Source organism: Salmo salar, chromosome ssa09 (genome assembly GCF_905237065.1).
Source record: "Salmo salar chromosome ssa09, Ssal_v3.1, whole genome shotgun sequence".
Taxonomy (NCBI): domain Eukaryota; kingdom Metazoa; phylum Chordata; class Actinopteri; order Salmoniformes; family Salmonidae; genus Salmo; species Salmo salar.
Window position 1 is genome coordinate 152,276,750 of NC_059450.1, and position 72,089 is coordinate 152,348,838.

General features: G+C 44.6%; 3 protein-coding genes across 5 annotated transcripts in view; 1 reads left to right on the plus strand and 2 right to left on the minus strand.

Moving 5' to 3' along the window:
* Positions 1 to 14,354, minus strand: part of vmn2r1 (vomeronasal 2, receptor 1) — a 15,010-nt gene extending 656 nt beyond the window's left edge. Inside the window, exons 1-12 of the mRNA XM_045724827.1 lie at positions 14,040 to 14,354; positions 13,188 to 13,479; positions 12,372 to 12,614; positions 11,986 to 12,177; positions 11,551 to 11,876; positions 6,440 to 6,560; positions 5,906 to 6,133; positions 4,254 to 4,377; positions 3,872 to 4,032; positions 3,342 to 3,537; positions 2,628 to 3,063; positions 1 to 388 (exon numbers count right to left, since the gene is read on the minus strand). The exon at positions 1 to 388 is cut by the window's left edge and continues 656 nt beyond it. Of these exons, the coding sequence (XP_045580783.1) occupies positions 73 to 388; positions 2,628 to 3,063; positions 3,342 to 3,537; positions 3,872 to 4,032; positions 4,254 to 4,377; positions 5,906 to 6,133; positions 6,440 to 6,560; positions 11,551 to 11,876; positions 11,986 to 12,177; positions 12,372 to 12,614; positions 13,188 to 13,479; positions 14,040 to 14,281 (2,877 nt within the window). The 5' untranslated portion in view covers positions 14,282 to 14,354 and the 3' untranslated portion in view covers positions 1 to 72. The remainder of the gene's footprint in view (positions 389 to 2,627; positions 3,064 to 3,341; positions 3,538 to 3,871; positions 4,033 to 4,253; positions 4,378 to 5,905; positions 6,134 to 6,439; positions 6,561 to 11,550; positions 11,877 to 11,985; positions 12,178 to 12,371; positions 12,615 to 13,187; positions 13,480 to 14,039) is intronic.
* A 9,287-nt stretch (positions 14,355 to 23,641) lies between these two features.
* LOC106613353 (GMP synthase [glutamine-hydrolyzing]) lies at positions 23,642 to 51,464 on the minus strand. The gene is made up of 16 exons (XM_045724828.1): positions 51,104 to 51,464; positions 49,371 to 49,546; positions 46,866 to 46,980; positions 44,737 to 44,834; positions 43,119 to 43,222; positions 42,734 to 42,927; positions 42,285 to 42,450; positions 41,791 to 41,942; positions 41,006 to 41,179; positions 38,493 to 38,598; positions 37,214 to 37,329; positions 36,866 to 36,991; positions 27,024 to 27,139; positions 26,803 to 26,933; positions 25,701 to 25,873; positions 23,642 to 25,578 (listed from the first exon to the last, which is right to left on the minus strand). Exons 1-16 carry the CDS (start codon positions 51,128 to 51,130, stop codon positions 25,477 to 25,479), a joined length of 2,076 nt encoding a protein of 691 aa, XP_045580784.1. The 5' UTR covers positions 51,131 to 51,464; the 3' UTR covers positions 23,642 to 25,476.
* Positions 51,465 to 65,050: 13,586 nt separating this feature from the next.
* Positions 65,051 to 72,089, plus strand: part of LOC106613271 (acetyl-coenzyme A transporter 1) — a 24,995-nt gene continuing 17,956 nt past the window's right edge. The window contains exons 1-4 of one of the 3 annotated variants that reach the window (XM_045724830.1): positions 65,051 to 65,336; positions 67,105 to 67,522; positions 68,167 to 68,326; positions 68,911 to 69,106. In XM_045724830.1, coding sequence (XP_045580786.1) covers positions 67,146 to 67,522; positions 68,167 to 68,326; positions 68,911 to 69,106 — 733 coding nt within the window. In that variant the 5' untranslated portion in view covers positions 65,051 to 65,336; positions 67,105 to 67,145. Of the gene's footprint in view, positions 65,337 to 65,939; positions 66,050 to 67,104; positions 67,523 to 68,166; positions 68,327 to 68,910; positions 69,107 to 72,089 lie in introns of those variants that run through there. The other 2 variants (XM_045724829.1, XM_045724831.1) reach the window with 2 other exon arrangements.

A 72,089-nucleotide genomic window follows, 5' to 3' on the forward strand; every position in this document is an offset into this window, starting at 1 on the left:
TATCACTGGCCCTAGTGTGCTTCCAGATGAGTGTTTTGTGTCTGCCCATAGTGTGTGCGTCCCTCCCTAACCCTAATAATCAACATTGCCTGTCGTAGCTTGAACTTCAGTGGCCACCGTAGCAAGCGAGGCCGAGGTCCCTGTCCCAGTCCCGTCACGTGGCTTGGAACGCGGCCGCATCCTATCCTCTGTGTTGAACTCGGGCTTGACCAGCAGGACGTAGCACTTGGGTAAGAAGATGCAGGCTAGCAGGCCGAAGCTGGACGCCAGGATGGCAAAGATCTGCACGGCCACCATGAACTTACCGCGTGTACTGAGATAGGCCGGGATGAAGGAACTCCACACGATGAAGAACACCAGCATGCCGAAGGTCAAGGACTTTCCCTCACTGAAATCAAGAAACCCCAATAAGTTTAAAAGTGGTCTAAAGCAAGAAACAAAACGAAATTCAAATGAGCGCAACAACTCTCAGGGTGTTCTCACACTTGGTCCTTTTCAGACAATTTTTTTTTAGAATTTTGCGGTTGGCTTAATTTTTTGTGCAGTGTGAACACTCCAAAGGAACTCAGACCCCTCAAAAGAGCCCCAAAAGTGAATCGAACTGAGACCATATCGGGAGGTGTTCTGAGTTCGGTTCGCTTGAATTCCGTGGTTCCGGTTCCCTTTTTTTAGGACAATGTGAACGCAAAGCTCCCCAGGATGACTTGTCATTATTCCAGCACCACACACTAGGCTACTGCAACATCATTTCCCCTGTCATAAACCCTCACAAAAATGTGTGCTGAATCACAACATAGGGTAGAACATCTAATCTAGCTCTTAAAGGGACAGTATACCATTGGGTATACCAGTTACAGCATTATTTATTCTGCAGTGTTTCTATTGCTATTTATTCTGTTAGCAATACAATGTACATGTTAATAATATCTTCTGATTACAATTATTATGTCTCATATTTTTAACTAAATGCAATCTATAAGCTTCCAAAATGTACGTAGGTATATCTAGCTGTTCCACAACGTATTCTGATTGAATGGCTTGTCCTGCACTTTGTAAAAACCCATAGTGAATGTTGGAAAAAGATAATGGTTCCTTCCTAAACATAGCTATGTGAATGTAAAGAGAAAATAGTTGAAGTGAACTGTCAGAAGAGTTGAATCCTCATTCAAAGGCAAGGGCAGTGTGAACACAAAGACATGTTTTTCTTTACCACAGAGTTCACTTTAAAGAGGACTGAGATCCGTTCTATTAAAGAGGACTACATGTGAAAACACCCTTAGATAGTCTATCATAAGTTACGTAATGGTAAGATATGTTATGTTAGATTCTGGGTGAAACTTGGAACATTTTTATACTCATAAGGAGAGTGTCCAACTGTGAACCGAGACAGGTTTTAACATCACAAGTTAATGGTTATCTGTAGGAGTTAGATGGCTTTGGAATGTGTAGGGGAGACGGGTGGAGAGCTTAGAACATAACAATGTCACTGAGGGAGAGAGGGGAATGTATAACGTTTACATTATGTCAGGATATGTTACTGTTAAGACATCAGGGATCCTCTGGGAGGAGAAGATACATAGTCTGGTATCAATCACCATGACGGCCTTGAGTTGGGGAGGAGTGAGCACTTTGGGGTAGAGGTCAGGTTAGATGAAGTGAGGAAGAACAGATATCACTAAGGTTCTGTCTAGCAACAGGGAAGCATTGGCTGTTCAGTTGTGGAGGAGGAGACTCAGCAGAGGAGAAAGGGTTAAATATCAGTGCTTGTGTGAAATGTTGTTTGTCAGAATCCATCTGTATCGACCCTTTGGGAAGAATTAAACTTGGGTAAGCTTCTCTAGTGTCCGTGAGTTATTTACTCTGAAAATTATAACCTAACAGTTATAATAAGTTAAGTTGAAAAGTTATGTTAGCTTAACTGCTATGTTAGCTCTTAGCCTACAGCTAGCCAAGTCTTTAAAATGCTAAGCTAAGTAACTTCCAGGTCCACTAGCTACCTGAAGGAGTCCTCCAGTTTGTGTGCCATGAAGGTGACTAGCTACCTGAAGGAGTCCTCCAGTTTGTGTGCCATGAAGGTGACTAGCTACCTGTAGGAATCATCCAGTTTGCGTGCCATGAAGGTGACTAGCTACCTGTAGGAATCATCCAGTTTGTGTGCCATGAAGGTGACTAGCTACCTGTAGGAATCATCCAGTTTGTGTGCCATGAAGGTGACTAGCTACCTGTAGGAATCATCCAGTTTGTGTGCCATGAAGGTGACTAGCTACCTGTAGGAATCATCCAGTTTGTGTGCCATGAAGGTGACTAGCTACCTGTAGGAATCATCCAGTTTGCGTGCCATGAAGGTGACTAGCTACCTGTAGGAATCATCCAGTTTGTGTGCCATGAAGGTGACTAGCTACCTGTAGGAATCATCCAGTTTGTGTGCCATGAAGGTGACTAGCTACCTGTAGGAATCATCCAGTTTGTGTGCCATGAAGGTGACTAGCTACCTGTAGGAATCATCCAGTTTGTGTGCCATGAAGGTGACTAGCTACCTGAAGTTGTCCTCCAGTTTGCGTGCCATGAAGGTGACTAGCTACCTGAAGGAGTCCTCCAGTTTGTGTGCCATGAAGGTGACTAGCTACCTGAAGTTGTCCTCCAGTTTGCGTGCCATGAAGGAGAAGATGAAGGCCAACAGGGCCAGCAGGATGTCGTAACCGAAGACACAGCAGATGAAGATCACAGAACCCTCGTCACACTCCAGGATGATCTTGATGTTCTGCGCCGCCGTGTTTTTGACCGGGTGCGGTGGCAGGATGATGAGCCACACCGTGCACGCCACAGCCTGGATCAGTGTTAATATGGCAGCCAGGACCCTCTGGTGGGCGGGACGGAGAGAGTCCACATCGGGGTTGCCAGTGGTTACAGCATTGTTGTTGTTGTTGATGTTGCCATTGGTGGCAATGACATCAGGGCTGGTGTCAGCGGCGGCGGCCTGAGCTGCAGCCTTAGCAGTGGCTTTGGCCTTGGACCTGGCAGCCTTCAGAACCCTGGCCCTGAGCATAAGGACTGCAGCCTTACCTAGAACAACACATCATTAAGGTTAAAGGGTAGGTTTGTGTGAGCGATGTGGTAAGAGCTGTACTCTACTGTAGCCCCTGAGTACCCATCATGTCACTTACAGCCAATGATTCCTTAAGGGCTAGACTGGCCACTAAAGGATTAGTCTGGATTTGGGGAAAGAAAGAAAGAAAGAAAGAAAGAAAGAAAGAAAGAAAGAAAGAAAGAAAGAAAGAAAGAAAGAAAGAAAGAAAGAAAGAAAGAAAGAAAGAAAGAAAGAGAGGGAGACTTCAACCCACCCATGATGGAGGAGAGGCAGAGGGAAAACCCCAGGGCCAGGCCCACCTGGCTGGTCATGCAGCTCCAGGGCTGGGGCTCTCCCAGGAAGACAATGGAGGAGAGGAACGTCACCACCAGGGAGAACAGCAGGGAGAAACTGAGTATGGGGTCATTGGCCTTCACCAGTGGAGTACCCAGGTTCACCAGGAAGACTATCTGGAGTAGGACATTATACACACCAGGGTTGGGGTCAGTTCGAATTGAAGTCACCCAATTCAGGTAGTAAACTGAAATTCCAATTCCAAAATGTTTTACAAATTCCATATTCAATGATTTCTCAATAAACTGAAAAGGAGAAAATGTATAAAAAAAAGTGACTTCAATACGAATTGACCCAAACCCTTATACACTTCAGGTTGTCTATCATAAATGGCAGTAAATACTACCTGATTTACTGTAATTATGTCTCCTCGTAATTCCAACAGACAAATCTCCAATAACACCCTATTCCCCAATATTCCACTAGTTTTTGCTGCCTTTGGCTACACACCCCCACAGCCAGTGTGATCAGCGCTCCGACGGCTGATATCACTATGAGTGTGATGCCCAGAGGTTCACTGAAGTCCAGGAACTCGATGGTCTTGGGGACGCAGGTGTCTCGGGCCGCATTAGACCAGTTATCCTCAGTGCACTGGATACACTCCCTGGCATCTGACAGAGGAGGCGGAGAAGATATCAGGTCAGTCTAACGCACAGAAACAGAAACAATCTACAAAGCTGGTAGAATTCCTTCAAGCTACATATCATTTAAAACCCCAAAACAACTGTGGACTCAATTCAAACCAACTCTGCTGCACAGCACAAATAAGTGCAGTTGTATAAAGGACAAAGCTCTGTTAGGGATTGATAAAGTGTACACAATGATACATCACCTGTGGCGTTGCTGATCTCTCCGTCGGCACAGGGGATGCAGTCGAAACAGCAGACGGGCTCACCCTGCCTGATCCCCTTCCTGGTACCAGGCTGGCAGCTCTCACTGCACACTGATCTCGGAGTCTGATGGGAGACATGGAGGGAGACAGTCAGATAGACAGGGAGGGAGACAGTCAGATAGACAGGGAGGGAGACAGTCAGATAGGGAGGGAGGGAGGGAGGGAGACAGATAGACAGGGAGGGAGACAGTCAGATAGACAGGGAGGTAGACAGTCAGATAGACAGGGAGGGAGACGGACAGATAGACAGGGAGGGAGACAGTCAGATAGACAGGGAGGGAGGGAGGGAGGGAGGGAGGGAGGGAGGGAGGGAGGGAGGGAGGGAGGGAGGGAGGGAGGGAGGGAGGGAGGGAGGGAGGGAGGGAGGGAGGGAGGGAGGGAGGGAGACAGACAGATAGACAGGGAGGGAGACAGGCAGATAGAGGGGGAGGGAGAGATAGAGGGGGAAGGAGGCAGGCAGATAGACAGGGAGGGAGACAGACAGATAGACAGGGAGGGAGACAGTCAGATAGACGGGGAGGGGAGACAGACAGATAGACAGGGAGGGAGACAGACAGATAGACAGGGAGGGAGACAGTCAGACAGGGAGGTAGACAGTCAGATAGGCAGGGAGGCAGTCAGATAGGCAGGGAGGGAGGGAGGCAGATAGGCAGGGAGGGAGACGGACAGATAGACAGGGAGGGAGGCAGTCAGATAGGCAGGGAGGGAGACAGACAGATAGACAGGGAGGGAGACAGTCAGATAGACAGGGAGGGAGACAGTCAGATAGACAGGGATGGAGACGGACAGATAGACAGGGAGGGAGACAGTCAGATAGACAGGGAGGGAGACGGACAGATAGACAGGGAGGGAGACAGTCAGATAGACAGGGAGGGAGAGAGTAGTAGGGAGGGAGGGAGGGAGGGAGGGAGGGAGGGAGGGAGGGAGGGAGGGAGGGAGGGAGGGAGGGAGGAGGGAGACAGATAGACAGGGAGGGAGACAGACAGATAGACAGGGAGGGAGACAGTCAGATAGACAGGGAGGGAGACGGACAGATAGACAGGGAGGGAGACAGTCAGATAGACGGGGAGGGAGACAGACAGATAGACAGGGAGGGAGACAGACAGATAGACAGGGAGGGAGACAGTCAGACAGGGAGGTAGACAGTCAGATAGACAGGGAGACAGTCAGATAGACAGGGAGGGAGACAGTCAGATAGACAGGGAGGGAGACAGTCAGATAGACAGGGAGGGAGACAGTCAGATAGACAGGGATGGAGACGGACAGATAGACAGGGAGGGAGACAGTCAGATAGACAGGGAGGGAGACGGACAGATAGACAGGGATGGAGACAGACAGATAGACAGGGAGGGAGACAGACAGACAGATAGACAGGGAGGGAGACAGTCAGATAGACAGGGAGGGAGACGGACAGATAGACAGGGAGGGAGACAGTCAGATAGACAGGGAGGGAGACAGCCAGATAGACAGAGAGGGAGACAGTCAGATAGACAGAGAGGGAGACAGTCAGATAGACAGGGAGGGAGACAGTCAGATAGACAGGGTACACACATACCACTGTCTTTGTCCTCTCACTACAGTATCTCACTGACCTCCAGCTCATCATTGTTCCACACTATGGATGCATTGTTGATAGTCATCATGGCATCTGGGGCTGCTGTGCTGTTGAACTGGCCAATCGTCACGTAGGAGATCTCCCCGTCACCTTTCACCTGCCAGTTAATGATGTCATAGTAGCCGTCCACATCTCCGTCCTGGAAGAATAAAGGTTCTTTGGTGTGGGGGACCTGGAACCACACGTTCTTCAGGTAGTACATCAACTAGAGGAGAAAGGAGAAGATGGATAATATTCAAATCTACAACGGTTAAAACCAAGATGCAACTACAGATGTACACACACACACACACACACACACACACACACACACACACACACACACACACACACACACACACACACACACACACACACACAGAGACACACACACAGAGACACACACACACACACACACACACACACACACACACACACACACACACACACACACACACACACACACACACACACACACACACACACACACACACACACACACACACACACACACACAGACACACAGACTGACCTGCCAAGGCTCAAATTTGGTGATATCAGCACAGCTGTTGTTATTGAAGGGCCCCTGGCCAGGCTCACAGATCTCCATGTTATGCAAGGCATGAGCCACAGTGTACACAGCCTTATACACACTGTAATACATAATATCGTCATCATCACCCCCATCATCCTCGTTATCATCGCTATCACTGTCGTTATCATCATCAACATATCTACCTGTATGTGATGAGTAGCTGGGTCAGAGTAGGTATTATATATCTACCTGTATGTGATGAGTAGCTGGGTCAGAGTAGGTATTATTAACATATTTACCTGTATGTGATGAGTAGCTGGGTCACGTCAGAGTAGGTATTATTAACATATCTACCTGTATGTGATGCGTAGCTGGGTCAGAGTAGGTATTATTAACATATCTACCTGTATGTGATGAGTAGCTGGGTCAGAGTAGGTATTATTAACATATCTACCTGTATGTGATGAGTAGCTGGGTCAGAGTAGGTATTATTAACATATCTACCTGTACGTGATGAGTAGCTGGGTCAGAGTAGGTATTATTAACATATCTACCTGTATGTGATGAGTAGCTGGGTCAGGTCAGAGTAGGTATTATTAACACATCTACCTGTATGTGATGCGTAGCTGGGTCAGAGTAGGTATTATTAACATATCTACCTGTATGTGATGTGTAGCTGGGTCAGAGTAGGTATTATTAACATATCTACCTGTATGTGATGAGTAGCTGGGTCACGTCAGAGTAGGTATTATTAACATATCTACCTGTATGTGATGAGTAGCTGGGTCAGAGTAGGTATTATTAACATATCTACCTGTATGTGATGAGTAGCTGGGTCAGAGTAGGTATTATTAACATATCTACCTGTATGTGATGAGTAGCTGGGTCAGAGTAGGTATTATTAACATATCTACCTGTATGTGATGCGTAGCTGGGTCAGAGTAGGTATTATTAACATATCTACCTGTATGTGATGCGTAGCTGGGTCAGAGTAGGTATTATTAACATATCTACCTGTATGTGATGCGTAGCTGGGTCAGAGTAGGTATTATTAACATATCTACCTGTATGTGATGCGTAGCTGGGTCAGAGTAGGTATTATTAACATATCTACCTGTATGTGATGAGTAGCTGGGTCACGTCAGAGTAGGTATTATTAACATATCTACCTGTATGTGATGCGTAGCTGGGTCACGTCAGAGTAGGTATTATTAACATATCTACCTGTATGTGATGAGTAGCTGGGTCACGTCAGAGTAGGTATTATTAACATATCTACCTGTATGTGATGAGTAGCTGGGTCACGTCAGAGTAGGTATTATTAACATATCTACCTGTATGTGATGCGTAGCTGGGTCAGAGTAGGTATTATTAACATATCTACCTGTATGTGATGAGTAGCTGGGTCACGTCAGAGTAGATATTATTAACATATCTACCTGTATGTGATGCGTAGCTGGGTCAGAGTAGGTATTATTAACACATCTACCTGTATGTGATGAGTAGCTGGGTCACGTCAGAGTAGGTATTATTAACATATCTACCTGTATGTGATGAGTAGCTGGGTCAGAGTAGGTATTATTAACATATCTACCTGTATGTGATGAGTAGCTGGGTCAGAGTAGGTATTATTAACATATATACCTGTATGTGATGAGTAGCTGGGTCAGGTCAGAGTAGGTATTATTAACATATCTACCTGTATGTGATGAGTAGCTGGGTCAGAGTAGGTATTATTAACATATCTACCTGTATGTGATGAGTAGCTGGGTCAGGTCAGAGTAGGTATTATTAACATATCTACCTGTATGTGATGAGTAGCTGGGTCAGAGTAGGTATTATTAACATATCTACCTGTATGTGATGAGTAGCTGGGTCAGAGTAGGTATTATTAACATATCTACCTGTATGTGATGAGTAGCTGGGTCAGAGTAGGTATTATTAACATATCTACCTGTATGTGATGCGTAGCTGGGTCACGTCAGAGTAGGTATTATTAACATATCTACCTGTATGTGATGAGTAGCTGGGTCAGAGTAGGTATTATTAACATATCTACCTGTATGTGATGCGTAGCTGGGTCAGGTCAGAGTAGGTATTATTAACATATCTACCTGTATGTGATGAGTAGCTGGGTCAGAGTAGGTATTATTAACATATCTACCTGTATGTGATGCGTAGCTGGGTCAGGTCAGAGTAGGTATTATTAACATATCTACCTGTATGTGATGCGTAGCTGGGTCAGAGTAGGTATTATTAACATATCTACCTGTATGTGATGAGTAGCTGGGTCAGAGTAGGTATTATTAACATATCTACCTGTATGTGATGCGTAGCTGGGTCACGTCAGAGTAGGTATTATTAACATATCTACCTGTATGTGATGAGTAGCTGGGTCAGGTCAGAGTAGGTATTATTAACATATCTACCTGTATGTGATGAGTAGCTGGGTCACGTCAGAGTAGGTATTATTAACATATCTAGCTGTATGTGATGAGTAGCTGGGTCAGAGTAGGTATTATTAACATATCTACCTGTATGTGATGCGTAGCTGGGTCAGAGTAGGTATTATTAACATATCTACCTGTATGTGATGAGTAGCTGGGTCAGAGTAGGTATTATTAACATATCTACCTGTATGTGATGTGTAGCTGGGTCACGTCAGAGTAGGTATTATTAACATATCTACCTGTATGTGATGAGTAGCTGGGGTCAGAGTAGGTATTATTAACATATCTACCTGTATGTGATGCGTAGCTGGGTCAGAGTAGGTATTATTAACATATCTACCTGTATGTGATGAGTAGCTGGGTCACGTCAGAGTAGGTATTATTAACATATCTACCTGTATGTGATGAGTAGCTGGGTCAGAGTAGGTATTATTAACATATCTACCTGTATGTGATGCGTAGCTGGGTCAGAGTAGGTATTATTAACATATCTACCTGTATGTGATGCGTAGCTGGGTCACGTCAGAGTAGGTATTATTAACATATCTACCTGTATGTGATGAGTAGCTGGGTCAGAGTAGGTATTATTAACATATCTACCTGTATGTGATGAGTAGCTGGGTCACGTCAGAGTAGGTATTATTAACATATCTACCTGTATGTGATGAGTAGCTGGGTCAGAGTAGGTATTATTAACATATCTACCTGTATGTGATGAGTAGCTGGGTCACGTCAGAGTAGGTATTATTAACATATATACCTGTATGTGATGAGTAGCTGGGTCACGTCAGAGTAGGTATTATTAACATATCTACCTGTATGTGATGCGTAGCTGGGTCAGAGTAGGTATTATTAACATATCTACCTGTATGTGATGAGTAGCTGGGTCAGAGTAGGTATTATTAACATATCTACCTGTATGTGATGCGTAGCTGGGTCAGGTCAGAGTAGGTATTATTAACATATCTACCTGTATGTGATGAGTAGCTGGGTCAGAGTAGGTATTATTAACATATCTACCTGTATGTGATGAGTAGCTGGGTCACGTCAGAGTAGGTATTATTAACATATCTACCTGTATGTGATGCGTAGCTGGGTCAGAGTAGGTATTATTAACATATCTACCTGTATGTGATGAGTAGCTGGGTCACGTCAGAGTAGGTATTATTAACAAATCTACCTGTATGTGATGAGTAGCTGGGTCAGAGTAGGTATTATTAACATATCTACCTGTATGTGATGAGTAGCTGGGTCAGAGTAGGTATTATTAACATATCTACCTGTATGTGATGAGTAGCTGGGTCAGAGTAGGTATTATTAACATATCTACCTGTATGTGATGAGTAGCTGGGTCAGAGTAGGTATTATTAACATATCTACCTGTATGTGATGCGTAGCTGGGTCAGAGTAGGTATTATTAACATATCTACCTGTATGTGATGAGTAGCTGGGTCAGAGTAGGTATTATTAACATATCTACCTGTATGTGATGCGTAGCTGGGACGTCAGAGTAGGTATTATTAACATATCTACCTGTATGTGATGAGTAGCTGGGTCAGAGTAGGTATTATTAACATATCTACCTGTATGTGATGAGTAGCTGGGTCAGAGTAGGTATTATTAACATATCTACCTGTATGTGATGAGTAGCTGGGTCAGAGTAGGTATTATTAACATATCTACCTGTATGTGATGAGTAGCTGGGTCAGAGTAGGTATTATTAACATATCTACCTGTATGTGATGAGTAGCTGGGTCACGTCAGAGTAGGTATTATTAACATATCTACCTGTATGTGATGCGTAGCTGGGTCAGAGTAGGTATTATTAACACATCTACCTGTATGTGATGAGTAGCTGGGTCAGAGTAGGTATTATTAACATATCTACCTGTATGTGATGCGTAGCTGGGTCAGAGTAGGTATTATTAACATATCTACCTGTATGTGATGAGTAGCTGGGTCAGAGTAGGTATTATTAACATATCTACCTGTATGTGATGAGTAGCTGGGTCACGTCAGAGTAGGTATTATTAACATATCTACCTGTATGTGATGCGTAGCTGGGTCACGTCAGAGTAGGTATTATTAACATATCTACCTGTATGTGATGAGTAGCTGGGTCAGAGTAGGTATTATTAACATATCTACCTGTATGTGATGAGTAGCTGGGTCAGAGTAGGTATTATTAACATATCTACCTGTATGTGATGAGTAGCTGGGTCAGAGTAGGTATTATTAACACATATACCTGTATGTGATGAGTAGCTGGGTCAGAGTAGGTATTATTAACATATCTACCTGTATGTGATGCGTAGCTGGGTCACGTCAGAGTAGGTATTATTAACATATCTACCTGTATGTGATGCGTAGCTGGGTCAGAGTAGGTATTATTAACATATCTACCTGTATGTGATGCGTAGCTGGGTCAGAGTAGGTATTATTAACATATCTACCTGTATGTGATGAGTAGCTGGGTCAGAGTAGGTATTATTAACATATCTACCTGTATGTGATGAGTAGCTGGGTCAGAGTAGGTATTATTAACATATCTACCTGTATGTGATGAGTAGCTGGGTCAGAGTAGGTATTATTAACATATCTACCTGTATGTGATGCGTAGCTGGGTCACGTCAGAGTAGGTATTACTAACATATCTACCTGTATGTGATGCGTAGCTGGGTCACGTCAGAGTAGGTATTACTCAGTTTCTCCAGGGACTCCTTTCCCGAACACAGCCCCTCAGGCACCCCTCTGACTGCCCTGGACAGGCTTGTGTTGCCCCCCTGCTCCGCTGCTGCTTTCGTCATTTCTTTCGCCATCCTCAGAGCCCGGCCGTAGTTCAGCGTGCAGTTGAACGCCGTTTCCCAGAATTCCTCAGTGAGCGGGTTGGAGTAGGGGTCTATGTTTAGGAGGTAACGCTGGAGACCGGGGATCTCAGCACGTTTCAGACCGAATCCCAGGGTACCACCCAGCAATGAACTCACCTGGACACAGAAAACACCCAACATATCAGGGAACACCGCTTTCGAATAACAATGGTCACTCTGCTGACTCTAATTCTATGGTCCCTGTGACCCCTAGTTGACCCCTCACCCCAGGCTGGTTGATGAGTGCAGAGGTGACCCAGGCCTCGCTGGCGATCCAGGTGCGGTTGGTGACGTTGTGTTGGATCAGCTCCTGGATCAGAGGGCTCAGGTCCACATCAGAGGAGAACACCACAATGATTTTAGCTGTCGACTCCACCACCGTCGCCACAATACGCTGGATGTCCTCTGGAGATCTCACCTGCACAGGACAGGAAACAGTATGGAGGACAGGGTTCCAAAACTTTATTAACTTGTTTATGGTACAAGCAAATTGATGTAGAGAAATTGAGGGAAATAGATGGAAGAAGAGAGAGAAGAAGAGAGAGAAGAAGAGAGGCAGAAACAGAGAGAGACACTGAGGGCTGTGATGTAATGGAAACAGTAACCGGTCACCTTGGGCAGGGTCTCAGAGAAAGAGATGCAGACCCCAGCCTCCTCCACCTGTTCCTTGAAGGCCTTGATGCCATACTTCCCATAGTCATCGTCCGCGGCGATGGTTCCCACCCAGGACCAGCCGAAGTGCAGCACCAGGCGGGCCATTGCCTCAGACTGGTAGACATCGTTAGGGATGGTCCTCAGAAAGGTGGGAAACTGGAACTTACTGTCCAACACAGAGCAGGACGACGAGTAACTCACCTAGAGACGAGGAGAGAAGGATGAGAGAGGGAGGAGAGAGGGAGAGGAGAGGAAGAGGAAGGAGAGAAGGAGGGAGGGAGGGAGGGAGGGAGGGAGGGAGGGAGGGAGGGAGGGAGGGAGGGAGGGAGGGAGGGAGGGAGGGAGAGGAGAGAGGAGAGAGGGAGGAGAGAGGGAGGAGAGAGAGGGAGGAGAGAGGGAGGAGGGAGGGACAGGGAGAGAGAGGGAGAGGAGAGGAAGGAGAGAGGGGGGAGGGAGGAGAGAGGGAGAGAGGGATAGGAGAGAGGGAGAAAGGGAGAGGACAGAGGGAGAGAGAGGGAGGAGAGTGGGAAAGAGGGAGGAAGGAGAGAGGGAGAGGAGGGAGGGAGGAGAGAGAGGGAGGAGAGAGGGAGGAGAGAGAGGAGAGAGGGAGAAGAGAGGGTGAGAGAGGGAGGAGAGAGGGAGAAGAGAGGGTGAGAGAGGGAGGAGCGAGGGAGGAAAATGTCCACTGGATTAGGCCACACCGCACCTAGATAGATATAGGAGCTGCAGTGAAGAGGAGAGTCCATGTACTGATATGTAGATAGACAGAGATACCTGGGGGAAATAGTAGAGTCCCAGTATGCGTGCAGTGGCAATGGACAGGTCTGACCCCCCAGCCCCCACTAGAGCGGCCAGGGGCGCCCCTGTGCCACAGCGGTAGTTGGGCACGGCCTCTTCCTGCCCCGTCAGGTAGGTGAGGGTGCCCTCCACAGCCTTGGAGATGGTGAAACAGGAGTCGTAGATGACATAGCCCAGGTCTGTATCAGGGAGGAGGTCTGACCGCTTGTTGATCTCATCAATGGCGAAGAGCATTGTCTGAGTCCAACGGAACGTCCGGAAGTTAAACCTGGATGAGAAGTGATGATGATGACGGTGACGATGATGATGGGAAATAGCTAGAAATAGTAACAGTAGTAGAATCCTGACATTACTGTTAACCCATCTTGATTAGTGTTGTATCTGCAATATATTATAAAATGTAGTGAAGTTGCATTACATCGCCACTAGAGGGCGACATAAGATCACAATATTGGTGGAATGACAACAAGCCCAGATCATCATAATATAGTTTATTGGCTAATATAGGAGCAGCTCAGATCTAGGGGGCTGGAGAGAGAGTTTAGGGATGATGGTGATTGTTGAGTCACCGATTGGATGAGGGAGCAGGACCTTGAAGGGAGGAGGAGGGGGTGACTCAGTAGAGAAGCAACTCCCAGAATATTCTGGTTCTAAATTCCATTCACATAATATTTGAAATACAACAGGGCTAATTTATTCTAATTTCGAAAATGTTCCCACATTCACACCGTCACTCTCTCCACCTCTCAATCCAGTTTAACTGCCTTAAACTCCTGAGTAATATAATGTAATTGTATCCCATGACACTAAATATTGACCGGTACTCACCCCTCGCATCCCAGGGACAGCGGCACCGAGGAGCTGCTGGAATTGGCTGAGGCGATGCGGCGGTGAACGGGAAACATCCCTCCCATGACAACCTTTTTCTTCTCCACGTTCCTGTAGCCGTTCAGGTTAAACTTGGCCTTCAGTTTACAGCTGGGCTCCGCCGAGATGGACGCGTAAAAGTGGAGAAAAGCACATAATCCACACAGTAACCGGTATTTCCAATTGAATCCAGTATTATCCATGATGTGAACGTGTGGTATAAAGTAGCTTGTTCACAGTGTCGGGCTCTGAAGAAACAGTATCAGTACAGACAGGTGCTTCTGACTAATCTCAGGGGATGATTATCGGCAGTGTTGCAACAACACAATTTGACAAAACAGCCTCCTCATGGAGACATGCGATAAGTAAAAGGGCTGTTGAGGTTCATAGATTATGAACATTATTGACTGTAATAAATCCATGAAAATAATTACATTTAATTTGTGTAATAAAAATAATAACTAAGAATTGAGCAGATTATAGGCCTAGGGGATATATGCGCCTTAGTGTTTTAATATATATTGTGTCGCTTGCATTAATTTATAATAGCCTATAGGGTTTTGCATTCTTGACCTTCTAATCAAAATGATAAAGTTATAAATTAAGGACACACGACAGTAGAAGTGTAGGCTAAATAACCTTGTGTAAAGTGCGATGCGTAATTAACAGTTAGCGAATTCAAAATAAAGTACCAATTAATTATCTGGCATGTGATTGTCTGTCTGTATTCATGTTAACGACATAACACAAAGCGCCACGGGCTCTGATTTAATTGGCAGTAGCATGTGGCGATCTGCACTGGAGATGCGGATGAGCGCTCACGGGACATTGGCCTTAATGCTCAGTAATTACCTCGGCATACTGTATCGTTTATGCCGAAGCGTCCTCTGGGTCTCTCGCTGTAGTGAGTCTGAGCTTGTCGACACTTGTCCTTCGATCATCGGGGAGAGGAACACCTGAACCCCCGCAGTGGAGAGACAGTATCGCTGGCGGTGTTCAGTTTGCACAAACAGGTGGCTTCTCGATTTGACACTTTAAACCTACTGAAACACAAATGTATAATTTATTGAAATAAAACGCACACCATTATAATACATATTTAATGAAGTAGGCTTACATAGGCAGGGCATGTTTCTCTGTCCTGAAAATGTAATAATAAATAAATAAATAAATAAACAACATTCAAACCAACAGTCTCAGAACAGAAGCAGTTGGGTTCTGAAGAGCAGGGACAGAGCCAGAACAGAAGCAGTTGGGTTCTGAAGAGCAGGGACAGAGCCAGAACAGAAGCTGTTGGGTTCTGAAGAGCAGGGACAGAGCCAGAACAGAAGCAGTTGGGTTCTGAAGAGCAGGGACAGAGCCAGAACAGAAGCAGTTGGGTTCTGAAGAGCAGGGACAGAGCCAGAACAGAAGCAGTTGGATATGCAGATATGGGTTCTACATTTTAAAATACATTACAAATATAGTTTATTTATTGCCCTATCGTGATGGAACGGTCCCCAACCCTATACCCTAGCCACATGAGACGCATTCAGTAAGAAGAAGTCCTTATCTGTTTTCATGGGCCTACTCTAAGTAGCTGATAGGCAGACAAAACAGAAAGATAAACGCAGTCAGAGATCTACTAGAGCAGCAGCGCTCCCTCAAGATTCTGAGCCTGACTCAAGATTCTGAGCCTGCCTCAAGATTCTGAGCCTCCCTCAAGATTCTGAGCCTGACTCAAGATTCTGAGCCTCCCTCAAGATTCTGAGCCTGACTCAAGATTCTGAGCCTGACTCAAGATTCTGAGCCTCTCTGAGCCTGACTCAAGATTCTGAGCCTGCCTCAAGATTCTGAGCCTGACTCAAGATTCTGAGCCTCCCTCAAGATTCTGAGCCCGACTCAAGATTCTGAGCCCGCCTCAAGATTCTGAGCCCGACTCAAGATTCTGCGCCTCCCTCAAGATTCTGAGCCCGCCTCAAGATTCTGAGCCTGACTCAAGATTCTGAGCCTCCCTCAAGATTCTGAGTCTGCCTCAAGATTCTGAGCCTGCCTCAAGATTCTGAGCCTGCATCAAGATTCTGAGCCTGCCTCAAGATTCTGAGCCGGACTCAAGATTCTGAGCCGGACTCAAGATTCTGAGCCTGCCTCAAGATTCTGAGCCTGACTCAAGATTCTGAGCCTGCCTCAAGATTCTGAGCCTGCATCAAGATTCTGAGCCTCCCTCAAGATTCTGAGCCGGACTCAAGATTCTGAGCCTCCCTCAAGATTCTGAGCCTCCCTCAAGATTCTGAGCCGGACTCAAGATTCTGAGCCTCTCTCAAGATTCTGAGCCTCCCTCAAGATTCTGAGCCGGACTCAAGATTCTGAGCCTGCCTCAAGCCAAAGCCCCCAGATGGGAGAGCATAATACACAAGGAATTTCTCCAAGCTGCTAATGAAAACCTTGATGACCTTGTACCTAGCCGAGAGGGGACAAATTATTGTGGCCCTGGTGGCTGCACAGAGATTCTTGGGAAAATGGTCACAACAGCATGTGAGTGTTTCAGGGTAGGGGGGTGTATCTGAGAACCATCAGCTAGAACTTGACATTGGTTAATCAAATCTTCCATTCTTGGTCAGTGTTGCATGCCTTCTCACACAGCTACAACTGTATATGCATTCACACATGAAGTCTTGAGTTGGGCTCAGGGATGGAACAACTGTTGAACGTCTGAGCTTGTGGTTGTTTGTGGTGGGAGAGGAGTCGAGTGTGTAATTGTGTGTGTGTGTGTGTGTGTGTGTGTGTGTGTGTGTGTGTGTGTGTGTGTGTGTGTGTGTGTGTGTGTGTGTGTGTGTGTGTGTGTGTGTGTGTGTGTGTCCCACATCTGTTGCTATGGGGTAATGATGTTAGAGACAATACAGGATGAATCACAATCATTGTTTGCTAAAATAATTGCTTGCCAAAACTGTAATTTTTGTAAATGGCAATCCTGGTTATAGCTAACAATCCTTCTCATGACCTGCCTACATTATTACAAATATTATTTGTTAATTGTACAAATTAAGATACACAATATTTTTCAATAACGATATAATTCAAATCAAGGTGAGGGTGATAGAAATGCTTTTGACGGTTGATCTGCTTCTGTTCTGTGGGTTTCACTGTGTGCTCTTTTCCAAGGATGGGTCCCGGTCTCTCAGGGGCCCTGGGTTCCGGGCGGGAGAGGGGTGGTCTGCCGGTCACTGGGATGACAACCCAACTTAACGGGTGGAATAGTAGAGAACAATTGTTGGAGGTTTATTTAGTAGCAATGCAAATATCATGGTACAGCTATATGGACACTCAAACACTACAGTACCTTTTTATTGGTAAGTTTACAAACATATATTATGATAAACAGAGTTAAAATGTTTATCTCTTTATGGTAAATGGTGAAATAGGTATAGCCAGTTATAATTGTAATGGCCTAGCAGATAATAAGAAAAGACGATCAGTATTTACCTGGCTCAAAGAGAAGGAATATAATATCTATCGTTTACAGGAAACTCATTAAACAATTTAATATGAAGTTTGGTGGGAAATGGACTGGGGGGAACAAAATATACTTCTCCCATGGACTAAGAAACTCAAAAGGGGTGATGATATCAATTCATAATTTTGATCTGAATGTGAAAATTGTCCAAACAGATCCACAAGGTAGATGGATGATTTTAAATATGTTATTGGACCATAAACAAGTTGAGGTGACTATACTGCTTGGTGTAACCCTGGATTGTAAACTGTCATGGTCATAACATATTGATAGCTAAAATGGGGAGAAATATGTCCATAATAAAGCGTTGCTCTGCCTTCTTAACACTATCAACAAAGCAGGTCCTACAGGCCCTAGTTTTAGCGCACCTGAATACTGTTCAGTCGTGTGATCAGGTGCCATAAAGAGGGACTTAGGAAAATTACAATTGGCTCAGAACAAGGCAGCACGGCTGGCCCTTGTTACACAGGTACACAGGGAAATAACAATGATATGCATGCTAATCTGTCATGGCTCAAAGTGGGAGAGAGATTGACTTCATCACTACTTGTTTTTTGTAAGAAGTGTTGACAAGCTGAATGTACCGAGCTGTCTGTTTAAACGACTAGCACACAGCTCAGACACCCATGCATACCCCACAAGACATGCCACCAGAGGTCTGTTTAAACTACTAGCACACAGCTCAGACACCCATGTATACCCCACAAGACATGCCACCAGAGGTCTGTTTAAACTACTAGCACACAGCTCAGACACCCATCCATACCCCACAAGACATGCCACCAGAGGTCTCTTCACAAGTCCGCAAGTCCAGAACAGACTATGGGAGGCGCATAGTACTACATAGAGCCATGATTACATGGAACTCTATTCCACATCAGATAATTGATGCAAACAGTAGAATCAGATTTTCTTTAAAACAGGTAAAAATATACCTTATGGAACAACAGGGACTGTGAAGAGACACAGACACACGCACACGTTGTAATATTGTTGTATGGTGGTATTACACATTTTGTATTGTAGATATGTAGTGGTGTAATAATGTTATTTGATGTACTGTTTTATTGTTTTATATGTAATGTAAGTGCCTTAATGTGTTTGGACCCCAGGAAGAGTAGCTGCTGCCTTGGCAACAGCTAATGAGGATCCATAATAAATACAAAAACACAACAAAAAAATATGGCTCATTAAATCAATACGATCCAAATAATGATGATCCACGCTGCTTTGAACATACAGTGAGGGAAAAAAGTATTTGATCCCCTGCTGATTTTGTACGTTTGCCCACTGACAAAGAAATGAACAGTCTATCATTTTAATGGTAGGTTTATTTGAACAGTGAGAGACAGAATAACAACAAAAAAATCCAGAAAAACGCATGACAAAAATGTTATAAATTGATTTGCATTTTAATGACGGAAATAAGTATTTGACCCCCTCTCAATCAGAAAGATTTCTGGCTCCCAGGTATCTTTTATACAGGTAACGAGCTGAGATTAGGAGCACACTCTTAAAGGGAGTGCTCCTAATCTCAGCTTGTTACCTGTATAAAAGACACCTGTCCACAGAAGCAATCAATCAATCAGATTCCAAACTCTCCACCATGGCCAAGACCAAAGAGCTCTCAAAGGATGTCAGGGACAAGATTGTAGACCTACACAAGGCTGGAATGGGCTACAAGACCATCGCCAAGCAGCTTGTTGAGAAGGTGAGAACAGTTGGTGCGATTATTCGCAAATGGAAGAAACACAAAAGAACTGTCAATCTCCCTCGGCCTGGGGCTCCATGCAAGATCTCACCTCGTGGAGTTGCAATGATCATGAGAACGGTGAGGAATCAGCCCAGAACTACACGGGAGGATCTTGTCAATGATCTCAAGGCAGCTGGGACCATAGTCACCAAGAAAACAATTGGTAACACACTACGCAGTGAAGGACTGAAATCCTGCAGCGCCCGCAAGGTCCCCCTGCTCAAGAAAGCACATATACATGCCCGTCTGAAGTTTGCCAATGAATATCTGAATGATTCAGAGGACAACTGGGTGAAAGTGTTGTGGTCAGATGAGACCAAAATGGAGCTCTTTGGCATCAACTCAACTCGCCGTGTTTGGAGGAGGAGGAATGCTGCCTATGACCCCAAGAACACCATCCCCACCGTCAAACATGGAGGTCGAAACATTATGCTTTGGGGGTGTTTTTCTGCTAAGGGGACAGGACAACTTCACCGCATCAAAGGGACAATGGACGGGGCCATGTACCGTCAAATCTTGGGTGAGAACCTCCTTCCCTCAGCCAGGGCATTGAAAATGGGTCGTGGATGGATATTCCAGCATGACAATGACCCAAAACACACGGCCAAGGCAACAAAGGAGTGGCTCAAGAAGAAGCACATTAAGTGGCCTAGCCAGTCTCCAGACCTTAATCCCATAGAAAATCTGTGGAGGGAGCTGAAGGTTCGAGTTGCCAAACGTCAGCCTCGAAACCTTAATGACTTGGAGAAGATCTGCAAAGAGGAGTGGGACAAAATCCCTCCTGAGATGTGTGCAAACCTGGTGGCCAACTACAAGAAACATCTGACCTCTGTGATTGCCAACAAGGGTTTTGCCACCAAGTACTAAGTCATGTTTTGCAGAGGGGGTCAAATACTTATTTCCCTCATTAAAATGCAAATCATTTTATAACATTTTTGACATGCGTTTTTCTGGATTTTTGTTGTTGTTATTCTGTCTCTCACTGTTCAAATAAACCTACCATTAAAATTATAGACTGATCATTTCTTTGTCAGTGGGCAAACGTACAAAATCAGCAGGGGATCAAATACTTTTTTCCCTCACTGTATATATATATATAATAAATGATCAAACCTACAAGCAATACAAGACTCTATTATTATGGTGGGAGATTATAATACGGTCTTAAATACCTCTATGGACCGTAAAGGAAATCACACTACAAACTATCATCCTTATGCACTTAAGGAAAATCACAAATATCATGGATATATTGGAACTAGTGCATTTATGGGGGCTTATATATCCCGACCTAGTGAGATATACATGGAGGAGGCTTAAATACCCCTGACCTAGTGAGATATACATGGAGGAGGCTTAAATACCCCTGACCTAGTGAGATATACATGGAGGAGACTTAAATACCCTGACCTAGTGAGATATACATGTAGGAGGCTTAAATACCCTGACCTAGTGAGATATACATGGAGGAGGTTTAATATCCTGACCTAGTGAGATATACATGGAGGTTTAATATCCCGACCTAGTGAGATATACATGGTTTAATATCCCGACCTAGTGAGATATACATGGAGGTTTAATATCCCGACCTAGTGAGATATACATGGAGGTTTAATATCCTGACCTAGTGAGATATGCATAGAGGAGGCTCAATCAAGCTAGTCGTCTTGACTACGTACTTTCTTATGTCATTCTCACTGGCACCAAAAGTTTATAAAGTGTTGATAGGGGACAGAATGCAGTCGGACCATCACATAATTGGCATATATATTACTCTTACAGAAGTTCCACGTGGGCGAGGATATTGTACATTTAATCAAAGCCTATTGGATAACTTGTTTTTAACTAGGGCAGAATAATTTATAACTGACTTTTTCCGACATAACATAGGTACAGCAGATCCCCTTATTGTATGGGACACTTTTAAAATGTGCCTTTAGAGGCCATGCAATTCAGTACTCATCTATAAAACAAAAGCAATTTAGGTCAAAAAAGTCCATATTAACGATACCAGAGGAACATAATAAGTTAGAGGAAAAAACAAAAGAAATGGATGAACTTATTCAAGAAAGATAAAGTGTAATATATTATAAAAATAAAGCAAAATGGATGGAATACGGGGGAAAATACACAAAATTATGTTTTAATCTTCAACATAGAAATGCTACCAAAAATAAATTTACTGAAACTTGTCACAAATGACAAAGTCACCCATGATTTCCCAAACGATATTTTGACAGATTAAGTAAAGTACTTTAAGCATGTGTTTTTGTTTGTCTCCTCTATACAAAGCAAATTGTATGGATTTTTTCTATTAATAATGTAAAATTAACAACCAAAAGACTCATGTGAAGGCCAAAATTACAGAGGAACTTCTTGATGCAACTAAAGCCTTTAGGTCTGGGAAAACTCCAGGGCTGGATGGCATACCAGTTGAGGTATAACCAACCTCGTTATTAGCACGTTTTAACCACTCCTATAAAAATGGTAGATTATCAGATACTCAACCAGGTCTGATTTCATTATTACTGAAACAGGATCCAAGTGGTGTATATATAAAGATCCAGTCCATTTAAAAAAAATGAAAAAAAGGCCCCTTACACTTCAGTGTTGTGATGAGAAAATTCTAGCAAAATGCATAGCGCATTGAATTAAAAAAAGGTATTGTCGGATATTATTCATTCTAATCAGACAGGTTTTTTTTTTTTACATGGACGATACATTGGAGATAATATAAGACAAGTACTGGAAACAACAGAACACTATGAAAAATCAGGGAAACCAGGCCTGCTATTCATAGCTGAGTTTGAAAAGGCTTTTGATGACCTACGACTGGAATTTATATATAAAATGTCTGGAGTATTTATATTTTGGAGAATCTCTTATAAAATGGGTTAAAGTTATGTATAGTAACCCCAGGTGTAAAATAGTAAATAATGGCTACTTCTCAGAAAGTATTAAAACTGTCAAGAGGAGTAAAACAAGGTTGTCCACTATTGGCATATCTATTTATTATTGCCATCGAAATGTTAGCTGTTAAAATCAGATCCAACAATAATATTAAGGGGTTAGAAATCCAGGGCTTAAAAACAAAAGGTGTCATTGTAAGCTGATGATTTATGTTTTCTTTTAAATCCCCAATTATAATCCCTCCACAGCCTCAGAGGATCTAGATACCTGTTCTAACCTCTGGATTACAACCAAATTATGATGTGCACTTACTATATTACGTATTGGATCACTAAAAAAAATACAACTTTTACATTACTGAGTAGTTTACCAATAAAATGGTCTGACGGGGATGTGGATATACTCAGCATACATATCCCGAAAGAAAGACATTCTCACTACAATACATTTTCATAGAAAGTTAGCAACAAATAGATAAGATCTTACTACCATAGAAAGGAAAATATTTGTCTATTTGTGGAAAAATGACACTGATTAACTATAGTCATATCCCAGTTTACCTATTTGCTGATGGTCTTGCCTACACCTAGTGACACGTTTTGAAATTATACAGTGAATTCGGAGAGTACTCAGACCCAACTCTGGAGCACTGTCACAAGTGACCATCAGGTTCTTGGTCACCCCCCTGACCAAGGCCCTTCTCCCCCGATTGCTCAGTTTGGCCGGGCGGCCAGCTCTAGGAAGACTCTTGGTGGTTCCAAAACTTCTTCCATTTAAGAATGATGGAGGCCACTGTGTTCTTGGGGACCTTCAAGTGAAGGGGTCTGAATACCTTCCGAATGCACTGTACACTGTGTGTATGTACAGCACCAGTCAAAAGTTGACACACCTACTCATTCAAGGGTTTTTCTTTCTTTATTTTTTTACTATTTTCTGCAATGGAGAATAACAGTGAAGACATCAAAACTATGAAATAACACAATCATGTATTAACCAACAAAAAGTGTTAAATCAAAAAATATATTTTATATTTGAGATTCTTCTAAGTAGCCACCCTTTGCCTTGATGACAACTTTGCACACATCTAATTCCCTAACTACCTCATAAATCTAAGGATGTAGACAGAAGAGCCAGTAGAAATTGAGCTCTCATGACCTTTCCGACCCAGAGGCACGTGCAAAGGTTCCACAGTCCCTCGTGACGGGAATTTCAATGCCAGACATCAATTAGTCACGCTCCGGTCTCAAACCTAATAAGACGCCAGTTCTCGAGGACCTCTATATAGTATTCTGCTACAAACAGAATACTAGAAAAGTATTGCGAAATACAAAACATTAAAACATCTGTTGGTTGTGAAAATAAATCTAGACATCTTTCAATAGTTAGCCAAGAGTGTGAGAATACAGATTCAACATGGACTTATTTATTAAAGCTTGGTTTTTCATTATACAAATGTCATCGTGAAACTGCATGCGGTGGCTTGTTGTGAGGCACGTTACTAAGGAAAAATGAGCATTGATCATTTTAAACAAAATGATCTTGACACAGAATTGCATAACTTAATCATTTCAATATTGCAGTAAAATCCAACTATAAAATTAAACCCATAAATTTTAAAGCCGTTTTTGTTTTCCAAGTAAACATGTGTATCATAAAATACACAAGTAAAAGGCAACACAAAAGGAGAGACATTAAGAACAAGTTGCAATTAAGACAGTTAAGGAACAGATTCATTTTGCATTGGGTATTTTGCTGTTATAACTAAATAATATCTAAGGTGAGGGTTACAAAGTCAAACACAGAGGCATGTAAATCAGTATTATCGCACAGTAAAACATGACCTACAGGCTGGACATGGGGCAGACAGGGGTCCTTAAGACGACTTGTTTCAGGCCCAGTAAAACGCCGAGTGCTGGACTAGCTGAGGACTAAAGCATTCGCAGAACCAGGTTACTGGGAATGCCTATTTGGGGACTCCTCTGGTAGTTCAAGCGTTCAAGACGGCCACTGCCGGTCTTCAATTTGACCTTTGACACTATAAAAAAGGGGGACGCTTCGTGATTGGGTTTTAAAATCCGTCAACTGGAAGTACATTCCCTTCGCGTCAGGAAAGCACCATGGCTTTATGGGTAAAAAGAGAAATGTGCAAACGTTGCTCCTACACACCTGTAGGAGGTGATAACAACAAAGATGACATTCACACATCAGTTAGACTATAGTAACATCTGAATTCATTGTCAGTCCTCTTGTTTCTCTGAAAAACATGAAGAAAAAAATAATGAAACAAAAACAAAGGAGGAGCAAAGAAACAGGCACACAAAACAAAAGAACAACCCGTCATTTTGGGGGCTTCCCACACAGTTACACATCTGTGATAATAAACTAATATTTTCTGTTGACCGCGGTCGGTAGCTTAACCATCACCATTTTGATTTAAGTGGATCGTTAACAAGAGATAATAACCCAGATCTAATTTCACCACAGCTCATCTACATTTGGCAAAATGAAAAGTAAAAAAAAAAATATATACTAATTGGTCAGAGTTTGTCTGCTGAATGACTTTGGGCAGGCAACCCCTGTCTCTTTGTACAGTATACAGTTGAAATGTAAATGATGAGTAAAAATCATCTTGGGACAAAACGAACTGTCAGAAGTGTAACAAAAAAATGCAAAAAAAAAAAAAAAAAAAACGATGGATGACTTTTTAAACCACTGGCTAGTTGCTGCTCTTCCGTTATGTCATACAAGTATGTCGTTTCGCTTTCTTCAGTTGTTGGTCTCGCTGTAATCTGAGGCATACCGTGTACACAATCCACTTCCTGAACTCCTTAACTCTTGACCTCAACTAACTGTTTCCAAACAGGAAGCGGCACTTACACCAAAGGGGGAAAAAAAAGAAGTATTGTCACGCACGAAGAAACGGATCCAAAAAGAAGGAAGAATAGTCATATCTATTCAACCACCCCTCCCAAAAAAATGAAGGGGGAGGGGGCAGAGCGGCAGCTTCAAGTGTGCGCTGGTCACAGTACTGCCTGCTTTCCATGGGAATGTTCTACGGGGGCGGGTGATCGGAAAGGAGGGGTGAAGTTGGATGGGGGGGGTGTTAGGAGAGGGAAAGAAAGGAGGAGAGGAGGGGTGAGATTGGGAGGGGAGGGCAGGCCAGGGGAGTGTGGAGGTGTTAGGAGAGGAGCTCACCACACCTCCCTTCTCTCCCTCTCTCTCTCTCTCTCTCTCCATGAGCTCTACTCCCACTCTGTGGTGCCGGGAGGTTTGGAGGTCAGGTCAAACATCACCCGGGAGATGCCAGGGATCTTCTTGATCTCATTCACCATCTTCAGCACCACCTGGGGAGACAGATAATACAAGAGAAAAGGGTTGAAACTGGAGACTGGTTTATACATCTGCACTGAGAGCAACAGAACAATGTCTGTCTGTCTAATCCCCATCTGGTGGCGAGCCGTAGTACCTCTTCCGGGATGTGGTTTCCGGGCGTGGCAGGTATCCCGGTCATGAAGTCGCTGGTGATGAAAGTTCTGACGACCACAGAGCGCCGACAGGACGGCTGCCTCTGTGAGGAATCGCGGTCAAAGTGCAGCGGGGTCAGGATGACTGGCATCTGACTGATCTTCCCAGAGTAACCTGGGAGACGGAGGGCACCGAGTTACCACAGCAGACAGGGTTACCAACGAACAGGTCATAAAACAAGTGTGTTCTATAAGGATGGGGGTTTGAAATCATTTCACTGTTCGAATAGTATCATGAATGTGTGTTGGATATCTGATATACATGTCTTTTATTTAAACCTTAGCACTGCTGTGCGAGGGAGAGACTCTGGCCATCTATTGTTGCAACTGTGGAGGTGGTGGAGCGATGGGATCACGCAGACGGAGGGAGAGAGACGCCAACGGAACACTCGCTAACTTGTAGCAGCCACAATGTTATTTATCACCCCCATATAACAGTGTCTGTCTTGACTGGAGTAGACTAGAGATGATAGGTAGTCTAATTGACGCCACAGACTGTGCTTTCTCCCCAAGCCCATTCAGTAAAACCACAGCCTACCCGTTGGTTACTCATTGTAGCTTACTCCTCATTAACTTTAAAATTGTGTCATTTTTTCCCCTCCCCATCTTGCATTGCATTAGTGAACTCTCACTCTACTTGCTACACAGTGAGCCTCTTTTGATTGGCCAACATAATCGACAAGCTACACGTTGAAGGTCACCTGTCGACTACCACGGCACGTCACATAAAAACGACACTGAAAAGTTTGTTGTTTTATTACATTATTAATGTCATGGTATATGGTATATATGTAACAATGTCACATGGATATTTTACATTTAGAAAAAGCCTTTGTGTTAAAAATAGTCCTATAATTTTTTTTTGCATCTCACAAAAAGCATTTGAATACTAACGTCCGCTTGGATATTGTAATAACCGTACACACACCTAGAGATATATACATTCTATTATTTCTATACTATATTCCCCGCTCTACACTGAATCCAAGGAATTTCTACCCGGCATTCTGACCCCTCCCCCTCCTGAAGCAGGAAACTACTTACCAGTCTCTCTGAGGATGGAGTGGGCCACGAAGTCTGCCTGTCTGAGTGTGCTGAGAACGCCCGTGGTCAGGAAGGTAGGGGTGATGTCTGTGGGGGGCTCCTTCACGTGGGACCCAAATACATACACAACTCTGGAGGGAGGGAGGCAGGAGAGAGGAGAGTCCATATGGCATCCTGCTAGCAGTAACTGGTTCTACTTCATCTACTGTGTACTGGGTTACCTGTTGATGGTGTGGCACATGCGAGGGATGAGTCTGGCCAGGAACATGAGGGATTCCCAGTGTGGAGCCTCTTTACTGGTGACCCCACACACATAGCTATAGGACCGACAGTCACCCTACACACACACACACACACACACACACACACACACACACAGAGACAGAGAGAGAAAGGTTAGGAGCCTCTTTACTGGTGACCCCACACACATAGCTATAGGACCGACAGTCACACTACACACACACACACACAGAGAGAGAGAAAGGTTAGGAGCCTCTTTACTGGTGACCCCACACACATAGCTATAGGACCGACAGTCACACTAAAAAAACACACACACACACACACACACACACACACACACACACACACACACACACACACACACACACACACACACACAGAAACACAGACACACAGAGAGACAGAGAGAGAAAGGTTAGGAGCCTCTTTACTGGTGACCCCACACACATAGCTATAGTACCGACAGTCACCCTACACACACACACACACACACACACACACACACACACACACACACACACACACACACACACACACACACACACACACAGAGACACACACACACACACACACACACACACAGACAGAGAGAAAGGTTAGGAGCCTCTTTACTGGTGACCCCACACACATAGCTATAGTACCGACAGTCACCCTACACACACGGCTATAGGACCGCCAGTCACCCCCAACAAACGCGGCTATAGGACCGCCAGTCACACTACACACACGGCTATAGTACCGACAGTCACCCCCCACACACGGCTATAGTACCGACAGTCACCCTACACACGGCTATAGTACCGACAGTCACCCCCCACACACGGCTATAGTACCGACAGTCACCCTACACACGGCTATAGTACCGACAGTCACCCCCCACACACGGCTATAGTACCGACAGTCACCCTACACACGGCTATAGTACCGACAGTCACCCTACACACGGCTATAGTACCGACAGTCACCCCCACACACACACGGCTATAGTACCGACAGTCACCCCCACACACACACAGCTATAGTACCAACAGTCACCCCCACAAACACGGCTATAGTACCGACAGTCACACTACACACACGGCTACAGTACCCACAGTCACCCCCCACACACACGGCTACAGTACCCACAGTCACCCCCCACACAGCTATAGTACCGACAGTCACCCCCCACACACAGCTATAGTACCGACAGTCACCCTACACACACGGCTATAGTACCGACAGTCACCCTACACACACGGCTATAGTACCGACAGTCACCCTACACACGGCTATAGTACCGACAGTCACCCCCTACACACGGCTATAGTACCGACAGTCACCCCCCACACACACAGCTATAGTACCGACAGTCACCCTACACACAGCTATAGTACTGACAGTCACCCCACACACACAGCCATAGTACCGACAGTCACCCCCACACACACAGCTATAGTACCGACAGTCACCCCCCACACACACGGCTATAGTACCGACAGTCACCCTACACACACACGGCTATAGTACCGACAGTCACCCTACACACACACGGCTACAGTACCGACAGTCACCCCCCACACACACGGCTACAGTACCGACAGTCACCCCACACACACACGGCTACAGTACCAACAGTCACCCCCCACACACACGGCTACAGTACCGTCAGTCACCCCCCACACACACGGCTACAGTACCGACAGTCACCCCCCACACACACGGCTACAGTACCGACAGTCACCCCCCACACACACGGCTACAGTACCGACAGTCACCCCCCACACACATGGCTACAGTACCGACAGTCACCCTACACTAGAGGTCGACCGATTATGATTTTTCAACGCCGATACCGATTATTGGAGGACCAAAAACAGATGATACTGATTAAATCGGCCATTTTTTTAAAATTTATTTATTTTTAATAATGACAATTACAACAATACTGAATGAACACTTATTATAACACATACATACTATCAATTTAGCCTCAAATAAATAATGAAACATGTTCAATGTGGTTTAAATAATGCAAAAACAAAGTGTTGGAGAAGAAAGTAAAAGTGCAATATGTCCCATGTAAAAAAGCTAACGTTTAAGTTCCTTGCTCAGAACATGAGAACATATGAAAGCTGGTGGTTCCTTTTAAAATGAGTCTTCAATATTCCCAGGTAAGAAGTTTTAGGTTGCAATTATTCTAGGAATTATAGGACTATTTCTCTCTATACCATTGTATTTCATATAGCTTTGACCTGAGAGAGACGGTTTATTTCTCTATTTTGTTAGGTCAGGGTGTGGGGTGGGCATTCTATGTTTTGTATTTCTTTGTGTTGGGCTGAGTATGGTTCCTAATCAGAGGCAGCTGTCTATCGTTGTCTCTGATTGGGAATCATACTTAGGCAGGCTTTTCCCACCTGTGTTTGTGGGTAGTTGTCTTCTGTTTAGTTTTCTCTACCTGACAGAACTGTGCGCTTTCTCTTTGTTATTTTTTCTTTAGTGGTCTGAGTTAAAATAAATATTCATCATGAGCAATCAACACGCTGCGCTTTGGTCCCCTCTCTACGACAGCCATTACATATAGGCACTTTAGTATTGCCAGTGTAACAGTATAGCTTCCGTCCCTCTCCTCGCTCCTACCTGGGCTCGAAACAGGAACACATCGACAACAGCCACCCTCGAAGCAGCGTTACCCATGCAGAGCAAGGGGAACAACTACTCCAAGTCTCAGAGCGAGTGATGTTTGAAATGCTATTAGCGCGCACCCTGCTAACTAGTTAGCCATTTCACATGGGTTACACCAGCCTAATCTCGGGGGTTGATAGGCTTGAAGTCATAAACAGCGCAATGCTTGAAGAATTGCGAAGAGCTGCTGGCAAACGCACGAAGGTGCTGTTTGAATGAATGCTTACGAGCCTGCTGCTACCTACCATCGCTCAGTCAGACTGCTCTATCAAATATCAAATCATAGACTTAATTATAACATAATAACACACAGAAATACGAGCCTTTGGCCATTAATATGGTCGAATCCGGAAACTATCATTTCGAAAACAAAACATTTATTATTTCAGTGAAATACGGAACCGTTCCGTATTTTATCTAACGGGTGGCATCCCCAAGTCTAAATATTGCTGTTACATTGTACAACCTTCAATGTTATTTCATAATTATGTACAATTCTGGCAAATTAATTACGACCTTTGTTAGGAATTAATGGACTTCACACAGTCCGCAATGAGCCAGGCGGGCCAAACTGCTGCATATACCCTGACTGCTTGCACGGAACACAAGAGAAGTGATACAAATTCATGTTAGCAGGCAATATTAACTAAATATGCAGGGTTAAAAATATATACTTGTGTATTGATTTTAAAGAAAGGCATTGATGTTTATGGTTAGGTACACCTTGGTGCAACGACAGTGCTTTTTTCGCGAATGCGCTTGTTAAATCATCACCCGTTTGTCGAAGTAGGCTGTGATTCAATGAGAAATTAACAGACACCGCATCGATTATATGCAACGCAGGACACGCTAGATAAACTAGTAATATCATCAACCATGTGTGGTTAACTAGTGATTATGTTAAGATTGTTTTTTTATAAGATAAATTTAATGCTAGCTAGCAACTTACCTTCGCTTCTTGCTGCCCTCGCGTAACAGGTAGTCAGCCTGCCATTCAGGCTCCTCCTGGAGTGCAATGTAAGGCAGGTGGTTAGAGCGTTGGACTAGTAACCGGAAGGTTGTAAAAACGAATCCCTGAATCCCCCCTGAACAAGGCAGTTAACCCCCGTTCCTAGGCCGTCATTGAAAATAAGAATGTGTTCTAAATCTGACTTGCCTAGTTAAATAAATATGTAAAAACATTTTTACAAAAAAATCGGTGGCCAAAAATACCGATTACTGATTGTTATGAAAACTTGAAAATCGGCCCTAATTAAATCGGCCATTCCGATTAATCGGTCGACCTCTACCCTACACACGGCTATTGGACCGACAGTCACCCTACACACGGCTAAAGTACCGACAGTCCCCCCACACCCACACACACACGGCTATAGTACCGACAGTCACCCCCCCCACACACACACGGCTATAGTACCGACAGTCACCCCCCACACAGCTATAGTACCGACAGTCACCCCCCCACACACACACGGCTATAGTACCGACAGTCACCCCCCACACACACGGCTATAGTACCGACAGTCACCCCCCCCACACACACGGCTATAGTACCGACAGTCACCCCTACACACACGGCTATAGTACCAACAGTCACCCCCCCACACGGCTATAGTACCGACAGTCACCCCCACACACAGCTATAGTACCGACAGTCACCCCCCACACAGAGCTATAGTACCGACAGTCACCCCCCCACACACACAGCTATAGTACCGACAGTCACCCTACACACACGGCTATAGTACCAACAGTCACCCCCCACACAGCTATAGTACCAACAGTCACCCCCACACAGCTATACTACCGACAGTCACCCCCCACACAGAGCTATAGTACCGACAGTCACCCCCCCCACACAGAGCTATAGTAACGACAGTCACCCCCCACACAGAGAGAACACACACTAGAGCTCCAGCTAGGACCAGTCCTGTATGCTACAGAGGTTCTCTATTGACCAACACTTCATTACTGGGATGATTCATCGGAAGTGATCTATTGGGGTCCATCCTTCACATTCAGACTTCATTAAAACAGACTCTGGGGGATTTGAGGCCTTTGTTATTTCCCTGTTCTCTCACCGTAACTCCAGAGAATAATACGCTCTTCTGTTATACTGCTGTGTCTCCTGCCCACTGTTACCAACACACACAGTCACACACACACTCTCTTTCTGGGGTAAATTTAGTCCTCTGTGGCAGGAAGTGGGGGGGAGACACACCCACTACTGAATGGGCGGAGCCAGCTGTGTCATCATTCCATTATCCATGCACTTGTCAAACAAACAAAACATGGTGTAGCCACGACAACCCCGCGTGGATCCCACAACCTGAGGCTGAAGGGAAATCAAGTAAAATGTCCAAAATACCATTTGACACCGCTGAGAGGCCAAACAGACATTGCCCCTAACCACAGATCTAGGATCAGATTAACCTGCCCCAATCCTAACCCTTAGCAGGATACAAAAACACATATCTGACACGGTATCAGTGATTAGGGGAGAGTTTCACCTACTCAGCCCTGACAGTAGCAGTGTCCTCATGTTGTAGTGAGAGGGAGATGGCTGCTCAGTGAAGGAATAACAGGGAGTGTCGAAATAGTCTTGACATGGCTGCTCAGTGAAGGAATAACAGGGAGTGTCGAAATAGTCTTGAAATGGCTGCTAAGTGGAATAACAGGGAGCGTCGAACTAGTCTTGAAATGGCTGCTAAGTGGAATAACAGGGAGAGTCGAACTAGTCTTGACATGGCTGCTAAGTGAAGGAATAACAGTCCTGGCATCAGAACCCAAACCACAGGCTAACATTAGGCCTAGCTACACCACACTGTCAGAGAGGGACACAAAGAAGAATGAGACTGAGGTTTGTACAAAACATTTTTTTTTTTTTAAATGCATGAAATGTATGAATTCACTACTCTAAGTCGCTCTGGATAAGAGCGTCTGCTAAAATGACTAAAATGTAAATGTAAAATGTTCTGTTCTGTTCTACAATGTAGGCACTATGGATTTCTCCTTTAATACAAACAGCTTGTCTGAATTCACGAAAGAAAAACAGATTCAAGAACAGAGACATATAGTCTACTGTGTCATAACGGGTGCTGTTGACCACAGAGCCGAGGTAATGTAACGAGGCAAACAGCAACATATAGCCCACATAACGGGTGCTGTTGAACACAGAGCCGAGGTGAAGTAAATGGGCAGACAGACACTTACAGCCAATTGGGTCAAAGAGGGTGCTGTTGACCACTGGTGCGACGACAAACTTCCGCAGCTCTATGTTCCCTACACTGGCGGTATTACAGCACAATGGATGACTGTCATTCATATTCCATTCACCCAGTTCAATGTAACGTCGATATGTTTAGGCTACTACATGATACTCTAATTTTCCCTATACCCATCATGAGGTTGTTACTACCTACCCTATGAATGAAAGATTACAACGTACGTGCGCACAGGTAGAGAGAAAAATGTGAGTAATCAAGGTGACAGACAGTGACATTAAATCCCACCTTGCCTGCATCTAGCTGATCTAGGGTGTAATCATTGTAGTCCAACAGATGCAAACGAGAGAGTTTCTATTGGACAAATTCAAGTATGTTTATCCCCGTTTTGTTCTGTTTGCTTCCATTTAAAATGGTTTTCCCCCCAACAGAATCAGCAGAATGAAGACAACCCTGATCACACGCAGACACAGTTCACTTTCATAGCAGCCACATACAAACAGCATGATCATTTTGCTTGTTGTAGAATTCCTTCCCACATCTACGTGCTCTTCTCCTCTCACCTTTTCCCTTTGCTTGTGGACTTCAGTGAACACCACATCAGCTGTCTGTGACCAGGAGAAAAAAAACCTTGCCAAGCCTTCATATCATAACCGCTAACTGCTACACACAGCCTACATTGTTGTCACCATATTAGCTAATGTCATATCTAGTCAACATAGCTACTAGAACTAATGCGTTAGTAAACCCGCTATAAACATGCAGTACAGTGTACAGTCAGCAAGCAGTTTAGCAGTTACACCCGCGGGCCTCGGTGGCAATAAATTAATAAAACCAAAAGCTTACCTTGACTTGGAACAGTTCCAGTGTTAAACAGCCATAGCCAGCTAGCTAACATACCAACCCTCTCTGTTTGAGCCAGGGGTTTGGAGTAGGCTAAACTAGCTAAGTGAAAAAGGAGGGGAAAAAAATACAACAAAATATAGCTAGCTAGCTAGCTCTCGCTTCTTTCATTTTTTAAGAAATTAATTTGTTCAAAACTGTTCAACTATTTTCTCTCTCTGAGTCAACTAGTCACCACATCTTATGCACTGCAGTGCTAACTAGCAGTAGCTTATGCTTAAGTACTAGAACAATTATCTGATCCTGTGATTGGGTGGACAACTTGTCAGTTCATGCTAAAAGAGCTCTGATGGGTTGGAGGACGTCCTCCAGAAGTTGTCATAATTACTATGGAAGTCTATGTAAGGGGGCGAGAAGCATGAGCCTCCTAGGTTTTGTATTGAAGTCAATGTACCCAGAGAAGGACGGAATCTAGCTGTCCTCTGGCTACACCATTGTGCTGCCCTACAGAGTGCTGTTGAGGCTACTGTAGACCTCCATTGCAAAACAGTGTGTTTTAATCAATTATTTGGTGACATGTTATGTTCCCCAGCGAGAAAACACAAAATGTTGCTCAAACAGAAGAGGGAACTAACAAAGTCACTGACCAACCACCAAAACGAAACAGGTGGGGTTTTAAGAGGGTTCTGAAAGACACTCATGAGGGGTTCCACTGAAAGTTGACTATCAACAACAAATAGAACTTAAAAGACACACACCATGAGGCAAATAAAAGAAAAACCCAAACCAAACTTAAGGATAGAAAGCAAAGGAGATGGAAACCAGCACAGGTGCGACACCTTCCCACTAACGAGATGGAAACCAGCACAGGTACGACACCTTCCCGCTAACGAGATAGAAACCAGCACAGGTACGACACCTTCCCGCTAACGAGATGGAAACCAGCACAGGTACGACACCTTCCCGCTAACGAGATGGAAACCAGCACAGGTACGACACCTTCCCGCTAACGAGATGGAAACCAGCACAGGTACGACACCTTCCCGCTAACGAGATGGAAACCAGCACAGGTACAACACCTTCCCACTAACGAGATGGAAACCAGCACAGGTACGACACCTTCCCGCTAACGAGATGGAAACCAGCACAGGTACAACACCTTCCCACTAACGAGATGGAAACCAGCACAGGTACGACACCTTCCCGCTAACGAGATGGAAACCAGCACAGGTACAACACCTTCCCACTAACGAGATGGAAACCAGCACAGGTACAACACCTTCCCACTAACGAGATGGAAACCAGCACAGGTACGACACCTTCCCGCTAACGAGATGGAAACCAGCACAGGTGCGACACCTTCCCACTAACGAGATGGAAACCAGCACAGGTACGACACCTTCCCGCTAACGAGATGGAAATCAGCACAGGTACAACACCTTCCCGCTAACGAGATGGAAACCAGCACAGGTACAACACCTTCCCGCTAACGAGATGGAAACCAGCACAGGTACGACACCTTCCCGCTAACGAGATGGAAACCAGCACAGGTACGACACCTTCCCGCTAACGAGATGGAAACCAGCACAGGTACGACACCTTCCCGCTAACGAGATGGAAACCAGCACAGGTACAACACCTTCCCACTAACGAGATGGAAACCAGCACAGGTACGACACCTTCCCGCTAACGAGATGGAAACCAGCACAGGTGTAACACATACTGACTAATGAGGTGACACCAATCAGTGCGCCCTACATGCTAACAAGCTTTATGTGCTAAAGTCCAACCTCAAAACGTAAATGGAAAATCCAAAGCTTGTAACGTAAATATATTTATACTGAACAAAAATATAAAAACGCAACAATTTCAAAAACGTTACTGAGTTACAGTTGATAGAAGGAAATCAGTCAACTGAAATAAATGTAACCAGTGTGAAATGGCTAGCTAGTTAGCGGTGCCTGCTAGCAGCGTTTCAATCGGTGACGTCACTCGCTCTGAGACCTTGAAGCAGTTTCCCTTGCTCTGCAAGCGCAGCTGCTTTTGTGGAGCGATAGGTAACAATGCTTCGTGGGAGGCAGTTGTTGATGTGTTCAGAGGGTCCCTGGTTCAAGCCCAGGTTGGGGCGAGAAGACGGACAGAAGCAACAATTACATACACAACTGAAATTAAAGTAATGTGAATTATTTTTTTATTTAACTAGGCAAGACAGTTAAGAACAAATTCTTATTTACAGTGACGGCCTACTCCGGCCAAACCCGGACGACGCTGGGCCAATTGTGCGCCGCCCCTTTGGGACTCCCAATCACGGCCGGATGTGATACAGCCTGGATTCTAACCAGGTACTGTAGTGACGTCTCTTGCACTGAGATGTAGTGCCTTAGACCGCTGCGCCACTCAGGACAGCTTTATAGTGATAAACTACAAAAGGCAGTCACTAGCCAACCATCACTGGGGATTTATGAAATAATAAAGTCATCATCATACTAATATCAAATATGTAATATACAGAACCAAAAATATTTTATTTAAGTCAAGTCATGTGAATAAATGATGGTTAGTGGCAGTAATGGGCACTACCATCAATTGTTTTATTAGGTGTTTTTACAACATTCCACCCACAATGCCTTTAACCTTTTGTTAAAAAAAATCTAAACCAAAATTGAAAACTGGATTTTTTTAAATATTTTTTTTACAAATCTGAACCAACCTCAAATCACTCAGCACTAAGAATCAGATAAAGTCATCTACTCCTGCTCTTCTATAGACGAGCAGTCAGACCATTAAGAGAGGCCTCAATCAGGTGACCAGTAGATAACTGGAGATCAGTGGTCCTCTGTCACTCACTTCATAGAGCATGGCTTTTGCAACGCCAGGATAGTGGGATTTATTTTCCGGGGCCACCCGTACATTTCTAAAAGTCAGAGGTCAGAGGTCACAGACAGAGACAGAGACAGACAGACAGACAGACAGACAGACAGACAGACAGACAGACAGACAGACAGACAGACAGACAGACAGACAGACAGACAGAGCAGCCTCGTGGCCGAGCAGTGCTGAGTGTGAGTATACTGTATAAAGTGTGTTACCTGGACTCCCACAGTCTTGATTGGCAGCAGGAAGGCATTGAGTGAATGAAGACTGGTGATCTGCAGGAGTTTTTCCTCCTCCTCGTCTGATATACACGACTTCACTCTCTGCAGCAACGTGTGGGGCTGGAGGGACAGAGTAAGTGATGAATATTATTAGCTAGTCTGACATATAGACAGTTACTTATCAGCATGTTGGTTCATAAAGAAGGACAGTTGGGGTCAATTCTATCTACTGTCCATTCTAGAATTTTATGTCCAATTAAGTTGGTTCAAATTGAAATGGAATTGAGACAAACACTGTTATTAGCACAGTGTTCCTGTCATAGACAAGTGATGCTCTCTGACCTTTTTGACCATGGCGGAGAAGTCTGTGATGATCTTGAGGATGTTGTTGGTCTCAGCAAAGTCCTTACAGATGTAGGGCTCGTCTGCACAGATCACTCTGATGGCCAGGCCAGGACCTACAGGAGAGGATGAGGTTAATATCACAGATCACTCTGATGGCCAGGACCTACAGGAGAGGATGGGTTAACAACACAGATCACTCTGATGGCCAGGCCAGGACCTACAGGAGAGGATGAGGTTAACATCACAGATCACTCTGATGGCCAGGCCAGGACCTACAGGAGAGGGTTAACAATACAGATCACTCTGATGGCCAGGACCTACATGAGAGGATGAGGTTAATATCACAGATCACTCTGATGGCCAGGACCTACAGGAGAGGATGAGGTTAACAATACAGATCACTCTGATGGCCAGGCCAGGACCTACAGGAGAGGATGAGGTTAATATCACAGATCACTCTGATGGCCAGGACCTACAGGAGAGGATGAGGTTAATATCACAGATCACTCTGATGGCCAGGACCTACAGGAGAGGATGAGGTTAACATCACAGATCACTCTGATGGCCAGGACCTACAGGAGAGGGTTAACAATACAGATCACTCTGATGGCCAGGACCTACAGGAGAGGATTAACAATACAGATCACTCTGATGGCCAGGACCTACAGGAGAGGGTTAATATCACAGATCACTCTGATGGCCAGGACCTACAGGAGAGGATGAGGTTAACATCACAGATCACTGATGGCCAGGCCAGGACCTACAGGAGAGGATGAGGTTAACATCACAGATCACTCTGATGGCCAGGCCAGGACCTACAGGAGAGGATGAGGTTAACAATACAGATCACTCTGATGGCCAGGCCAGGACCTACAGGAGAGGATGAGGTTAACAATACAGATCACTCTGATGGCCAGGACCTACAGGAGAGGATGAGGTTAACATCACAGATCACTCTGATGGCCAGGCCAGGACCTACAGGAGAGGATGAGGTTAACATCACAGATCACTCTGATGGCCAGGACCTACAGGAGAGGATGAGGTTAACATCACAGATCACTCTGATGGCCAGGACCTACAGGAGAGGATGAGGTTAACATCACAGATCACTCTGATCCAGGCCAGGACCTACAGGAGAGGATGAGGTTAACATCACAGCCATACTTCTGCTATTCACACTGTGTACGGCGGGGTGCACTGTGTACGGCGGGGTGCTCTGTGTACGGCGGGGTGCTCTGTGTACGGCGGGGTGCTCTGTGTACGGCGGGGTACTGACCAGGGAAAGGGTGTCGACAGACGATGTCCTCTGGCAGTCCCAGTTCTCTGCCCAGTGCCCGAACCTCATCCTTATGGAAGTCCTTCAGCGGCTCAATGACTTTTCCCTGGAGGGAGTGAGAGAGGAGACAGCTCAGACCTGAGGTGTGAACTCGAGTCACAAATTTCATGACTTGAGACTAGACTTAAAATGAGAAATAAAATAACGCCAGACTGGACTTTGACTTGAGACTCATGACTTAATTATCTGGCCAGGTTTTGGAACGTAATGTCACTCATTGTGAGTCACCGAGCATTCGTGGAATACTCTCCACGCAGCCAGAGACAGAATTGCACATGTAAAAAAACAGATTGCCTAGTGAAACGCACAAGCAAACTGTCAATCAACACAGGTCAGGTGAGCTGGCACAGTCAGGTTTTGGGGGAAGTGTGAAACTGAATATTTTAATAGGCTATTTAGAACATTTGTATTCATACCTTTGCTTATTCGATCTGGTGACTAACATAAGCACCAAATTCTTGTTTCAAAAACATCTCATCTGTGCTGCAGAACCAAAAAGTTGCACATCTTGACCAATGACCAGTCATCAGCATTTGTCTCAAAAAGGCGGGTTATTTAATATATTTTCTCCAGTTTTACCTGGCAAAAACAAAATAGCATATATTATATAGTCATATATATGTTATATACCGTAATTTCCGGACTATTGAGCGCACCTGAATATAAGCCGCACCCACTGAATTTTTAAAAAATTATTATTTGGAACATAAATAAGCCGCACATGTCTATAAGCCACAGGTGCCTACCGGTACATTGAAACAAATGAACTTTACACAGGCTTTAACGAAACACGGCTTGTAACAAAAATAAATAGGCTTTAACGAAACACGGCTTGTAACAAAAAAATAAAAAATTAGCAGTAAGCTTTAGTTGTCTTTTTGCACTGAGTCAATTCCTCACGCTGCTGTTTCCAACGTCTTATCATCGACTCATTAAGACCAAGCTCCCGTGCAGCAGCTCTATTTCCTTTTCCAACAGCCAGATCAATCGCCTTCAACTTGAAAGCTGCATCATATGCATTTCTCCGTGTCTTTGCCACGATGAGGGTGACAAAATGACTACCGTAATCAGAATGATGGGCAAGTTTGAGAGCGCTCGATTTAATCTAAACAGTACACCAAAAAGTTGCTTGACCATAACCCGTTCGGCAATTTCATTGGTCTAATGAAAGTGTCATGCCGCCAAAAAACTGAGCACGTCACAATGTGTTTTTTTTGGAGAAAAAACATTTGAAAGCTTGAAAAATCCATATATTAGCCGCGTCATTGTTTAAGCCACGAGGTTCAAAGCCTGGGAAAAAGTTGCGGCTTATAGTCCGGAAATTACGGTAGTCATATATATTTTATCCATATAAAGTAATGTTTAGCAATCTGCTACAAACACATCTTTGCCACAACAACAGGCTAGCAGGTGATCTCATTGATTATTTTCATGTTTCAGTTGGGCCTAGTTTGGGTGGGTTATAATTCTGGACCTCAGTGGTGTCTCAAGATAGCTGTGACATCACACTACCTTCAATACTTATAGGCTGAAGATGTAACATTCTGGCCAATTCATTACCATATTTGTGAGGAAGAAAAAGCCTACAGACAGATCATGCATTTCATCTGATCTGGTAACCTCTGCTGCGTACCTCCGCTGCGTGGTCCTGTAACCGCCGCTGCGTACAGGCGTATGATCCTGCTTGCTCTGGACTTCAGAGAAGGGACAATGTGACATGATATTATCCCTAGTTGACATTGACTGCTAAGATGAAAGACTTTCAGATCAAAGCGGGGTTTATTTCTGGATCTCATCACTGTTTATGGCTATAATAATGACAGGCTGCATTCGCGGAGCTCGCAAGCTCTGAACCACTCCTTTTTAGGGGTTGTGGGACTAAAGTGTGAAAACCACTGAGCAAGTGTACAGATTGCTGTACAGATATAGGATTGGGTGCAGCACGAAAGTCACATTTTTAGGGAGAGAGGATTGCCATAATAAATAAACACGCAGCTCCAAAAAAATAAAAACTTGGTAATCACGAATATGAACTATTTACTTTGCAAGTTCACCAGCAATGAGACATCAAGAAACAATTACTAGCATAGGTCTACTGGTCTTTTGGTATGTCAACATTGCTTGTGAAGCATTTGGAATTTGTTGTTAAAATGTATTATTACATAATCATGTGTTTGTTGTAGACAAAATAATGAAAATGGCTGTCTGGTAGCCTCAATAAATAGACAAAGATTTGTAGTCATTGCCTGTTTAGATGGGGATTTTTTTTACTTGAGACTTGACTTGCTTATAGAATGCAGGACTTGAACTTGACTAAACCAGTTCTATTTGGGACACGACTTGAGACACCAATGGCTCAAACAGAAGAGCCAGAGGTGGTCCAACAAGGTTGTGTTGGAAGTTTATTTCAGTGGTGTGTGTGTGTGTGTGTGTGTGTGTGTGTGTGTGTGTACCTCGTCTCTGAGCTTGCGGATGAGCTCTGTGTCGTTGTGGTGTGTTTTGATGACCTCTGCCTTGCCGCTGGCGAGGTGAGAAGCACTCTCTATGAGATCTGGCCTCAGGGTGCCCTGGGCTAGGAACACCTCCTCCGGCTTCAGGTTCATCTCCCCTATCACCTCATTGGCCACCTCCAGACGCCAATCACACACAAAGGAAGTCCATTCAATAGTATTAGATTTTTTTTTAACAGACAGAAGCAGATAACAGACAGAAGCAGATAACAGACAGAGGCAGAGAACAGACAGAAGCAGATAACAGACAGAGGCAGATAACAGACAGAGGCAGATAACAGACAGAGGCAGATAACAGACAGAGGCAGATAACAGACAGAGGCAGATAACAGACAGAGGCAGATAACAGACAGAGGCAGATAACAGACAGAGGCAGATAACAGACAGAGGCAGAGAACAGACAGAGGCAGATAACAGACAGAAGCAGATAACAGACAGAAGCAGATAACAGACAGAGGCAGATAACAGACAGAGGCAGATAACAGACAGAGGCAGATAACAGACAGAGGCAGATAACAGACAGAGGCAGATAACAGACAGAAGCAGATAACAGACTAGGTTGAAGATAAATGTTAGGACAAGTTATGATTCCATGTGGAAGTTATTTGAAAATAAACAGATTCATGGGACCAGCACCGTTGCTATAACGACCATAGCTGGTCCATTGTGGTGGCATATTAGAATCCTCTAGCCGTTGTCATCTTCAGCTGAAGACAGACAGGCAGTACCTTGACAAAGGTGTCTCCGATGATCTTCCTCTTCTCCTCGGGGTTGGTGGTCATGTTGAGGGTCTTGCTGATGCGTTTCCGTGGCGTCCGGTCTTCGTCGGAGATGGGCAGGGTCGTCGTGCCGTTATAGAAAGTGTGTGCTGCGTTCACCACTGGAGAAGAAGAGATCACACAGACCCACAAAGAATTTGAAAACAAATCAAACATTGTTAAACTCCCATATCTGTTAGGTGAAATACCAGTGTGCCATCACAGCAGTAAGATGTGTGGCCCGTTGCCATGAGAAAAGGGAAACCAGTGGAACACAAACAACATTATAAATAGGGACAGCAGCTTGGCTTGACCCCTCACCTTTGAGGTTGACGCTTAACTTGACCCCTCACCTTTGAGGTTAATGCCCAGTTTGGATTGACCTCTCACCTTTGAGGTTAATGCCCAGTTTGGATTGACCTCTCACCTTTGAGGTTAATGCCCAGTTTGGATTGACCTCTCACCTTTGAGGTTGATGCCCAGTTTGGTGAGGGCCTCCTCAACGCTCTGGCTCTCTCTTTTCCTCATGAAGCCGTTGTCGATGTGCACCGCGATGACCTGCTCCTGGTTCAGAGCTTTGTTCAGCAGGGCCGTACACACCGTGGAGTCCACCCCGCCACTCAGCAGAACCTGGGAACAACATTTGGACCAGACATGTCAATCAACAGAACTAGAATGACTTCAACACACAGAATCTCTGTTTCTCTCCCCCTCCCATTTTCTTCTCTCTGGAGGGACAACCCACTTTCTGGGAGCATTGTTTCAGCAGAGAACACAGTTCAATATCACTGTCTACTTTAGTGTTTAATAGCTCAGATTAACGTACTACACCCTCCCAGGGTCTCTATGTTCTATACTATGGGGCATATACTGTACCCACATACTGCATCTAACCATAGTGTAGATTCCTCACCAGTACTTTGGACTTGCCAACTTTCTCCTGGATCTCTGTGATGCAGGACTGCTGGCGATTCTGGACGGTGAAGTTGGAGGTGCAGCCGGCGATTTCAAACAGGAAGTTACGTAATATCTCTGTGCCCCGCTCTGTCAGGTCCACTTCCGGGTGAAACTGGGTCCCATACAGTTTCTTCTGCTCGTTGGCAATACCTGTCAGAGAACAAACAGTGGTGAGGTGTGGAATGGTCAAAGACAAGGGGGGAGAAGAGGTGGTGAGGGGAGGGAGGAAGAGCATTGAGGGTCAAAGGTCTTCATGATCATATTGTGGAATTGACTGAAATTAGGGAAGTATGGTAGTAGACTAGGATCCTAGGCCCAGGATCCTTTCCCAGAATGCTTACCTGCAATGATGCTCCCTGACTGGGCCACCACCTTGAAGCCATCGGCCACCTTGTCCACACTGTCCCCATGAGTCAACAGCACCAGCTCCTCTTTCTGCAGGCCCCTGACAACAATCAGGTGACAGACAGAGTCAAAGGTCAGAAAGGAAGTACACTCACACACAATCACAATGAAACAATTCCACCCATATCTGGAACCAGAGGGAAAAAGTGGCAGCAAGCATCAAATCAAATTGTATTAGTCACATGCACCGAATACAGCAGGTGTAGACCTTAGAGTGAAATGCTTACTTAAAAGCTCTTAACTTTTCTTAACTGCATTGTTGGTTTAAAAGTAAACTAAACTGTATAAAACAAACTGAAGTAAAACATTTCAATTAAAAATTAAAGAGCAACAATAAAACAACAGTAGAGGCTATATACAGGGTGTTATGGTACAGAGTCAATGTGGAGGCTATATACAGGGTGTTATGGTACAGAGTCAATGAAGAGGCTATATACAGGGTGTTACGGTACAGAGTCAATGTGGAGGCTATATACAGGGTGTTATGGTACAGAGTCAATGAGGAGGCTATATACAGGGTGTTACGGTACAGAGTCAATGTGGAGGCTATATACAGGGTGTTATGGTACAGAGTCAATGAGGAGGCTATATACAGGGTGTTACGGTACAGAGTCAATGTGGAGGCTATATACAGGGTGTTATGGTACAGAGTCAATGTGGAGGCTATATACAGGGGGTACTGGTACAGAGTCAATGTGGAGGCTATATACAGGGTGTTATGGTACAGAGTCAATGTGGAGGCTATATACAGGGTGTTATGTGGAGGCTATATACAGGGTGTACCGGTACAGAGTCAATGTGGAGGCTATATACAGGGTGTTATGGTACAGAGTCAATGTGGAGGCTATATACAGGGGGTACCGGTACGGAGTCAATGTGGAGGCTATATACAGGGTGTTATGGTACAGAGTCAATGTGGAGGCTGTATACAGGGTGTTATGGTACAGAGTCAATGTGGAGGCTATATACAGGGTGTTATGTGGAGGCTATATACAGGGTGTACCGGTACAGAGTCAATGTGGAGGCTATATACAGGGTGTTATGGTACAGAGTCAATGTGGAGGCTATATACAGGGGGTACCGGTACAGAATCAATGTGGAGGCTATATACAGGGGGTACCGGTACAGAGTCAATGTTGGTCGAACTAACATGTACATGTAGGTAGAGGTAAAGTGACTATGCATAGATAAGAGACTAGTGGGGGGGGGGGGGGGTTCAGGTGGTCATTTGATTAGCTGTTCAGGAGTCTTATAGCTTGGGAGTAGAAGCTGTTCAGAAGCCTTTTGGAACACAATGTGCTTTGTGTCCAACTGTGTGTAATGTCTGAGAGGGAGGACTGTGGTTTTCTTATTTTGGAGTTTTTGTGTGACAGCCAGGGAAACGATGTGACTGTTGGAATTTTTTTGGTCCAGTCGGCGTCAAACACATGGCTCTGGGACAAACCAACGGTTAAAAAAAAAAAACACTTGTTCTTGAAATAGCCTCTGAGTGGTTCTGGTGAAACTCTTTTCTAGCTGTCTACTCTGAAGAATCTTTAGTTGTTCTTAACCCACCTGAAGAGAGAGCAGGTGTTGTCCAATCCGATGTTGAACACTCCATCCTCTCTCACACTCTTCCTGTGTACTGTTCCTCCAAAAACTTTATTCATCATCTGGGGAGAGGACAATTGATCAGTAGCCTCTTAAAATCTGATTTTTTTTATTTTATTATTATTGATTGAAAGATGTCATTTAAATTTGTATGTGATCATAAGAAAGTGATTCTTAGTGTTTTTTATTTTATTTTTTGTAATTGACTATAGGTGGTGAAGTCATGAACCCTGAGTTTTATGCTAAGGGATTCTGGGCAGAGGTTTCATGTACAGTGCCTTCGGGAAAGTATTCAGACCCCATTACTTTTCCCACATTTTGTTACGTTACAGCCTTATTGGATTGAATAAAAAGGAAGTAATCAGCAATCTACACACAATATCCCATTATGACGGAGACACCTGAAACCCCACCTCTTTAAGGAATACCTAGGATAGGATAAAGTAATCCTTCTAACCCCCCCCTTAAAAGATTTAGATGCACTATTGTAAAGTGGTTGTTCCACTGGATATTATAGGTGAATGCACCAATTTGTAAGTCGCTCTGGATAAGAGCGTCTGCTAAATGACTAAAATGTAAAATGTAAAATGACGAAGCAAAAACAGGTTATAGATATGTTGCTGATTTATTAACAATTAGAAAACGGAAATGCCTTATTTACATAAGTACTCAGATCCTTTGCTATGCGACTTGACATTTAGCACAGGTGCATCATGTTTCCATTGATCATCCTTGAGATTTTTTCTACAACTTGATTGGAGTCCACCTGTGGTAAATTCAATTGATTGGACATGATTTGGAAAGGCACACAGCTGTCTATATAAGGTCCCACAGTTGACAGTGAATGTCAGAGCAAAAACCAAGCCATGAGGTCGAAGGAATAGTCCGTAGAGCTCCGAAAAAGGATTGTATAGAGGCACAGATGTGGGGAAGGGTACCAAAACATTTCTGCAGCATTGAAGATCCCAAAGAACACAGTGGCCTCCATCATTCCATGAAATGGAAGACGTTTGGAACCACCAAGACTCTTCCTAGAGCTGGCCACCCAGCCAAACTGAGCAATTGGGGAAGAAGGGCCTTGGTCAGGGAGGTGACCAAGAACCCGATGGTCACTCTGACAGAGCTCTAAAGTTCCTCTGTGGAGATGGGAGAACCTTCCAGAAAGACAACCATCTCTTTAGCACTCCACCAATCAGGCCTTTATGGTAGAGTGGCCAGACGGAAGCCACTCCTCAGTGAAAGGAACATGACGTCCCGCTTGGAGTTTGCTAAAAGGCTCCTAAAAACTCTCAGACGATGAGAAACAAGACTCTCTGGTCTGATGAAACCAAGATTGAACTTTTTGGCCTGAATGCCAAGCTTCACATCTGGAGGAAACCTGGCACCATCCCTACGGTAAAGCATGGTGGTGGCAGCATCATGCTGTGGGGATGTTTTTCAGCGGCAGGGACTGGGAGACTAGTCAGGATCGAGGGAAAGATGAACAGAGCAAAGTACAGCGAGATCCTTGATGAAAAGCTGCCCAAGAGCACTCAGGACCTCAGACTGGGGCAAAGGTTCACCTTCCAACAGGACAAGGATCCTAAGCACACAGCCAAGACAACGCAGGAGTGGCTTCGGGACAAGTCTCTGAATGCCCTTGAGTGGCCCAGCCAGAGCCTGGACTTGAACCTGATCAAACATCTCTGGAGAGACCTGAAAATAGCAGTGCAGCGACACTCCCCATCCAACCTGACAGAGCTTGAGAGGATCTGCAGAGAAGAATGGGAGAAACTCCGCAAATACAGGTGTACCAAGCTTGTAGTGTCATACCCAAGAAGACTCGAGGCTGTAATCGCTGCTAAAGGTTTTTCAACAAAGTACTGAGTAAAGGGTCTGAATACTTATGTACATTCAATATTTCAGTTTTTTTTATTTTAAATAAATTAGCAAACATTTCTAAAAAACTGTTTTTGCTGTCATTGAGGTATTTTGAATAGATTAAAGGGAAAAAACTATTTAGAATAAGCCTGTAACCCAACAATGTGGAAAAAGTCAAGGGGTCTCAATACTTTCCGAAGGCGCTGTATGTGTATTTCTCAGGGCCCTCCTACCTGCATTCCATAGCAGATACCCAGGACAGGCTTTCCAATGGTGAATATGGCAGGGTCAAACCAGGGGGCATCCTCAGCATACACAGAGTTAGGACCACCAGAGATGATGATGGCTCTGGAGAGAGAAAGGGGGAGGAGTAAAGAGTGAAGAACGAGGGAGGTGAAATATTCAAATACAAACAATCTATTTCTGTATGGCTCAGTCGGTAGAGCATGGTGCTTGCAACGGCAGGGTTGTGGGTTGGATTCCCGGGACCACCCGTATGCACTCATGACTACGTCACTTTGGATAAAAGCCTCTACTAATTGGGATTTAAAAGGTATCCATACTCAAGAGTAGTCATTTTCAGGACTAGTGACATACACACAAACATGAGACTGTTAAAGAGTGTGCCCATAGATCAGACATTTGTCTGTTTTAAACTGAAGCATTCTAGAATGGTGTGGGTACATCTATTCTGTAGGGGTGGAGTGATGATTTCTCACAAACTGTAATGGAAAAAAATTGTGTCTCCTAAAAAGCTCTCTGTCTCACTCCTCTGCAGAGAGATGGGGACCAGTCCTAAGCAGGAGAATGCTGTGTGAACACTCCCTCCCTTCCTTCAATGTCAGACAAAATATATAGAAACATGTAACATACTTACAAAGACCTGCGTAGTCTAGTCACTGGTCTGTGCAGACTCTCTCAGGCTGTCCTGATCACTGTGTTCCTTTTATATAGAACTGCAGACTCTCTCCCAGGCTGTCCTGACCACTGTGTTCCTTTTATATAGAACTGCAGACTCTCTCCCAGGCTGTCCTGATCACTGTTCCTTTTATATAGAACTGCAGACTCTCTCCCAGGCTGTCCTGACCACTGTGTTCCTTTTATATAGAACTGCAGACTCTCTCTCAGGCTGTCCTGACCACTGTGTTCCTTTTATATAGAACTGCAGACTCTCTCTCAGGCTGTCCTGACCACTGTGTTCCTTTTATATAGAACTGCAGACTCTCTCTCAGGCTGTCCTGACCACTGTGTTCCTTTTATATAGAACTGCAGACTCTCTCCCAGGCTGTCCTGACCACTGTGTGTCTTTTATATAGAACTGCAGACTCTCTCTCAGGCTGTCCTGACCACTGTGTTCCTTTTATATAGAACTGCAGACTCTCTCTCAGGCTGTCCTGACCACTGTGTTCCTTTTATATAGAACTGCAGACTCTCTCTCAGGCTGTCCTGACCACTGTGTTCCTTTTATATAGAACTGCAGACTCTCTCAGGCTGTCCTGACCACTGTGTTCCTTTTATATAGAACTGCAGACTCTCTCAGGCTGTCCTGACCACTGTGTTCCTTTTATATAGAACTGCAGACTCTCTCAGGCTGTCCTGACCACTGTGTTTCTTTTATATAGAACTGCAGACTCTCTCTCAGGCTGTCCTGACCACTGTGTTCCTTTTATATAGAACTGCAGACTCTCTCAGGCTGTCCTGACCACTGTGTGTCTTTTATATAGAACTGCAGACTCTCTCCCAGGCTGTCCTGACCACTGTGTTCCTTTTATATAGAACTGCAGACTCTCTCAGGCTGTCCTGACCACTGTGTTCCTTTTATATAGAACTGCAGACTCTCTCAGGCTGTCCTGACCACTGTGTTTCTTTTATATAGAACTGCAGACTCTCTCAGGCTGTCCTGACCACTGTGTTTCTTTTATATAGAACTGCAGACTCTCTCCCAGGCTGTCCTGACCACTGTGTTCCTTTTATATAGAACTGCAGACTCTCTCCCAGGCTGTCCTGACCACTGTGTTCCTTTTATATAGAACTGCAGACTCTCTCCCAGGCTGTCCTGACCACTGTGTTCCTTTTATATAGAACTTGTTTACTTTTATATAGAACTGCAGACTCTCTCCCAGGCTGTCCTGACCACTGTGTTCCTTTTATATAGAACTTGTTTACTTTTATATAGAACTGCAGGCTCTCTCTCAGGCTGTCCTGACCACTGTGTTTCTTTTATATAGAACTGCAGGCTCTCTCTCAGGCTGTCCTGACCACTGTGTTCCTTTTATATAGAACTGCAGACTCTCTCTCAGGCTGTCCTGACCACTGTGTTCCTTTTATATAGAACTTGTTTACTTTTATATAGAACTGCAGGCTCTCTCTCAGGCTGTCCTGATCACTGTGTTTCTTTTATATAGAACTGCAGACTCTCTCCCAGGCTGTCCTGACCACTGTGTTCCTTTTATATAGAACTGCAGGCTCTCTCTCAGGCTGTCCTGACCACTGTGTGTCTTTTATATAGAACTGCAGACTCTCTCCCAGGCTGTCCTGACCACTGTGTTCCTCCACAGACTTCAAAGACGAGGGACAGAAAGAGGAGATCTTGGAAATGATCACACTAGTGTTATTGTTCTGACAGGTTCTCTCTTTCACACCATATGCATTTTTCTTCTTCATTTCAAAACGTTCGGTCCAGGTTTGTTGACTTGTAAATGCCACCCAGGTGCAAGTGTCCTGTCAGTCAGTCTCACCTGAAGCCTTGTTCTCTGATGGCGAAGGCTGGCGTCTCTAGTGGGAGGATCTCTGAGCGGACAAACAGCTCTCTGATCCGCCTGTCAATCACCTTGCCGTACTGAGCACCGGCGTCCAGGATGACCACTGCCCCCTCACATGAACCATTCTGAGGCTCAACGCTGCTGATGTCCAGCTGGGGGAGAAAGAACACACACACTGTCCTGACCACGTACCAACACTCAATCAGGATAACAACACAGGACTACGTGTGGAATAGCCTTCAGCCATATAGACTCATCAAGGGTAGCATGGGATGTTTTGAATGAAGATACAACAGCCTAAATTCCCAACAGTGGTTGAATCAAGGGGTGTTCCAAAAAAGCATTGCAAAACGTTGTACTCGTTCAAAGACAGGCAAAACATTTGCGATGGTGAATGTCCGCCACTTCACCAACCTCACAGGAACGGGATTCGTTAATGCCATAACGCAATTTGAGACATGTGAGTCTCAGCACTGACAAGAGGACACACGTGACGAGACGTTACACACTCATTCAGTCCCTCATGAGGATCACATGCGTCACACAGACGTTAGAGGCCTTACCAGGGGCCAGTAGTGACTCTATAGATGTTTCTAGCCAGGATTCACAAGCCAATGGATGTTACTTTAGAACAGATAGATCTACACAAGTTGTTTCGCAGTGATATATATATATATATATATATGCCCCTTATGCATGATTGATGTAGGCAGCCATTGATAAATTGCTGTGATCAGTCAATGTTACCAAGGGAGATTGTCTTAACATCATTATGGTTTACAAGCTTAATATTCCTATCAAAACTGTACATTTCTCATGCATTACAATGGGGCATTAGATATGGGCAAAACATGAAATGCACCAGTCAAGTAAACTGTGAAATAGAGAGCAGCGGGTCCCCACGTGGTTTCTGACACTGCGTGCTTCCGTCAATGAAAAACAACAGGCATTCGCTCGTGTATCAAGCACGGCAAGTGACACCATAAAAGCACTAAAACATTGAATATAAAACCACTTCGATGCCGAGTTGTCACACTGGGCCTGTTTTCCTTGGAAAGTAAAATGGAGTACTTGTGGATATGAAAATAATACGATGGTTGGCCTATGTTGCAGTTGGTACAACTGTGGTGGGTGGACAGACTAGAGACCGGGCGCTAGCTGGCTAACAAGTCATAGTTAGCCATGTAGCGTTAGCTGTCAACCCGATGATTTATGTTCAATTACCCAACAAATGTACATGCTCGTAATACGAAATCTCCAACTGTTGCTGTAAGGGTTAAACATGAAATAAAGTCCACGACCATCTGAAACTGCTAGCTGTTATGCTAGTGTGGGTTAACAATATACGGGCTGTAGCCAACGTTGCAGTTAGCTACATATCCAGCTGTGCGACGGCAGCTAGCTAGCTAGGCTACATTCCACGCGGCTTCTGCTAGCCGACTAGCTAGCAATATGTACACAATGAAAGATGCAACAGTGGCATAAAAGTTACATTCACTGTATGCTGGATGTTTATTTATTTTTTAAAACACTCCAAAAACATACGTTTAAAAGACGAGGCGACAGGCATCCCAAGTTTGCTGAAAACACGACACAGGCCGTAGCTAACCGGGGACTCTCCCAGCGCCCATGAACCGCAGCCAAAACATTTGAACAAGAAACGGGCTGTGTTGCTCCCATAGCGGCACATAGGCCGTTGTTTGACTGACCTTGGTTTCTCCGTTGCACAGAGCCATGGATGACTGTAGCGGAATGAACTCTCCTCCTCGGTCTTCCAGATCTCGTAGGCAACAGAGACTAGTGGGGATGCTCGCCGAGTTGGTGCGCTAACGAGTACTTCACTACTACAATACTCACTGGCTGGCTGTTCGACTTACTTCGCTCAATGCATGTGGCTGTTCCCTCCCTTCTCGGAGAGGAGTGAGTACTAATGGCTGTCTGCGTGGGAATTTGGGCTTCTACGGACGAATTACTCCTGGATAATTCAATGAAAAAGTTTATTATGGAAAAGATTAAGCGGTTTACAAGCGGAAGAATTTGCCCTATGTCCAATTGTCTATATCACATGAATAATATAGATCGGCTATGTAATTACATAGCGGATTAAACTCCACTCCATGGTGAAATAACTTACTGATGAACTCCTTCACCATAGAGTGGAGTTTAGTCCGCAATGTAATTGAAGGATTTATGTTATCCTAGGGCACTAGGCCTAAATCATAATCGGGGCGCCCCATAACGCCTCTTACCATGTTGACCTGCCATGAACTTTAACAGAAATAGCACCTCTGTGTCCTCCGGGGCCCCAACACCTCAGCACCTTCATATAGCAGCCATAGCATCTACCTGTAACCATTGAATACAGAACATACAGTCATTGGGAGACAAGGGGGCACACAATTGTGTCAATTTATCAAAGACACAAAGGACCAAAAAAAAAAACAACAACACTCAAATGTGGTTTAAAACCATTTTGAAGAACATCCACTCTCCAGAGAAATAAATGACAAAGAAATAGCAAGGGATGTATCCATTCTCTTTGTGTGTGTTGGTTTTAGTTGTCTGGGTGGATTTTGCAGGCTAGGCTACTACTCTCCTTTTGTCTGTGGTGTAAAGTAGTAGACAGGGAGAATCAGATCCAGCCTCCACGAGGCCTCTTTGGTTTCAGGTGAGCGCTGTGTGCTAGCTGTCCCCCTCTCTTTCTCTCCTATCAGTGGAGGGGATAATTTTGGATCCCTCTGGGTGAAGTGTAACAGGAGCCATGAAGGGAAATCCAGACACCAGTAAGTCGTGATCATAGATTCAACTTCAACTCGAGGAAACAGAGTGTTTGCACACTCACTGCATGTAAACATGGTACACTGCATGTAAACATGGTACACTGCATTTAAACATGGTACACTGCATGTAAACATGGTCCACTGCATGTAAACATGGTACACTGCATTTAAACATGGTACACTGCATGTAAACATGGTCCACTGCATGTAAACATGGTACACTGCATGTAAACATGGTACACTGCATGTAAACATGGTACACTGCATTTAAACATGGTACACTGCATTTAAACATGGTACACTGCATGTAAACATGGTACACTGCATGTAAACATGGTACACTGCATTTAAACATGGTACACTGCATTTAAACATGGTACACTGTATTTAAACATGGTACACTGCATTTAAATATGGTACACTGCATTTAAACATGGTACACTGCATTTAAACATGGTACACTGCATTTAAACATGGTACACTGCATGTAAACATGGTCCACTGCATGTAAACATGGTACACTGCATTTAAACATGGTACACTGCATGTAAACATGGTACACTGCATGTAAACATGGTACACTGCATTTAAACATGGTACACTGCATTTAAACATGGTACACTGCATGTAAACTGCATGTAAGGGACAAATATGAATATTAAATAATGTTCCCGGCTGTTGGAGTGGATGTAGGATGAATGTGTGAACCTATGTTCAGGCTCTGTTTTGTGTACCTTCAGTTAAATTATGAAAAAGCTGAGGAGGGCAGTGGAGAAGAATCTCACAGCAAAAAGACAATGCAACCATCTCTTCATTCAAAGACTCAATCATTGACACTCTTACTGATAGTGTTGTGGCTGCTTCGTGTGATGTATTGTTGTCTCTACCTTCTTGCCCTTTGTACTGTTGTCTGTGCCCAATAACATTTGTACCATGTTTTTTGTGCTGCTGTCATGTTGTGTTGCTACCATGTTGTTGTCATGTTGTGTTGCTATGTTGTTGTCTTAGGTCTCTCTTTATGTAGTGTTGTGGTGTCTCTCTTGTCGTGATGTGTGTTTTGTCCTATATTGAATTTTTTAATCCCATCCCCCATCCCCGCAGAAGCCCTTTTGCCTTTTGGTAGGCCGTCATTGTAAATAAGAATTTGTTCTTAACTGACTTGCCAAGTTAAATAAAATAATAATAAATAAATAAATAAATGATTCAACTGTTGTGCTGCAGGATCGTGTTTCACCCTTTCAGTTTCATGCGGAACATACTGGTTTGTTCACCTAGGATTCTTATCTCTATTTTAAAAGTAAATCCTATTTGTAAAATAATAAAGAAAGCTGCTGGATACATAATTTGATATAGATCAGGGCAAGATGGGGAAATCACTCATATGAGATTGCCATCTGCTGGAGAAGATCATTAAAAAACGAATTATTATGTAGTTATTTACATTTACATTAAATTTAAGTCATTTAGCAGACGCTCTTATCCAGAGCGACTTACAAAATGGTGCATTCACCTTATGATATCCAGTGGAACAACCACTTTACAATAGTGCATCTAAATCTTTTAAGGGGGGGGGTTAGAAGGATTACTTTATCCTATCCTAGGTATTCCTTAAAGAGGTGGGGTTTCAGGTGTCTCCGGAAGGTGGTGATTGACTCCGCTGTCCTGGCGTCGTGAGGGAGCTTGTTCCACCATTGGGGTGCCAGAGCAGCGAACAATTTTGACTGGGCTGAGCGGGAACTGTGCTTCCTCAGAGGTAGGGGGGCCAGCAGGCCAGTGGTGGATGAACGCAGTGCCCTTGTTTGGGTGTAGGGCCTGATCAGAGCCTGAAGGTATGGAGGTGCCGTTCCCTTCACAGCTCCGTAGTTATAATATGTAATGTCATGTAAAGACCCATATAGTGGACTGTAAAATAAAGTTCTAGGTCTAGCAATCCCCCCCCCCATTTAAATTTCAAACAGTGACTTCTTGTGTGGTGTTAGCTGACACAGTGTCACATGGTTTACCTAGTTGGCCTGGTCTGGTCACATGACATTAACCAGTTTCACATGGCCCCTCATAGCTGTGGCAGAGAAGTCATTCGTTACCTTAGACACAGAATGGAGATTCACCCTGGTTGACACCACAGATGCATCACATGGCATTTACTTATGTTACTATGAGAGGGGGCTGCTCACAATATACCTCTTGTTTAGTCTGGGTGAGTCGGTAGGAGCAGGGTGATGTGGGCCAAAGGACTATCAGTTACCCCTCTAAAGTCTGTTTAAGAAAAAGAGGGTTTTCCACCCAACTGAACACCTCTCCTTGACACTGTCACTCTTAAAAAGATAAGTAAAAGATCCATTCACAAACTGACAAATTATATCAAATTTAGAAAATGTCCTGCATGAATTGAACTGGTCCATGTACGCAATAAAACTGTTTCCTACAACCAGTGGAGTACAGAGCTTTGTTCTGAGGAATAATGGATTAATGCACCATAGAATATAGGCTCCATATTGTGAGAGAAATCAGCACCAGGTTAAAGGATAGCCTTCCCTGTGGCTCAGTTGGTAGAGCATGGTGTTTGCAACGCCAGCATGGTGTGTGCAACGCCAGGGTTGTGCGTTCGATTCCCACGGGGGGCCAGTACACACAACAACAACAAAAAATGTATGAAATGTATGCATTCACTACTGTAAGTCGCTCTGGATAAGAGCGTCTGCTAAATGACTAAAATGTAAAAATGTAAAGGAAAGGCTTTTCAACAGCCAGACACTGTTATTTTTTCAATCTTTAAAAATAGTATAGATTTTATTTTTATAACGAACACAACAAATAGAAAAACAGAAATATATAAACAAGAGTACATAAATGTAACAGGCGGGTATTACATATCGAGATAAATGTTCAATTTGTCAAAAAGTTTCATGGTGCGTAATTGCTTTTTTGTTTTTTACATTTACTGATAATTTCAAAATAATATTTAAATTCTATCTTAAATAATGTGAATAGAGGTTTTGTTCTCTGCCCACTTCATTTTATGTGTAACCGATGTGAAATGGCGAGCTAGTTAGCGGTGGTGCGCGCTAATAGCGTCACTCGCTCTGCGACCGTGAAGTAGTTGTTCCCCTTGCTCTGCAAGGGCCGTGGCTTTTGTGGAACGATGGGTAACGATGCTTCGTGGGTGTCAGTTGTTGATGTGTGCAGAGTGTCCCTGGTTCAAGCCCAGTTAGGGGCGGAAACAATACTGTTACATATGGATAAAGAATCTTCCATGAAAAATAAACAAATTAACAATGGAAGTTAAAATCAGGGTCCATATCATTTCTATCAATATAAAACATAACATCAGAGTCTCTCAGATTAACTTAATAGTCGTTTATTTTAAGATAAAATCTTCGAACTCACTCCAAAATCTTCTGACATAAGAACAGTCACAAAATACACACAGACACAGTCTCGTTCTATTCCTGTACCAACCCTGCCCTGTCTATGGGAAAGTGATGCATACTGGGGAAAGGGCCAAAAGTTCTGCTGTGGATAATATTTCACTTGGTTAATTGTCACAGTATGAAAGAGACAGGGGGGAAGAACATACAGTATCTTGGGGTAAGATGCTCCTACAACTTCAGTGGCTGTCCAGTTTATCTTGGGAAAGTGTAGTTACACCAAATTACCGCAAGAGGAAGCAAGACGTTCAATTTCGAAAGGCTCTGTTACCTCTAGAACAGTGGTATTTCAGTTTTTTTTACAATCGCTAGGACCCATTTCTCAATACTTAGGTCACTTTTTCCAAACTTCTTCACACAGTGAACACAACAGCAGTCTATGTGGGCTAAACTGTGGATCATTTTTCATTGCTTTGGCACAAAATGCATTCAATGACTACATCTTTCAAATTTAATGAATTATTTTCTCACTCAGACACGACCACCACCAAAACTCTATGTACCTACAGGCCAATTTGCACATGTTTACATACTCTTTTCAAAACTGTTAAACTTAAGTTCAAAACCTAACATAACACACAATTGAATATGACAGCAATTTGCTACATTTCTACAGTAACACCGTTTTGAAATATATTCCAAATCTAAAAAAATGAAATACTATCAAAACAATTAGACCAACCACAGCTGATTGCCATTGTAGCTGAACACCTGCACAGGTGTTAGTCTTTCAATTACATTACCATCTATACAAAAGGGGACATCTTAGGAATAATGCTGTACTGTAATGTAAACATGGAACCAGCCAGAGATAGAGAAGTGGCTGACAGAGGAAGAAGAGTGGCTGGGAGAGGGAGAGGAAGAGGAGTACGTATGCGTGGTGGAAGAAGACTGAGAGGAAGATCAAGAGCTGTAGTCTCAGATGAGATTAGGGCTACTATAACTGATCATGTATTAAATCATGATCTATCAATGAGAGAGGCTGGTCTGAGAGTGGAGCCAAATCTGCAACTGTCAACAGTAGCATCTATTGTGAGAAAATTCCGGCAAAACAACAGGTAAGATGTGCATTCTGCAAGGGCATCTGACTGAACTGCACATTACAGAAGTAAATTGAGCAAAGCCTCCAAACCCATTTGTGTGTAATTGTTTTTGTATTTCTGCTTAGGACCCAACGTTTACCTCCCACAGGTGGGAGAGGTAGGATTTTCACTACTGTGCCGGAAACCGCAATTGTTGATATGATCATCAGAAACAATGGCATAAAACTCCCACAGATTCGGGACAGTGTTGGCAGACATTACATTTGGAATTATTCACAATGTAAGCATGACAACTATTTCTAGAGTCCTGAAACAACATCAAGTCAGGATGAAGCAGTTGTACACTGTCCCCTTAGAGAGGAACTCTGAACGAGTCAAGCAACTCAGGAACCAATATGTCCAGGTAAGATGACTATTAAATACACAACTGGTTTTGAACAAAACTAAACAGGGCAGAGGCACACAATGGCATGTTTTAAGGTATAATGTAAACTAGCGTAATAGCCTAACTCTTATGTTGCCTTCTGGATTTATTTTAGTCATGGAGATTGAAGCCAGTCTGTCACGACTTCTGCCGAAGTCGATGCCCCTCCTTGTTCGGGTGGTGCTCGGCGGTCAACGTCTTCTAGCCATCACTGATCCATTTTTCATTTTCCATTGGTTTTGTCTGATTAGTCTACACACCTGATTTCAATTATATTCATTACATGTGTATTTAACCCTCTCTTTTCCCTCATGTCCTTGTCTGAGATTGTTTTGTTATTGGCTTTGTGATTTCTGTATTTGGTGTGCTACGGGTATTTTTTTTTTTTTTTACACATGTTCTTTTTATGGACTTTGGTTTTGGAGTTTGTTTGTTTATTCTTTATTAAATAACTCCAGTTATACATTGTTGGTTTCTCCTGCGCCTGACTTCCTTGCCACCTACAAACACCCCACATATTCATCTTTGTGGATGAGGCTGGTTTCAACTTGGCCAAAACACGGTGGTGAGGAAGGAATGTGATTGGGCAAAGAGCCACAGTGGATGTCCCGGGCCAGAGGGGTGCCAACATCACAATGTGTGCAGCAGTATCCTCTGATGGATTACTGTTACACAAACTGCTAATTGGGCCATACAACACCGAGCATCTCATTTCATTCCTGGATGACCTCTATGGAACGGTTGTGCCAGGTGAGGAAAGGGTTGTAGTGAGGCGAAATTCGGCCAACGTTTGTAATTGTATGGGACAATGTGGCATTTCAGCACTCCCGTGCGGTCACAGAAGGGTTTACAGCCCATCCCAGGATGGTGTCACTTTTCCTCCCATCTTTCTCTCCATTCCTCAACCCCATAGAGGAATTATTTTCCTCATGGAGGTGGAAGGTTTATGACCACCATCCACATGATCAAATGTCCCTCCTGGATGCAATGAATGCTGGATGCCTGGACATATCTGCAGAAGATTGCCAGGGATGGACCTGTATCGGTAGATGGTGTATATACAAATTCTTGTATTTTGGAGTCACTCGATGCCAAAAAAGGACTTGAAACATATTGCATCTTGTCTGATTCATTCCTGTAACACATACTGCAGTGAATTCTAAACAGTAGAGAGGTGTCGTTCTTGTTTTGTAAAGACATTTTACAAAAGAAAACATTGTGTTGGTGTTTTTTGAGTGAGAAAGTGTGCTTGCTGTGTGACAACCTTTGCTAGCGTTATGGAAGATTGAGTTGATTTGAGACATGTATGAAGCGTTTTGGTAGCTTTAGTGCATTTTGGATGTGAAAGTAACTGCTGTGCCAAGCTGAAAGTCAGGAGAACCGTGTGAAGAGTTTTGAAAAAGTGACTTAAGTATTGAGAAATGGGTCCTAACGATTGTAAAAAACATTAAACACAAACAGTTCCTTTAGAACAAGACTCTCCTGAATATGTCACATTTCTAAGCAAATTAGGGGAAACGGTGACAAGATCCATATTAGTGGAAACGTCAAGGAGTGGGCCTGTAAGTATTAGCCGCAAACCAGCTGAGACAAACAAGTACTTTTTCAAATGTATTTAAAAAAATAATAATCTACTAATGTACGTGGAAGTACATCATTTTTATCCAGTCAAATGATTTGTGTGTCTACTGGTTACTTCTCTTGTGAGATCAATGGAACATGGAGAAGTGATGAAATCCTTAGCGAGATATTATCGTGTGTCTCAGAGGACATGGGCTCTAGGGCCCACATTTAACTTATGCTGCTATAAATAATTCCAGGTTGATTATGAGACTCATACTACACAAAGTAAAAGGCATAAACACAGGTATGTTTTTCTTTTAGTCAGCACATCGTTGATATGTTGTTGATGAGATGATCTAAGAATGCACAGATCACTTGACTTATTAGGCAACTTGGCTTGGTCTACTTAAGTGCTGCTCCTAATGTCAATCACCAGTAGGACTAATGTCAATCACTAGTAGGACTAATGTCTATCACTGGTAGGACTAATGTCTATCACTGGTAGGACTAATGTCAATCACTGGTAGAGCTAATGTCTATCACTAGTAGGACTAATGTCTATCACTAGTAGGACTAATGTCGATCACCAGTAGGACTAATGTCAATCACTGGTAGGCCTAATGTCGATCACTGGTAGACCTAATGTCGATCACTGGTAGGACTAATGTCTATCACTAGTAGGACTAATGTCAATCACTAGTAGGACTAATGTCTATCACTGGTAGGACTAATGTCGATCACTGGTAGACCTAATGTCGATCACTGGTAGGACTAATGTCTATCACTGGTTGGACTAATGTCAATCACTAGTAGGACTAATGTCAATCACTGGTAGGCCTAATGTCTATCACCAGTAGGCCTAATGTCAATCACTGGTAGGACTAATGTCTATCACTAGTAGGACTAATGTCTATCACTGGTAGGACTAATGGCAATCACTTGTAGGACTAATGTCGATCACTGGTAGGACTAATGTCAATCACTGGTAGGCCTAATGTCTATCACTAGTAGGCCTAATGTCTATCACCAGTAGGCCTAATGTCAATCACTAGTAGGACTAATATCGATCACTGGTAGGCCTAATGTCTATCACTAGTAGGACTAATGTCTATCACTAGTAGGACTAATGTCTATCACTAGTAGGACTAATGTCTATCACTGGTAGGACTAATGTCTATCACTAGTAGGACTAATGTCGATCACTGGTAGGCCTAATGTCGATCACTAGAAGGTCTAATGTCTATCACAGTACTTTGTTGAAGCACCTTTGGCAGCGATTACAGCCTCAAGTCTTCTTGGGTATGATGCTACAAGCTTGGCACACCTGTATTTGGGGAGTTTCTCCCATTCTTCTCTGCAGATCCTCTCAAGTTGTCAGGTTGGATGGGGAGCGTCGCTGCACTGCTATTTTCAGGTCTTTCCAGAGATGTTCGATCAGGTTCAAGTCCGGGCTCTGGCTGGGCTACTCAAGGACATTCAAGGACTTGTCCCGAAGCCACTCCTGTGTCGTCTTGGCTGTGTGCTTAGGGTCGTTGTCCTGTTGGAAGGTGAACCTTCGCCCCTTTCATCTTTCCCTCGATCCTGACTAGTCTCCCAGTCCCTACCACTGAAAAACATCCCCACAGCATGATGCTGCCACCACCATGCTTCACCGTAGGGATGGTGCCAGGTTTCTTCCAGATGTGACCCTTGGCATTCAGGCCAAATATTTCAATCTTGGTTTCATCAGACCTGGGAATCTTGTTTCTGATGGTCTGAGAGTCCTTTAGGTGCCTTTTGGCAAACTCCATGTGCCTTTTGGCTGTCATGTGCCTTTTACTGAGGAGTGGCTTCTGCCTGGCAACTCTCCAATGAAGGCCTGATTGGTGGAGTGCTGCAGAGATGCTTGTCCTTCAGGAAGGTTCTCCCAGTCCGATCTCCACAGAGGAACTCTGAAGTTCTGTCAGAGTGACTATCGGGTTCTTGGTCACCTTCCTGATCAAGGCCCTTCACCCTCGATTACTCAGTTTGCCCGGCCGGCCAGCTCTAGGAAGAGTCTTGGTGGTTCCAAACTCCTTCCATTTAATGGAATGATGGAGGCCACTGTGTTCTTGGGGACCTTCAATGCTGCAGAAATGTTTTGGTAGAGCTTTGCCAGGACACAATCTTGTCTCGGAGTTCTACGGACAATTGCTTGGGCCTCATGGCTTGGTTTTTGCTCTGACATGCACTGTCAACTCTGGGACCTTATATATACAGTTGTGTGCCTTTCCAAATCATGTCCAATCAATTGAATTTACCACAGGTGGACGCCAATCAAGTTGTAGAAACATCCCAAGGATGATCAATGGAAACATGAGTGCATCATCTGAGCTCAATTTCGAGTCTCATAGCAAAGAGTCTGAATACTTACAGTATGTAAATAAGGTATTTCTTTTTTTTTAATTGTGATACATTTGCAAAAATTTGGGAAAACCTGTTTTCCCTTTGTCATTATGGGGTATTGTGTGTAGATTGATGTGGTAAAAAAAAATATTTTATCAATTTTAGAATAAGGCTGTAACGTAACAACATGTGGAATAAAGGAAGGGGTCTGAATACTTTCCGCATGCACTGTAGGTACAGTACCAGTCAAAAGTTTGGACACACTTACTCATTCAAGGGTTTGTCTTTATTTTTACTATTTTCTACATTGTGGAATAATCGTGAAGACATCAACACTTTGAAATAACACAATCATGTAGTAAGCAAAAAAGTGTTAAATCAAAATATATTTTATATTTGAAGTTCTTCAAAGTAGCCACCCTTTGCCTTGATGACAGCTTTGCACACTCTTGGCATTCTCTCAACCCGCTTCATGAGGTAGTCACCTGGAATACATTTCAATTAACAGTTCTGCCTTGTTTAAAATTAATTTATGGAATTTCCTTCCTTCTTAATGTGTTTGAGTCAATCAGTTGTGTAGTGACAAGGTAGGGTTGGCATACCGAAGAAAGCCCGAAGAAAGCCCTATTTGGTAAATGACCAAGTCCATATTATGGCAAGAACAGCTCAAATAAGCAAAGAGAAACGACAGTCCATCATTACTTCAGGAACTTTAAACGTTTCTGCAAGTGCAGTTGCAAAAACCATCAAGCACTATGATGAAACTGGCTCTCATGACAACCGCCACATGGAAGGAAGACCCAGAGTTACCTGTGCTGCAGAGGATAAGTTCATTCGAGTTACCAGCCTCAAAAATTGTAGCCTAAATAAATGCTTCACAGAGTTCAAGAAACAGACCCATCTCAACATCAACTGTTCAGAGGAGACTGCGTGAATCAGGCCTTCATGGTAGAATTGCTGCTAAGAAACCTCTACTTATGGACACCAATAAGAAGAAGAGACTTGCTTTGGCCAAGAAACACAAGCAATGGACATTAGACCAATGGAAATCTGTCCTTTGGTCTGATTGAGTCCAAATCTGAGATTTTTGGTTCCAACCGCCGTGTCTTTCTGAGACGTGGAGTAGGTTGCTGTTGACACTGTCTGTTATTTATTAAAGAATTCAAGGCACACTTAACCAGCATGGCTATCACAGCATTCTTCAGCGATACGCCATCCCATCTGGTTTCCGCTTACTGGGACTATCATTTGTTTTTCAACAGGACAATGACCCAAAACACACCTCCAGGCTGTGTAAGAGCTATTTGACCAAGAAGGAGAGTGATGGAGTGCTGCATCAGATGAACTGGCCACAATCACCCGACCTCAACCCAATTGAGATGGGTTGGGATGAGTTGGACCGCAGAGTGAAGGAAAAGCAGCCAACAAGTGCTCAGCATATGTGGGAACTCCTTCAAGACTGTTGGAAAAGCATTCCATGTGAAGCTGGTTGAGAGAATGCCAAGAGTGTACAAAGCTGTCATCAAGGCGAAGGGTGGCTACTTTGAAGAACATAGTGTTGATGTCTTCACTATTATAAAATCGGTGGTTCGAGTCCTGAATGCTGATTGGCTGTATAACACGGATATGACAAACATTTTGTTTTACTGCTCTAATTATGTTGGTAACAATTTTATAGTAGCAATAAGGTGCCTTGGGGGTTTGTAGTATATTGCCAATATACCAGGGCTACGGGCTGTATCCAGGCACTCTGCTTTGCGTCGTGCATAAGAGCAGCCCTTAACCGTGGTATATTGGCCATATACCACAAATCCCCTCTGGCCTTATTGCTTAAATCAAAATCAAATCACATCTGTCACATGCGCCGAATACAACAGGTGTAGACCTTACTTATCTGTTATAATCTCCACCCGGCACAACCAGAAGAGGACTGGCCACCCCTCATAGCCTGGTTCTTCTCTAGGTGTCTTCCTAGGTTCTGGCCTTACTAGGGAGTTTTTCCGAGCCACCGTGCTTCTACATCTGCATTGCTTGCTGTTTGGGGTATTAGCCTGGATTTTCTGTATAAGCACTTTGTGACATCGGCTGATGTAAAAAAGGGCGTTATAAATACATTTGATTGATTGATAGACCCTACTGTGAAATGGGGGGGTCAATGTAAATAGTCCAGGTGACCATTTGATTAAAAGTTCAGGGGGCTAGAAGCTTGGGGCTAGAAGCTGTTAAGAAGCCTTTTGGACCTAGACTTGGCGCTCCGGTTTCACTTGCCGAATGGCAGCAGGGAGAATAGTCTATGACTTGGGTGACTGGAGTCTTTGACAATTTTTTGGGCCTTCCTCTGACACCGCCTAGTATAGAGGTCCTGGATGGCAGGAAGCTTGGCCACAGTGATGTACTAGGCTGTACACACTACCCTCTGTAGTGCCTTATGGTTGGATACCAAGCAGTTGCCATACCAGGCGGTGATGCAACCGGCCAGGATGCTCTTGATGACGCAGCGGTATAACTTTTTGAGAATCTGGGGACCCATGCCAAATCTTTTCAGTCTCCTGAGGGGTAAAAGGCGTTGACGTGCCCTCTTCACGAATTTGCTGTGTTTGGACCATGATAGTTTGTTGGTGATGTGGACACCAAGGAACTTGAAACTCTCGATCTGCTCCACTACAGCCCCGTCGATGAGAATGGGGGCGTGTTCGGCACTCCTTTTCCTGTAGTCCACGATCATCTCCTGTGTCTTGCTCATGTTGAGTGAGAGGATGTTGTCCTGGCACCACACTGCCAGGTATTTTACCTCCCCCCTATAGGCTGTTTCATCGTTGTCGGTGATCAGGCCTACCACCGTTGTGTCATCAGAAAACTTAATGATGGTGTTGGAGATGTGCTTGGCCACGCAGTCGTGGTGAACAGGGAGTACAGGAGGGGACTAAGCACACATCCCTAAGGGGCCCCTGTGTTGAGGATCAGCGTGGCAGATGTGATGTTGCCTTCCCTTACCACTTCGGGGCGGCCTGTCAGGAGGTCCAGGATCCAGTTGCAGAGGGAGGTGTTTAGTCCCAGGGTCCTTAGCTTAGTGATGAGCTTTGTGGGCACTATGGTGTGGAATGCTTAGCTGTAGTCAATGAATAGCATTCTCACATAGGTGTACCTTTTGTCCAGGTGGGAAAGGGCAGTGTGGATTGTGATTGAGATTGTGTCATCTGTGGATCTGTTGGGGCAGTATGCGAATTGGAGTGGGTCTAAGTTTTCTGGGATGATGGTGTTGATGTGAGCCTTTCAAAGTACTTCATGGCTACCAATGTTAGTGCTATGGGGTGGTAATCATTTAGGCAGGTTACATTAGTGTCCTTGGGCACAGGGACTATGGTGGTCTGCTTGAAACATGTAGGTATTACAGACTCAGTCAGGGAGAGTTTAAAAATGTCAGTGAAGACACTTGCCAGTTGGTCTGCACCTGCTCTTAGTACACGTCTTGGTAATCCGTCTGGCCCCGCGGCCTTGTGAATGTTGACCTGTTTAAAGGTCTTGCTCACATCGGCTACAGAGAGCAGGATCACACAGTTGCCCGGAACAGCTGGTGCTCTCATGCATGCTTCTGTGTTGCTTGCCTCGAAGCGAGTATAAAAGGCATTTATCCCTTCTGGTAGGCTCGCTTTACTGGGCAGCTTGCGGCTGGGTTTCCCTTTGTAGTCCATAATAATTTGCCCTGCCACATCCGATGAGCATCAGTTTAATCTTAGTCCTGTATTGACGCTTTGCCTGTTTGATGGTTCGTCTGAGGGCATAGAGGGGTTTCTTATAAGTGTCCGGATTAGTGTCCCGCTCCTTGAAAGCGGCAACTCTAGCTTTTAGCTCTGTGCTGATATTGCCTGTAATCCATGGCTTCTGGTTGGGATATGTACGTACAGTCAGTGTTATTGATGAAGCCGGTGACTGAGGTGGTGTACACCTCAATGCCATTGGATGAATCCCTGAACATATTCCAGTCTGTGCTAGTAAAACAGTCCCGTAGCATAGCCTCCGCGTCATCTGACCACTTCTGTATTGAGCGAGTCACTGGTACTTCCTGCTTTAGTTTTTGCTTGTAAGCTGGAATCTTTAGGATAGAGTTATGGTCAGATTTGCCAAATGGAGGGCGAGCTTTGTATGCGTCTCTGTGTGTGGAGTAAAGGTTGTCTAGAGTTATCCACTCACCGACTAATTCTCACAAGGCACCCTGACCTCTGCCCCCTGTGCCTCCATCTTTTCTTCAATCGAATAACGTGGATTTGGGCCTGGTCTCTGAGAAACTGTATATATTTTGCGTCGGGCTCAATAAAGAAAAAATCTTCATCCAGTTCGAGGTGAGTAATCGCTGTTCTGATGTCCAGAAAGCTCTTTTCTGTCATAAATTACAAACAACGCAACAACAACAAAAAACACGCAAAATAGCACAGTTGGTTAGGAGCCCATAAAACGGCAGCCATCGCCTCCATCATCATTATATATATGGCGGATTGGAAATGATGCAGACAATTACATTATAGAAGCCACAATCTATCTTCAATATTAAAGCTATGTTACCCCCCCAATATATATATATATTTTTTAATAAATAAAGAATTGTGTGTCATTGTGATCCGTGTGTGTGCGCGCACATCTTTTGAGAGATTTGTTGTACATGGCAGCTCAAGAAGTGAAAGGAATGAGTGTGGTCACTTGCACAGTGCCTTATAAAGCCATAGCCGTCTAATTATGAATCACAATCTATTACTCGTATTAGCTATGTAATGTGTAACAAATAGTTAAAAGAGATTAGCTATTACATTAAACATAGATTTAAAAAAAATGTATTAATGTTTTATTATTATTAACGTTTGCAACTGTACTGAGTGGCAAGAGTGCATATAGAACCACAATAACGACATTATAATGTGTATGCAGATCCTAGTGGAACAGAAATGAACTGAAGTTTGACACGTCAGCCGAAGCACTCTGACACATTTCGACGTTACACAAATTCACGTCCTCTCTCAGCAGAACAATCTGCCGATGTTAGCGGTTGAAGGCTAAATAGGTAGCTATTTCTGTTACCTTATTAAATGTAATTCATACATAGTACAAGGCAATGTTTGCTGTCTAATTAACTACAATCCAATTGCTTGAATGGTGATAGACAATCATTATTATATCTTGGTATGTGGCGTCGTATGTCACAATGTAACGTTATGATAGCCAGCTAACATGCTTATCTTGTCTCATTCATCATCATTTGAGCTCCAACTACCATTTTAACCAATATTTATTGAATTTACATTGCCTTTTTTGTTGGCCGATGTTTTGTGACTTCCTATCTTGTGACTTTGCTATTCCGATCCAGATGGTAACGTTACTGTTAGCTAACTAACACATTCATTTGTTTGCTTTACTCTCATGCCAGTGAGGCTTTATCGTGTATTCTAGCAATCCGAATAATCATCTGTTATGTTTATTAGATAAGATTTCCTTAGTTTAGTTTATTCTTTTTTTTGTCTATGTGTCATGGCACTGCGTTGTTTTGATTCCCACCCACGTCATGAGGTTTGCTGGTGTCTGCCTGGGCTGAGTCAAAGGGTAACTGGTTAACAGTACAGCTGAACATGCGTTGTCACGATGATTATTCAACATTTTATACGTTCTCTCTACCATTGGTCTGGATAAAGACTTCTAGCCAGCAACCTTGTTTATGCAGAAGCTGAGCTGTTTTGATGATAGGTTCCCTGTGGCTCAGTTGGTAGTGCATGGTGTTTGCAACGCCAGGGTTGTGGGTTCGATTCCCACGGGGGACCAGTACCAAAAAAAAAAAAATGCATGAAATGAAATGTATGTATTCACTACTGTAAGTCACTCTGGATAAGAGCGTCTGCTAAATGACTAAAATGTAAAATGTAATGATAGACACTAGCTGGTGTTGTTAGGACCTCAACCAGGACAAAAAGAGAACATCTCAGAAATGTGTCAACAATGAACATTCTTAAAGGACGGTCTTGCTGCCTAGAGTAACCCATCTGAAAACACAAATGTGTGAGGGGTAGAACACAGCAGATATTTTCCTACTAGACAATGACTAACACCTGCTTCCTTCCTCTCCAGGTTTCAGAGGGTACAGCTGGTTTGATGCCCGCAGAGCCACGATGGAGCTCTCTGACTCAGTCACACAGAGGAAGCCCGCTGTCCCCCAGGGGGACATGAGGGACAGGGTTCTCAACACTACGCCTGACATGGACATGGAGGTGGAGGTGGACCAAGTAAACGACGCGGAGGACAACGGACATCCCAGGGTGCAGCCTGGGATCAGAGGGGAGCTGGGGAACATATCTCTGCTGCTCTTCCTTTATGTCCTCCAGGGCATCCCTCTGGGCCTGGCCGGGAGCATCCCTCTCATCCTGCAGAGTAAGAACGTCAGCTACAAGGACCAGGCCTTCTTCAGCTTTGTCTTCTGGCCCTTCAGTCTCAAGCTGCTGTGGGCCCCTCTGGTGGACGCGCTCTACCTGACCCGGTTTGGACGCAGGTAAGACAATGATTTATACGACTGATATACACTTATAAGTCCCAGAGAGTCATCCTGTTCTTTGGACCAATTGATTGGTTGAAATGGTTAAACTTATTTTTCCATATATGTGTTTGAATACAATCAGCTACATATATATATATATATATATTTGCACTGAGCTTGTCTGATGTTTTAAGCACACTGTTTGATGAAGTAATTCAGATGAACAAATGACTAAAGAAAGAGCCTGATGGTCAGACTGTGTGACTGACGCACGTTGTGTCTCTCCTCCCTACTGCAGAGAAAAGGAACCACACCTCAGAAAGTGTTTATTGCGCTGTCCGTGCTACAACATCATTTCAACTGTTTAGTTTCTTACTTGTTTCTGACTGAAAAGTTCTGAAAAACATTCCCAATTCCCTCAACCCTCGCTCGCTTTACGTGAAACATGCATGGAAGCATCGCATGCGGGTGACCAATAGGACCTGACATCAATAAATTGGTTATAACAAACACAGTAACACATGTTCATAGCTTTCACCTGGTCAGTCTGTCATGGAAAGAGCAGGTGTTCTTAATGTTTTGTACGGTCAGTGTATGTTTTACTTGATGTATTGTATTACGTGTCTAAAATGGCTCATGATCTCCTCTCTCCCTCCCAGGAAGTCGTGGCTGGTGCCTACCCAGTACCTGCTGGGCCTCTTCATGCTGTACCTGTCGGTTACCGTGGATACGCTGCTGAAACGTGACGAGGGGCGGGGCCCTGACGTGGTGACCCTGACGGCGGTGTTCTTCATGCTGGCCTTTCTGGCAGCCACCCAGGTACACTCACTCACTCACTCACTCACTCACTCACTCACTCACTCACTCACTCACTCACCTCACTCACTCACTCACCTCACTCACTCACTCACTCACTCACTCACTCACTCACTCACTCACTCACTCACTCACTCACTCACCTCACTCACCTCACTCACCTCACTCACCTCACTCACTCACTCACTCACTCACTCACTCACTCACTCACTCACTCACTCACTCACTCACCACTCACTCACCCACCCACCCACCCACCCACCCACCCACTCACCTCACTCACTCACTCACTCACTCACTCACTCACTCACTCACTCACTCACTCACTCACTCACTCACTCACTCACTCACTCACTCACCTCACTCACTCACCTCACTCACCTCAACTCACTCACTCACTCACTCACTCACTCACTCAACTCACTCACTCACTCACTCACTCACTCAACTCACTCAACTCACTCACTCAACTCACTCACTCACTCACTCACTCACTCACTCACTCACTCACTCACTCACTCACTCACTCACTCACTCCCAAGTTATTGTGATACATGACTCTGTTATATTCCCATCCCTGATCCCAGGACATAGCAGTGGATGGCTGGGCTCTGACCATGCTGTCTAGGGAGAACGTGGGCTACGCCTCCACCTGTAACTCTGTGGGACAGACTGCTGGCTACTTCCTAGGCAACGTGCTCTTCCTGGCCCTGGAGTCAGCTGACTTCTGCAACAAATACCTGAGAGCAGAGCCTAAAGAGACTGGCATCGTTACACTGTCAGGTAGGTAGGGAAGGAGAGACTGGCATCGTTACACTGTCAGGTAGGTAGGGAAGGAGAGACTGGCATCGTTACACTGTCAGGTAGGTAGGGAAGGAGAGACTGGCATCGTTACACTGTCAGGTAGGGAGAGAGAGACTGGCATCGTTACACTGTCAGGTAGGTAGGGAAGGAGAGACTGGCATCGTTACACTGTCAGGGAGGGAGAGAGAGACTGGCATCGTTACACTGTCAGGGAGGGAGAGACTGGCATTGTTACACTGTCAGGGAGGGAGAGAGAGACTGGCATCGTTACACTGTCAGGGAGGGAGAGAGAGACTGGCATCGTTACACTGTCAGGGAGGGAGAGAGAGACTGGCATTGTTACACTGTCAGGGAGGGAGAGAGAGACTGGCATTGTTACACTGTCAGGGAGGGAGAGAGAGACTGGCATTGTTACACTGTCAGGGAGGGAGAGAGAGAGAGACTGGCATCGTTACACTGTCAGAGAGGGAGAGAGAGACTGGCATTGTTACACTGTCAGGGAGGGAGAGAGAGACTGGCATTGTTACACTGTCAGGGAGGGAGAGAGAGACTGGCATTGTTACACTGTCAGGGAGGGAGAGAGAGACTGGCATTGTTACACTGTCAGGGAGGGAGAGAGAGACTGGCATTGTTACACTGTCAGGGAGGGAGAGAGAGACTGGCATTGTTACACTGTCAGGGAGGGAGAGAGAGACTGGCATCGTTACACTGTCAGGGAGGGGAGAGAGAGACTGGCATTGTTACACTGTCAGGGAGGGAGAGAGAGACTGGCATTGTTACACTGTCAGGGAGGGAGAGAGAGACTGGCATTGATTGTTACACTGTCAGGGAGGGAGAGAGAGACTGGCATTGATTGTTACACTGTCAGGGAGGGAGAGAGAGAGAGACTGGCATTGATTGTTACACTGTCAGGGAGGGAGAGAGAGAGAGACTGGCATTGTTACACTGTCAGGGAGGGAGAGAGAGAGACTGGCATTGTTACACTGTCAGGGAGGGAGGGAGAGACTGGCATTGTTACACTGTCAGGGAGGGAGAGAGAGACTGGCATTGTTACACTGTCAGGGAGGGAGAGAGAGAGAGACTGGCATTGTTACACTGTCAGGGAGGGAGAGAGAGAGAGACTGGCATTGTTACACTGTCAGGGAGGGAGAGAGAGAGAGACTGGCATTGTTACACTGTCAGGGAGGGAGAGAGAGAGACTGGCATTGTTACACTGTCAGGGAGGGAGAGAGAGAGACTGGCATTGTTACACTGTCAGGGAGGGAGAGAGAGAGAGACTGGCATTGTTACACTGTCAGGGAGGGAGAGAGAGAGACTGGCATCGTTACACTGTCAGGGAGGGAGAGAGAGACTGGCATTGTTACACTGTCAGGGAGGGAGAGAGAGAGACTGGCATCGTTACACTGTCAGGGAGGGAGAGAGAGAGACTGGCATTGTTACACTGTCAGGGAGGGAGAGAGAGACTGGCATCGTTACACTGTCAGGGAGGGAGAGAGAGACTGGCATCGTTACACTGTCAGGGAGGGAGAGAGAGACTGGCATCGTTACACTGTCAGGGAGGGAGAGAGAGACTGGCATTGTTACACTGTCAGGGAGGGAGAGAGAGACTGGCATTGTTACACTGTCAGGGAGGGGAGAGAGAGACTGGCATCGTTACACTGTCAGGGAGGGAGAGAGAGAGACTGGCATTGTTACACTGTCAGGGAGGGAGAGAGAGACTGGCATTGTTACACTGTCAGGGAGGGAGAGAGAGAGACTGGCATTGTTACACTGTCAGGGAGGGAGAGAGAGACTGGCATTGTTACACTGTCAGGGAGGGAGAGAGAGAGACTGGCATTGTTACACTGTCAGGGAGGGAGAGAGAGAGACTGGCATTGTTACACTGTCAGGGAGGGAGAGAGAGAGAGACTGGCATTGTTACACTGTCAGGGAGGGAGAGAGAGAGACTGGCATTGTTACACTGTCAGGGAGGGAGAGAGAGACTGGCATTGTTACACTGTCAGGGAGGGAGAGAGAGACTGGCATTGTTACACTGTCAGGGAGGGAGAGAGAGAGACTGGCATTGTTACACTGTCAGGGAGGGAGAGAGAGAGACTGGCATTGTTACACTGTCAGGGAGGGAGAGAGAGACTGGCATTGTTACACTGTCAGGGGAGGGAGAGAGAGACTGGCATTGTTACACTGTCAGGGAGGGAGAGAGAGACTGGCATTGTTACACTGTCAGGGAGGGAGAGAGAGACTGGCATTGTTACACTGTCAGGGAGGGAGAGAGAGACTGGCATTGTTACACTGTCAGGGAGGGGAGAGAGAGACTGGCATTGTTACACTGTCAGGGAGGGAGAGAGAGACTGGCATTGTTACACTGTCAGGGAGGGGGAGAGAGAGACTGGCATTGTTACACTGTCAGGGAGGGAGAGAGAGAGAGACTGGCATTGTTACACTGTCAGGGAGGGAGAGAGAGACTGGCATTGTTACACTGTCAGGGAGGGAGAGAGAGAGACTGGCATTGTTACACTGTCAGGGGAGGGAGAGAGAGAGACTGGCATTGTTACACTGTCAGGGAGGGAGAGAGAGAGAGACTGGCATTGTTACACTGTCAGGGAGGGAGAGAGAGAGACTGGCATTGTTACACTGTCAGGGAGGGGAGAGAGAGAGACTGGCATTGTTACACTGTCAGGGAGGGAGAGAGAGAGACTGGCATTGTTACACTGTCAGGGAGGGAGAGAGAGAGAGACTGGCATTGTTACACTGTCAGGAGGGAGAGAGAGAGAGACTGGCATTGTTACACTGTCAGGGAGGGAGAGAGAGAGAGACTGGCATTGTTACACTGTCAGGGAGGGAGAGAGAGAGACTGGCATTGTTACACTGTCAGGGAGGGAGAGAGAGACTGGCATTGTTACACTGTCAGGGAGGGAGAGAGAGAGAGACTGGCATTGTTACACTGTCAGGGAGGGAGAGAGAG

What these genes read in the sequence shown, in the direction of transcription:
- LOC106613353 (XM_045724828.1), bottom strand. Translation starts at nt 51,130, where the DNA reads ATGGCTCTGTGCAACGGAGAAACCAAG. An exon ending in AACACCTGCTCTCTCTTCAG is followed by an intron (nt 43,223 to 44,736) that starts GTGGGTTAAGAA and finishes GATTGTTGTCAG; the next exon opens with GGGCCTGCAGAAAGAGGAGC. An exon ending in TCTCCGCCATGGTCAAAAAG is followed by an intron (nt 36,992 to 37,213) that starts GTCAGAGAGCAT and finishes CTGTCCCTCCAG; the next exon opens with CCCCACACGTTGCTGCAGAG.